This window comes from Bos javanicus, chromosome 15 (genome assembly GCF_032452875.1).
Source record: "Bos javanicus breed banteng chromosome 15, ARS-OSU_banteng_1.0, whole genome shotgun sequence".
NCBI lineage: Eukaryota > Metazoa > Chordata > Mammalia > Artiodactyla > Bovidae > Bos > Bos javanicus.
This window is the reverse complement of record NC_083882.1, coordinates 861,675-933,763: the sequence shown is the minus strand read 5'-3', so window position 1 is coordinate 933,763 and position 72,089 is coordinate 861,675. Positions and strand designations below refer to the sequence as shown.

The following is a 72,089-nucleotide window of genomic DNA, read 5'->3' as shown; positions in this document are numbered from 1 at the left end:
AGTGAATCTGTTATGTATATACATATATCCACTCTTTTTGTTTAGATTATTTTCCCATATAGGCCATAACAGAGTACTGAGTAGTTCCCTGTGCTATACAACATGTCCTTTTTAGCTATCTAGTTTATATATGGTAGTGTGTACATGTAAATCCCAAGCTCCCGAATTATCCCTGCCGCTCCTTATTCCCTGGTAAACATAAATTTATTTTCTACATCCATGACTCTACTTCTGGCTTATAAATAAGTTCATTTATACCCTCTACCAGTCCATTCTGAAGGAGATCAGCCCTGGGATTTCTTTGGAAGGAATGATGCTAAAGCTGAAGCTCCAGTACTTTGGCCACTTCATGTGAAGAGTTAATTCATTGGAAAAGACTCTGATGCTGGGAGGGATTGGGGGCAAGAAGAGAAGGGGACAACAGAGGATGAGATGGCTGGATGGCATCCCTGACTCGATGGATGTGAGTCTGAGTGAACTCCGGGAGTTGGTGATGGACGGGAAGGCCTGGCGTGCTGCGATTCATGGGGTTGCAAAGAGTTGGACATGACTGAGGGACTGATCTGCTTTGAAGTGATATAATATGATATTTTTCTTTGTTTGACTTACTTTACTCAGTATGGCAATCTCTAGGTCCATCCATGTCGATCCAAATAGCATTATTTTGTTCTTTTTATGACTGAGTGGGCTTCCCTGGTAGCTCAGACAGTAAAGAATCTGTCTGCAATGAGGGAGACCTGTATTCGATCCCTGGGTTGGGAAGATCCCCTGGAGGAAGGCATGACAACCCACTCCAGTATTCTTGCCTAGAGAATCCCCTGGACAGTGGAGCCTGGTGGGCTACATTCAATGGCTTTAAAAAGAATCAGACAGGACTGAGCAACTAAGCACAGCACAGCATGGTTGAGTGACATTCCATTGTATATTTGTACCACAACTTCTTTATCCATTCCTCTATCGATGGACGTTATATTGCTTCCATGTCGTGACTATTATAAATAGTGCTGTAATGGATATTGTGATGCGTGTATCTTCTTAAATTGTTTTTTCCTAAATGTATGCACAAGTGTGGGATTTATGGATCATAAGGTAGTTCTATTTTTAGCTTACATCATGAGAAACACTGGGCTGGAGGAAGCACAAGCTGGAATCAAGATTGATGGGAGAAATATCAATAACCTCAGATATGCAAATGACACCACCCTTATGGCACAAAGTGAAGAAGAACTAAAGAGCCTCTTGATGAAAGTGAAAGAGGAGAGTGAAAAAGTTGGCTTAAAGCTCAACATTCAAAAAACGAAGATCATGGCATCCAGTCCCATCACTTCATAGCAAATAGATGGGGACACAGTGGAAACAGTGGATAACTTTATTTTTTGGGACTCCAAAATCACTGCAGATGGTGATTGTAGCCATGAAATTAAGACTCTTACTCCTTGAAAGGGAAGTTATGACCAACCTAGACAGCATATTAAAAAGTGGAGCCATTACTTTGTCAACAAAGGTACATCTAGTCAAGGCTATGGTTTTTCCAGTAGTCATCTATGGATGTGAGAGTTGGACTATCAAGAAAGCTGAGCACCAAAGAATTGATGTTTTTGAACTATGGTGTTGGAGAAGACTCTTGAGAGTCCCTTGGACAGTAAGGAGATCCAACCAGTCCATCCTAAAGGAAATCAGTCCTGAATATTCCTTGGACAGAATGATGCTGAAGCTGAAACTCCCATACTTTGGCTACCTGATGTGAAGAACTGACCCATTTGAAAAGACCCTGATGCTGGGAAAGATTGAGGGCAGGAGGAGAATGGGACGACAAAGGATGAGATGGTTAGATGGCATCACCGACTCAATGGACATGGGCCTGGGTGGACTCTGGGAGTTGGTGATGGACAAGGAGGCCTGGCATGCTGCGGTTCATGCGGTCACAAAGACTTGGACACGACTGAGCAATTGAACTGAACTGAAGGCACCTCCATACTGTTCCCCATAGCTGCTGCATAAATTTGCCTTTCTGTCAACAGTGTTGGAGGGTTCTATTTTCTTCACACCCTCTTCAGCATTTAAATAGATGTCAATGAAAAAAGAATAGAAAGCACAGAGACACACCCATGCACCTATGGTCCCCTAACTTATGACAAAGTAAGCTAGAATATATAATGGAGAAAAAAGTCTCCTCAATAAGTAGTGCTGGGAAAACTGGACAATGAAATTAGAACACTTCCTAAAACCATACACGAAAATAAACTCAAAATGGATTAAAAACTTAAATGTAAGGCCAGACACTATAAAACTCTTAGAGGAAAACATAACCAGAAAACTCTTTGACATAAATCACAGCAAGATCTTTTTGGATCCACCTCCTAGAGTAATGAAAATAAAAGCAAAAATAAATGAGTGAAATCTCGTTAAATTTTAGTTTTTGTACCACAAGGGAACCCATAAACAAAATGAAAAGACAACCCTTAGAATGAGAGAAAATAATTGCAAGTTAATATATATATATTTGGGGTATATATATTATATTTTTCATATAATTGTTAGAATTATAGTTAATGAACATAAATATATATATACACCTTATATAACTAATTAAATGTATGAATATTATTTATATTTGTGCACATGTAAAAAATATATATATATATATACACAACATATATATATGCCTATGTATGTATGTATGTGGACAGGGAAATGGATAGATAGTCTTTCAATATTAATAAATATTGAATTAGTATAATTTATTAATTAGTATAGTTATGCTATACTATATTTATAGTTATACTCCCCTTATATGTGAATTCTGAAAAAGTTTCCATATAAGCAATTGCATCTTTCCATCCTCATGAAGGCATAAAAATAGCTGTTAAATACCAGTGAAATACTGACCTCTTTGTCCCTCAGGCTCATATAATGGAAAAATTGCTGGGGTCATAGCTAAGTTAGTGCACACATGGCCTTGAGCACAAGAGAATCCTAAAGGGGATTCTAAAGGAGAATCCTAAAGGGGAGTATAGTTATGCTCCCCTTCCATCATCATTGCCTTGGCCATCTCTCACAGCACTTAAGTGCATGATCTGAGATGTCAGTTAGATTCCTGTTACATGTTCTTCAATATTTCTGTTTTGGAATGCACTCCTTTCGTTTGTTTACCCACCTGTAAAATGAAGATAATATAAGTGCTCGCCTTTTTATATTGCTGTAAAAATTACTGCTGAATATCACTGTTTTATCTTTGCTTTTTTTTTGTGCATTTATTTTTAATTAATTAATTTTTGCTACATTGCAACTTTATTGCTGTGTGTGGGTTTTTTCTGATTGTGGCAGGCCGGGACTACTGTTTGTGGTAGTATGTAGGCTTCTCACTGTGATGGCTTCTCTTGTTGAGGAGCACAGGCTCTAGGCACTTAGGCTTCAGTAGTTGTGGTGTGTGAGCTCCATAGTATGGCAAGCAGCCTTAGTTGCCCTTCAGCATGTGGAATCCTCCTGGACTGGGGTCAAATAGTGTCCCCTGCATTAGCAGTCACATTCTTAACCACTGAACTACCAGGGAAGCTTCATCACTATATTTTTTAATTTCTTTAATTTATTTTACTGGGATGAAACCTTATGAATACATATACAATAATCAAGCTTGTGAAACTGGCTCCAATTTGGTTTTAATAAAATACCAAATATTTAAGAGTAGTCCTAGACTGTTTTTGATCTATAACAGCAGGGCCACAGAAGGGTAATCTGATGATGAAGAGGAGCTCTATGGATGAATGAAGAAAGCCTCCCACCCATGCCACTCCCACTAGCAGTCCACACAGCCACTGATTCATGATGGTCGTATAGTGCAAGGGCTTGCAGATGCTGCACAGGGTCATAGGCCATCACAATAAGTAGGATGACATCAGCACCTGCAATGACATGTTCCCCAAAGATCTGCATCATGCACTCATTGAAAGGGCTGATTTTGTTTTCATAGAGTGAATATATGATCAGTTTGGAAATAGTGACACAGGAATAGCAGGTGTCAACAAAAGAGAGATGGGTCAGGAACTAGTACATAGGTTAACCTAATAAAGAGCTGGTGGTGATGGTGACCATAGTGAGCACATTTCCTACCATAAAGACAATGTAGATGACCAAAAACACAACAAATATGATTTTCTGTGTCTTTGGATTTTATGAGAGCCCCAGTAGAACAGATTCTGTCATGTTTCTATTATACCCGTATCTCAGGTCATGATTAGTTACACCAGTGTATGGCCGTGGTTTCTACTTGGATGGATAGGAAGAAGTACTTTAGGATTCTCTTGTGCTCAAGGCCATGTGTGCACTAACTTAGCTATGACCCCAGCAATTTTTCCATTATATGAGCCTGAGGGACAAAGAGGTCAGTATTTCACTGGTATTTAACAGCTATTTTTATGCCTTCATGAGGATGGAAAGATGCAATTGCTTATATGGAAACTTTTTCAGAATTCACATATAAGGCCTAGAATGACAGTAATCAAGCCACAAACTTACTGAATTCTAGAATCTCTGTGAGAAAGAAATGGCAACCAACTGCAGTACTCTTGCCTGGGAAATCCCATGGACAGAGGGGTCTGGTGGGCTACAGTCCACAGGGTCACAAAGAGTCTGACTTGACTGAGTGAGCAAACCAACAACAACATGATAACAAAACCAAATTATAGAAATCATATGGCCATATCTGGGGGAATTTTTATACAGATGAATTGTATTTTATACAGGTGAATCCTACAATACAAAGCATTTACTAACCTACACAGAAAATCAGATTTCTGAGTTAAGTGATCCATTTCTTAGTCTTGTTGATCTTTTAGAGACTTGGTTTGGTCTGGAAGCTCATGGTAGAAAATCACTCTCAAAAAAAGATTTATTCTACTTGAATTCAAGACATAGTATAAAATTACCACAAAACAGTTATGTGCTATTTAAACATATTAGAATGTTCATAAAAATCTAAATGTATGAATTTCCCAACAAATATATCAAAGAAATTCAGTGCGGAAATAATAGATCTTTCAACAAATGCTGGATCAATATGATATCCACTTGCAAAAAAAATGAACCTCAGTAATACTTCACATTATACACTAATATTAATGCAAAATAAGTCAGTGAACTAGATGGAAAATCTAAAACCATAAAAATTCTAGAAGTATTTTTATTGTGAGGTTGTTGTTCAGTTGGTATGTCTTGGTGGACTCTTTGCGATGCCATGGACTGCAGCATGCTAGGCACCAATGTCCTTAGTGGGACAAACTCCAGAGGTTTGCTCAAATTCACCTCTATTGAGTCAGTGATACTACCTAGCTATCTCATTCTCTGCTGTCCCCTTCTCTTTTTGTCTTCAATCTTTCCCAGGGTCAGAGTTTTTCCAATGAGTTGTATTCTCGCATCAGGTGGCCAAAGTATTAGAGCTTCCCTGTCAGTCCTTCAAATGAATATTCAGGGTTGATTTCCTTTAGGCTTGACTGGTTTGATCTCCTTGCTGTTCAAGGGACTTTAAAGAGTCTTCTCCAGCACCACAATTTGAAGGCAATGATTCTTTGGCCTTCAGCCTACTTTATGATCCAACTCTCACATCTGAACATGACTACTTTAAAACCAAAGCTTTGACTATATGGACTTTTGTTGGCAAAGTAATGCCTCTGCTTTTTAATACATTGACTAGATTTGTCATAGTTTTCTTTCCAAGGAGCTAGTGTCTTTTATTTTCATGTCTATAGTCACCATCCACAATGACTTTGGAACTCAAGAAAATAAAATCTGTCACTGTTTCCATTGTTTACCCATCTACTTGCCATGAAGTGATGGGACCAGATGCCATAATTGTAGTTTTTTGAATGGTGAGTTTTAAGCGAGCCTTTTCACTCTCCTCTTTCACCTTCAAGAGTCTCTGTAGCTCCTCTTCACTTTCTGCCACATATCTGAGATTGTTGATTTTTTCTCCCAGCAATCTTGATTCCAGTTTGTGATTTGTCCAGCCCAGATTTCTCATGATGTGCTTGCATATAAGTTGTACCAGCATGCTGGCAATATACAGACTTGACATACTCCTTTGCCAGTTTTAAACCACTCTGTTCTTCCATGTCCAATTTTAACTGTGGCTCCTTGACCTGAATACAGATTTCTCAGAAGATAAGGTAGTCTGGAGGAGGGATTGGCTAATTACTCCAGTATTTTTGCTGTGAGAACCCCATGAACAGTAGGAAAAGGCAAAGAGATCTAGAAGTTCATCAGTATTTATTAGATACGATATAAGAAGCACAAACCATAAAACTACCAAAAAAATGAAAGACTTTGAAGAATTAAAGAAAATTCACAGACTAGGGGAAAACTGTGTTTATGTACAATGGATCAATCTTGCATAACATTTTGTATACAAATACCTCATGCTTTGTATATGTATAATAAATATGACAAAACACATATGTCTGGAATACATAAAAATCATTAACAACTAAGTTAAAGATACTGATTCAGTGAACACGAATCTGAACAATGGGAGACAGTGAAGGAGAGGGAAACTGGTGTGCTGCAGTCCAGGAGTCGCAAAGAGTCAAACATGACTTGGCGACTGAACAAAAAGATAACTCAGAACTCATATTTTTAAATTGTGCAAATAACCTGAAAATAAATTTCCCAATGAAAACATATACCCATAAAAATGTTTCTAAAAATTCTCAAAATGATTAGTCATCAAGAAATGCAAACAAAAAATTCAGTAACTTATCACTTCATAACTCTTAGCATAAATAAATAGAAAATAATACATAATGATCAGAATGTAGAAAGAAATTGTTTGATGTAGGCTTCCCTTCTTGTGCTTTAGATATCTCTCCAGATGTTCAGTTTGTTCCAAGCTGACCATCATACATGTTTCAGATATTAATCGTCTGGATCCTATTAGAGTTTCTGTTTACTTCCATTACTCTCTGATGAACGGGGAATAAAAGGTTTTGATTTCAGGCATTTTGAAATGTTTTCCACTAATTTTATGCCCTCACTGCTCTAACTTACAAGCAATCAGTCTTAGATTTCCAGAAAAGTTTAATATTAATAAGAAAATAGAAGTTTTCTCTTTGAGATGAATCCACAGGTGGACTATACATTACAGGTACCCATGCTAGAAATATGACACTCTTTCTATCACATGCCATTAAATTTTCTTTGAAACTCAGATTTATATACAGATTGTGGACATACATGATTTGGTTTCAAGTGCGGAGAATACAATTTCCCACTCTAGAATGGATGTTTCTCATGTATGCCTCTCCAGAATACCTGCTTCTAAGACAAAGCCAAGAAGTAATTAATTCCCGGGAGAGAAAAAGAAGCTACAAGACAAGGTCCTTGAATGTGTGGAAATCTGTTTAAATATCCATGCATTTTATAGACATTTTCATGTATTTTTATTTTATTGTTGTTGTTGTTAACCTCTCTAGAGCAAAGTTTGTCAAGCGTAAAAAAAGCATTTCAAAGTATATTCACCATGCATTTAGCCATCTACCTGTGGAACCAGAACCATGTATAGAAGATAATTTCTACATCGTGTTATGAGTGAATGCATTCTAAATTCAAGTCCAGGGTTTTCTGTAGAAAGTTTTAGAGGTTAATGCTAGGAGGAAATAGTTAGACTCATGAAAAGACTTACTTATCTACTGTTGATTTGATACAAATTATCTGAACATTCTCTTTTAAGTGTGCCATATTTTTCATATCAAAAGTTACTTATCCCAAGAAGGGGTCAATTGGAAGACAGGATTATTTCTAAGAACCCTGAAATATCACTAAGATGAAGGTAAGCCTTTCAATAGTGCCGATGCTTATTAAAGATGATTATACTACTGTTCTTAATTGTTGTTCAGTTCAGTTGAGTCGCTCAGTTGTGTCTGACTCTTTGCGACCCCATGAATCGCAGCATGCCAGGCCTCCCTGTTCATCAACAACTCCTGGAGTTCACTCAGACTCACATCCACTGAGTCAGTGATGCCATCCAGCCATCTCATCCTCTGTCGTCCCCTTCTCCTCCTGCCCCCAATCCCTCCCAGCATCAGAGTCTTTTCCAATGAGTCAATTCTTTGCATGAGGTGGCCAAAGTACTGGAGTTTCAGCTTCAGCATCATTCCTTCCAAAGAAGTCCCAGGACTGATCTCCTTCAGAATGGACTGGTTGGGTCTCCTTGCAGTCCAAGGGACTCTCAAGAGTCTTCTCCAACACCACAGTTCAAAGCCATCAATTCTTCGGTGCTCAGCCTTCTTCACAGTCCAACTCTCACATCCATACATGACCACAGGAAAAACCATAGCCTTGACTAGACGAACCTTTGTTGGCAAAGTAATGTCTCTGCTTTTTAAAAGCTATCTAGGTTGGTCATAATTTTCCTTCCAAGGAGTAAGTGTCTTTTAATTTCATAACTGCAGTCACCATCTGCAGTGATTTTGGAGCCCAAAAAGATAAAGTCTGACACTGTTTCCACTGTTTCCCCATCTATTTCCCATGAAGTGATGGGACCGGATGCCATGATGTTCGTTTTCTGAATGTTGAGCTTTAAGCCAACTTTTTCACTCTCCTCTTTCACTTTCATCAGAGATTTTTTCATTCCTCTTCACTTTCTGCCATAAGGGTTGTGTCATCTGCCTATCTGAGGTTATTGATATTTCTCCCAGCAATCTTGATTACAGCTTGTATTTTTTCTAGTCCAGAGTTTCTCATGATGTACTCTGCATAGAAGTTAAATAAACAGGGTGAAAATATACAGCCTTGACGTACTCCTTTTCCTGTTTGGAACCAGTCTGTTGTTCCATGTTGAGTTCTAACTGTTGCTTCCTGACCTGCATACAAATTTCTCAAGAGGCAGATCAGGTGGTCTGGTATTCCCATCTCTTTCAGAATTTTCCAGTTTATTGTGATCCACACAGTCAACGGCTTTGGCATAGTCAATAAAGCAGAAATAGATGTTTTTCTGGAACTCTCTTGCTTTTTCCATGATCTAGCGAATGTTGGCAACTTGATCTCTGGCTCCTCTGCCTTTTCTAAAACCAGATTGAACATCAGGAAGTTCACGGTTCATGTATTGCTGAAGCCTGGCTTGGAGAATTTTGAGCATTACTTTACTAGCATGTGAGATGAGAGCAATTGTGCGATAGTTTGAGCATTCTTTGGCATTGCCTTTCTTTGGGATTGAAATGAAAACTGACCTTTTCCAGTCCTGTGGCCACTGCTGAGTTTTCCAAATTTGCTGGCATATTGAGTGCAGCACCTTCACAGCATCATCTTTCATGATTTGTAATAGCTCAACTGGAATTCCATCACCTCCACTAGCTTTGTTAGTAGTGATGCTTTCTAAGGCCCACTTGACTTCACATTCCAGGGTGTCTGGCTCTAGGTCAGTGATCACACAGTCGTGATTATCTGGGTCATAAACATCTTTTTTGTACAGCTGAGAGGAGCTACCCGACGTCTGAGGTCAAGGGGGACGGCTGAGGGGAGCTACCCCGAGTCCGAGGTCAGGGGCGGTGATGAGAGGAGTTACCTCACGTCCGAGGCCAGTGGCGGCAGCTGGGAGGACCAACCCCAAGTCCAAGGAGCCATGGCTGCATGGGTGCAGGAGGGCCTAGAAGAGCTATCCCACATTAAAGGTCAGGAAGGGCAGCAATGAGGAGATACCCCTCATCCAAGGTAAGAGAAACCCAAGTAAGACGGTAGGTGTTGCAAGAGGGCATCAGAGGGCAGACACACTGAAACTATATTCACAGAAAACTAGGCATTAGATTATGGAGAAATAACTCCAGAAAGAATGAAGGGATGGAGGCAAAGCAAAAACAATACCCAGCTGTGGATGTGGCTGGTGATATAAGCAAGGTATTGCTGTAAAGAGCAATATTGCATAGGAACCTGGAATGTCAGGTCCACGAATCAAGGCAAATTGGAAGTGGTCAAACAAGAGATGGCAAGAGTGAATGTCGACATTCTAGGAATCAGCGAACTCAAATGGGCTGGAATGGGTGAATTTAACTCAGATGACCATTATATCTACTACTGCAGGCAGGAATCCCTCAGAAGAAATGAAATAGCCATCATGGTCAACAAAAGAGTCCATAATGCAGGACTTGGATGCAATCTCAAAAATGACAGAATGATCTCTGTTCGTTTCCAAGGCAAACCATTCAATATCACAGTAATCCAAGTCTATGCCCCAACCAGTAATGCTGAAGAAGCTCAAGTTGAACAGTTCTATGAAGACCTACAAGACCTTTTAGAACTAATACACAAAAAAGATGTCATTTTCATTATAGGGGAGTAGAATGAAAAAGTAGGAAGTCAAGAAACACCTGGAGTAACAGGCAAATTTGGCCTTGGAATATGGAATGAAGCAGGGCAAAGACTAATAGAGTTTTGCCAAGAAAATGCACAGGTCATAGCAAACACCCTCTTCCAACAACACAAGAGAAGACTCTACACAGGGACATCACCAGATAGTCAACACCAAAATCAGATTGATTATATTCTTTGCAGCCAAAGATGGAGAAGCTCTATACAGTCAAAAAAAAAAAAAAAAAATCAAGACTGGGAGCTGACTGTGGCTCAGATCATAAACTCCTTATTACCAAATTCAGACTTAAATTGAAGAAAGTAGTCAAAACCACTAGACCATTCAGGTATGACCTAAATCATATCCCTTATGATTATACAGTGGAAGTGAGAAATAGATTTAAGGGCCTATATCTGATAGATAGAGTGCCTGATGAACTATAGAATGAGGTTCATAACATTGTACAGGAGACAGGGATCAAGAGCATCCCAATGGAAAAGAAATGCAAAAAAGCAAAATGGCTTTCTGGGGAGGCCTTAAACATGTCTGTGAAAAGAAGAGAAGCCAAAAGCAAAGGAGAAAAGGAAAGATATAAGTATCTTAATGCAGAGTTCCAAAGAATAGCAAGAAGAGATAAGAAAGCCTTCCTCAGAAATCAATGCAAAGAAATAGAGGAAAACAACAGAATGGGAAAGGGTAGAGATCTCTTCAAGAAAATTAGAGATACCAAGGGAACATTTCATGTAAAGATGGGCTCGATAAAGGACAGAAATGGTATGGACCTAACAGAAGCAGTTCAGTTCAGTCATGTCCAATTCTTTGCAGCCCCATGGACTGCAGCACCCCAGGCTTCCCTGTCCATTGCTAACTCCTGGAGCTTGCTCAGACTCATGGACATTGAATCCATGATGCCATCCAACCATCTCATCCTCTGTTGTCCTCTTCTCCTCCCACCTTCAATCTTTCCCAGCATCAGGGTCTTTTGCAATAAGTTAGTTCTTCACATCAGGTGGCCAAAGTATTTGACCTTCATTCCTTCCAATGAATATTCAGGGATAATTTCCTTGAGGATTGACTGGTTGGCTCTCCTTGCAGTCCAAGGGACTCTCAAGAGTCTTTTCCAACACCACAGTTCAAAAGCATCACTTTTTTGGCGCTCTGATTTCTTTATAGTCCAACTCTCACATCCATACATGACCACCAGAAAAACCAGTTTTGACTAAATAGAACTTTGTTGGCAAAGCAATGTCTCTGCTCTTTAAAATGCTGTCTAGGTTGGTCATAGCTTTACTTCCAAGGAGCAAGTGTCTTTTAATTTCATGACTGCAGTCACCATCTACAGTGATTTTGGAACTCAAATAAATGAATAAATAAATAAAGTCCTTCACTGTTTCCATTGATTCCCCATCTATTTGCCATGAAGTGATAACACTGCATGCCATGATCTTAACTTTTTGAATGTTGAATTTTAAGCCAACTTTTTCACTCTCCTCTTTCACTTTCATCAAGAGGCTCTTTAGTTCTTCTTCTCTTTCTGCCATAAGGGTGGTGTCATCTGCATATCTGAGGTTATTGATATTTCTCCCGGTAATCTTGATTCCAGCTGTGCTTCATCCAGCCTGGCATTCTTCAAGATATCCTCTGTATATAAGTTAAATAAGCAGTGTGACAATATACAACCTTGATGTACTCCTTTCCCTACTTGGAATTAATACAAATTAATAAATTTCATTTCAGATTTATGAATAAAAATATTTTAGAAAATGAAGAATAGAAAGGAATTTTCCCAGCCTGATAAAAGCATCTGTATATATACTACAACTACCATCATACTTAATGGTGAATTGTCTCTAAGATTGTAAATGAACAAGTTAGGCCAGTCTGAATTTCTCTTCTGCAAGGTAACCTAGATTACAGCTATTGCAAAGGTAAGAAAATGAAATAGAAGATATAAAGGTGAGACGAGAAAACAGTTAAAAAATATATCAATGTATAGATAGAATCATTATAAAGGTATATATATTCAGGACATTAAAAATAATCCAATATACCTACTCAGTTAATTTAACAATGTCACAACATACAATGTCAACACAAAATATCAAAATTATTTATGCAAAAATAGAAATTGAAATTGAAAACAAAATGCTATGTAAAATGCTAGTAAAAATAGGAAAGTTGAGGTATAAATTTTTAAAATATATACAGGGTAGGTCCAAAAGTTGATTCTATTCTTTCCAGAAGTTGTTGGAGAAATCTGACCAAACCTTTTGGCCAACTCAATATAATTATATCATTTTGCTTTACACTTGAAACTAACAGAAAAGTATAAGCCAACTATACTTCAATAAAAACATAAGTAAAGGGGAAGATATGCCCCCAGAATATTTTAAGAAACTGACAATCCTATTTTGAAATTTATATAGAAAGATATTATTTTTAAAAATCTGAAATAGAAAATCATTCTCCAAAAAAAGAAATGATTCTACCTAAATTCAAGACATACTATAAACTTCCCACTAAACAAGCTGTGTGCTATTGAAACAGAATGTTGATTAACAGATCTAAATGTATAAATTTCTAACAAAGCTATCAAACTAATTCAATGCAAATATGTATATATATACAAACACACACATATATTTTCAAACAATATTGGATTAATTGGATATTCATATACAAAGAAAAATAAAGAACCTCAATCACTCCTTCACACTATACACAAAAATATTCATGGAAAATAAGTCAGAGAACTGGATGTGAAATCTAAACATAAAAATTCTAGAAGAAATGTTTTTGACCTTGAGGTAAAATAGTATTTATGAGGTACACTACAATAAACATGAACTATAAACAATATAAAAGAAGAAGAAGCCTGTTGCTTTCCTGTTCATCAGATGTTATCCCTTTTAAAAAATAAAAGGAAAGCCACAGACCAGGAGAAAAAAAAAGTTTGTATATATATTTAATTATATATATATTTTTTCATAACATTTTATATACAAATATCTCATATGTATAATACAAATGACAATATACATATACCCAGACTATATAAAAATCACTTATAGCAAGAAATAAGAACCCAGAACTCAATTTTTAAATTGCGTGAAGAACTTGAAAAGAAACCCCTCCTGCAAAAAGAAGACACATTCATAGCAACCTTTTTAAAAATTCTCAACATCATCGGCCACTAGAATAACTTTAAAAAGTAATACAAAGTGGCCATAATCTGAAAAAATACTTGTAGTTTGATTTATGGCTCCTTTCTCATGCTTTAGATATCTCTCCAAATGTTTATTTACTATTGCCTTGTGTTCAATGCTGATCACCATATGGATCCCAGAGATCAATTATCTGGATTCTATTAGACTTTCTGTTTACTTCCATTGCCCTCAGAAGAATGTGGGGGAAATTTAAAAAGTTTTTATTTCAGGCACTTTGAAATAGCTTCCAACAATATTATGCCCTCACTGATCTAACTCTCAAGAAATCAGTACTAGGTTTTAAGAAAAGATTTAATATTTATAAGAAAATAGAAATTCTCTTTTCAACATGAGTGCATACGTTATGTCACAGGTCCCCATGCTGGAATTAAGCCATCTTTTCTAGCCACGTGTGATTAAGTTTTCTTAGAAACCCAGGTTCAGACAGAGAAAGGGGACCCACACATTTTGTTTGAAAGTCCAAGGAATACTGAGTCTTTTCAACTGACTTATTTGAAAAGACTCTGATGCTGGGAAAGATTGAAGGTGGAAGGAGAAGGGGATGACAGAGGATGAGATGATCAGATGGCATCACCGACTCAATGGACATGAGTTTGTATAAACTCTGGGAGTTGGTGATGGACAGGAAGATCTGGAGTGCTGCAGTCCATGGGGTCACAGAGAGTTGGATACGACTGAGCGACTGAACTGAACTGAACTGCAGGGAATACAATTCCCCACTCAAGAATGAGTGTTTCTCAGGTCTGTCTCTCCAGAATACCTGCTTCCAAGGCAAATCCTTTCTATCAAAAGAGATAATTAATTCCTGGGAGAGAAGACAGATTCTACAAGAAAAGTCCTTGGACTTTTGTGGAAACTGCTTTAAATATCCTTGCATCACAGGTGAAAATTTTTTGTTGTTGTTGTTATTTACATTCTCCAGAGCAAGGTTCATTGAAGTTGGAGTGACCCTTTTGAATGTGTTTCCACCACGCATTCTGCCTTCTGCCTATGGGACGAAAGCCATCTACAGATGATCATTTCTCCATAGTGTTCTGAGTGAATCCATTCTAAATTCAACTTCCAGGTTTTCTGTGAAATTTTTTGAGGCTGTAGGCTAGAAGGAAAGATTTAGACTCATTAAAAGACTTATCGACTGTGAGACTGAATATTCTGTTTTGAATGTATCATATTTTTCATGTTGAAAGCTACTTAGCCCAAGAGGAGGTCGACTTGAAGACAGGGTTATTTCTGAACACCCTCAAATATCATTAAATAATTTAGAACCAGAAGGTAAGCTTTTCAATAGAGCTGGTGCTTATTAAAGATTGTTATTTACCATATACAGTAATCATCATATTGCAACTCTCTTTAAATATCGTAATAGAGCATTTCATCTTCACCCCTTTCTTCAAGAGGTAATTAATTGGTAAGTATCATTAATCTAAATTGAAGATGAAAAAATTTGAGGCTCACAGAGATAAAGAAATTTATAAGATCCAGCTTACTAATACCAGATACTCTTCATTTACTGTGAGATACTTATTTAATAATGAAGACTGATGATGACAAAGCAAACAAAATTTAAAATCACTGTACACACAAAAAGATATAATGTGAATATTAAATCATAACCTGTTTATTTCAAACACAAACATGAAGAACTCTTCCTGGGATAAACCACTGTGCCTAATATGGGTCTCTGTGGCTTCTTTAAAAGTAAAGTTCAAGATGATTCTTCCTAAGTTTAAAGCATGGTTAAATGTTTCTCTGTATTATTGCTCAAAATGTCGATTTTCCCCTATTCCTGGGTGCACAGGCAAAAAAAAAAAAAAAAAAGTCAAGGTCCTTTGTGTGTCCTGAAGTGTGTGATGGATATGTTCATAAATGTTTCCTCAATCACTTCTTATAACAGCCTGTGAGGTGGTCATTAATATTCTCACTTGATTTTAGAGGAAACAAAATGTAAGGTGCCAAGAAATATACCTCAGATCATGAAGTTGCAAGTGGGGAAAAACAAGATTCTTACCTTGTCTTTCTGATTCTCAAACCAAGTTGTTTTACCACTGGGGTTGTCATTGTCCATACTTTTCAAGAGAGTCTGTGGGATTATGTTTTTGATTGGAATTGGAGAGAGAAGATAATTGGAATTGAAGAGAAGAGGATAAGGTAGACCTTCAATGAAAGAAGTGCCACATGGCTATCAGTATTAGAGTCTTACCTCATAGCTCAGTCAGTAAAGAAGCTGCCTTCAATGCAGGAGACCCAGGTTGAATTCCTGGGTCAGAAAGATCCCCTGGAGAAGGAAATAGCAACCCACTCCAGTAATCTTGTCTGGAGAATCTCCTGGCCAGAGAAGCCTGGCAGGTTATAGTCAATGGGGTCGCAAGAGTTGGACACGATCTAGTGAATAAACCACCACCATCAATAAGTTATACTGTGTGTGTATCTAGTGTTTGTGTGTGTATGTGTATCTGTGTCTGATGATCAGTTTCCTTCATATATACTGGCCTCTGATGTTGAATTGAAATAATTATAGTTATTATGATCATATCAAAAGGAGTTTAGTAAGCATTGTTTATTATGACAATGTAGAGCATGGGTTAAGGATGTGGAGGAAAAAAATCCAATCACGCTTCTGTTATTTATTATCTGGTTGATCTTAGACAGGATTCTTAAGTTCTCTATGCTTCATATTTCTTAATGTGAGAAATAAGCATAAAATGAGGGTAGCAATCATCTCATAAGTTTGGGTTAAGAATTAAAAAACAGAGGAGGAGCCAAGATGGCGGAGGAGTAGGACGGGGAGAACACTTTCTCCCCCACAAATTCATCAAAAGAGCATTTAAACGTCGAGTAAATTCCACAAAACAACTTCTGAATGCCGGCAGAGGACATCAGGCACCCAGAAAAGCAACCCAACTCTTCGAAAGGAGGTAGGAAAAAATATTAAAAACAAAAAAAAAGAGACAAAAGAGGGAGGGACGGAGTTCCGTCCCGGGAAGGGAATCTTAAAAAGAGAGAAGTTTCCAAACATCAGGAAACCTTCTCACTGCCGAATCTGTGCCGAGCTTTGGAAGCACAGAGGGCAACATAACAGGGAGAAAAAATAAATAAACAATTTAAAACTTGCAGATTGCGAGCCCTACGGTAACTCCCCCAGCAGAGAAGCAGCGCAGACGCCTGCATCCGCCATTAGCAAACCGGGGCTGGGCAGGGAGGCGCGGCGTGGGCTGCATCGCTGAGAGTAAGAATCTGGCCTGAATACCCTGAGCGCTATCTGAGCGAAATAATTTGGGCTAGCAAACCAAACTGTGGGATACCTACCACGCGAAAAGCCAGCCCTAACCTAAGACCGCCAGGCCCGCGCACGGAACAAAGGACTGAACAGAGATAGCCCGCTGCAGACCTTCCCCCTCCGGTGACAGGCAGCCAGAGCCGGAAGGGGGCAATCGCAGCCCCAGAGAGACATTATCTATAAAACTGTAAGCAGGCTTCTTTGCTAACTAAAACTTCTTGGGGGTCTGGACGGTCAACATCTGCCTGAGAAGGTGCGCCGGTTTTACATCCAGATAACCGAGTGGCGGGGAGGTGATAAGTCGCAGCATTGGCGCTCGCCTGGGAAGAACAAATTGGCGCTCGGACCTGGGAAGAGCACAAAACGCAGGCCCAACTGAGTCTGCGCCTCTGAGGACTACCCGAGTGCCTGAACCTGAGCGGCTTGGACCTGGGAGGTACATGCAGCCCAGGGCCAGCCTCGGATTGTTCCCGGCGGAACAACCTAGAGTCCGAGCAGTGTGGACAGGGAGGCTACACGCGCCGTGAGCGGGGGCAGACCCAGGGTGGCTGAGGCACTGCGAGCCCACGCCAGTGTTATTTGTTTGCAGCATCCCTCCCTCCCTCCCCACAGCGCGACTGAACAAGTAAGCCTAAAAAAAAAAAAAAAAAGTGTCCTCCACCGTGCCCTTTGAGTCAGGGCGGAAACCAGATACTGAAGAGACTAGCAAACAGAAGAAGATATAACAGAGGGAAACGCCTTGGAAGCTACAGGCAATAGATCAAAACCCTGTGGTTACTACGGACTACATAGGAAGGGGCCTATAGATCTTGAGAAATATAAATCTGACCAAGGAACTAGCCAAAAATGAACTGAACCCACAACACCCACAAAAAAAAAAAAAAAAAGTCCTAGATATATTTTTATTATTTTTACGATCATTCTTTTTTTTAATTAAAAAAAAAAATTTTAAGTCCTCTATTGTTCCTTTAATTTTCACCTTTATATCCTATTACTTTGCAAAAAAAAAAAAAAGACCCTATTTTTTTCTTCTTCAGCAAACTTCATATATATATATTTTATAATTTTTTGACCTTGTTTTTTTTGTTTGTTTGTTTTTGTTTTTTTCTTCTTTTCTTTAACATTGTATTTTTGAAATTCTAAACTCTACTCTAGATTTTTAATTTTCGCTTTTTGGTATATGTTATCAATTTTGTACCTATAGTTTTTTTTTTATATAATTTCTGTGACTTTTTTTTTTCTTCTTCTCTGTTTCTTTCTCTTCTTCTTTTATATAACATTGTATATCTGAAATTCCAAACTTTACTCTAGATTTTTAATTTATGCTTTTTGGTATTTGATATCAATTTTGTACCTGTATTTTCTTTATAATTTTTGTGACATTGTTCATATTTGTTTGTTTTCTCTCTTTATTTTTCTTCTTCTTTTTTTTTTTTTTAACATTGTATTTTTGAAATTCCAAACTCTACTCTAGATTTTTAATTTTTGCTTTCTGGTATTAGTTATCAATTTTGTACTTGTACTTTCTTTATAATTTTCGCGACCTTGTTTGTTTTTGTTTGTTCGTTTTTTCTCTCTTTCTTTTCCTTCTTCTTTTCTTTAACATCGCATTTTTGAAATTCCAAACTCTACTCTAGACTTTTAATTTTCGCTTTCTGGTATTAGTTATCAATTTTGTACCTGTACTTTCTCTATAATTTTCGCGACCTTGTTTGTTTTTGTTTGTTCGTTCTTTCTCTCTTTCTTTTCCTTCTTCTTTTCTTTAACATTGTATTTTTGAAATTCCAAACTATACTCTAGATTTTTAATTTTTGCTTTTATGTATTTGTTACCAATTTTGTACCTATAAGGACCCAATCTTCAGGACCCATTTTTCACTAGGGAGTGAGATTACTGGCTTGACTGCTCTCTCTCCCTTTGGACCCTCCTTTTTCTCCACCAGGTCGCCTGTGTCTCCTCCCTAACCCCTCTCTACTCTACCCAACTCTGTGAATTTCTGTGTGTTCCAGACGGTGGAGAACACTTAGGGAACTGATTACTGGCTGGATCTGTCTCCCTCCTTTTCATTCCCCCTTTTATCCTTCTGGCCACCTCTGTTACCTTCCTCCTTCTGCTCTTCTCTGTATAACCCCGTGAACATCTCTGAGTGGTCGAGTTGTGGAGTGCACATAAGGAAGTGACCACTGGCTAGCCCACTCTCTCCACTATTGATTCACCTCATCTCATTTGGGTCACCTCAAACTCCCTCCTCCCTCTTCTCTTCTCCATGTAACCCTGTGAACCTCTCTGAGTGACCCTCACTGTAGAGAAACTTATCATCTTTAATGTAGATGTTTTATCAATGGTGCTGTATAGAAGGAGAAGTTTTGAAACTACTGTAAAAATAAGACCGATAATCGGAAGCAGGAGACTTAAGTCCAAACCCTGACTCCAGGGAACTCCTGACTCCAAGGAACATTCATTGACAGGAGCTCATCAAATGCCTCCATACCGACACTGAAACCAAGCACCACACAAGGGCCAATAAGTTCCAGGGCAAGACATACCAAGCAAATTCTCCAGCAACAAAGGAACACAGCCCTGAGCTTCAAGATACAGGCTGCCCAAAGTCACCCCAAAACTATAGACATCTCATAACTCATTACTGGACATTTCATTGCACTCCAGAGAGAAGAAATACAGCTCCACCCACCAGAACACCGACACAAGCTTCCCTAACCAGGAAACCTTGACAAGCCACCTGTACAAACCCACACACAGTGAGGAAACGCCACAATAAAGAGAACTCCACAAACTGCCAGAATACAGAAAGGACACCCCAAACTCAGCAATTTAAACAAGATGAAGAGACAGAGGAATACTCAGCAGATAAAGGAACAGGATAAATGCCCACCAAACCAAACAAAAGAGGAAGAGATAGGAAATCTACCTGATAAAGAATTCCGAATAATGATAGTGAAATTGATCCAAAATCTTGAAACTAAAATGGAATCACAGATAAATAGCCTGGAGACAAGGATTGAGAAGATGCAAGAAAGGTTTAACAAGGACCTAGAAGAAATAAAAAAGAGTCAATATATAATGAATAATACAATAAGTGAAATTAAAAACACTCTGGAGGCAACAAATAGTAGAATAACAGAGGCAGAAGACAGGATTAGTGAATTAGAAGATAGAATGGTAGAAATAAATGAATCAGAGAGGATAAAAGAAAAACGAATTAAAAGAAATGAGGACAATCTCAGAGACCTCCAGGACAATATTAAACGCTACAACATTCGAATCATAGGGGTTCCAGAAGAAGAAGACAAAAGAAAGACCATGAGAAAATACTTGAGGAGATAATAGTGGAAAACTTCCCTAAAATGGGGAAGGAAATAATCACCCAAGTCCAAGAAACCCAGAGAGTACCAAACAGGATAAACCGAAGGAGAAACACCCCAAGACACATATTAATCAAATTAACAAAGATCAAACACAAAGAACAAATATTAAAAGCAGCAAGGGAAAAACAACAAATAACACACAAGGGAATTCCCATAAGGATAACAGCTGATCTTTCAATAGAAACTCTTCAAGCCAGGAGGGAATGGCAAGACATACTTAAAATGATGAAAGAAAATAACCTACAGCCCAGATTATTGTACCCAGCAAGGATCTCATTCAAGTATGAAGGAGAAATCAAAAGCTTTTCAGACAAGCAAAAGCTGAGAGAATTCTGCACCACCAAACCAGCTCTCCAACAAATACTAAAGGATATTCTCTAGACAGGAAACACAAAAACGGTGTATAAACTCGAACCCAAAACAATAAAGTAAATGGCAACGGGAACATACTTATCAGTAATTACCTTAAATGTAAATGGGTTGAATGCCCCAACCAAAAGACAAAGACTGGCTGAATGGATACAAAAACAAGACCCCTACATATGTTGTCTACAAGAGACCCACCTCAAAACAGGGGACACATACAGACTGAAAGTGAAGGGTTGGAAAAAGATTTTCCATGCAAATAGGGACCAAAAGAAAGCAGGAGTAGCAATACTCATATCAGATAAAATAGACTTTAAAACAGAGGCTGTGAAAAGAGAAAAAGAAGGTCACTACATAATGATCAAAGGATCAATCCAAGAAGAAGATATAACAATTATAAATATATATACACCCAACACGGGAGCACCACAGTACGTAAGACAAATGCTAACAAGTATGAAAGGAGAAATTAACAATAACACAATAATAGTGGGAGACTTTAATACCCCACTTACACCTATGGATAGATCAACTAAACAGAAAATTAACAAGGAAACACAAACTTTAAACGATACAATAGACCAGTTAGACCTAATTGATATCTATAGGTCATTTCATCCCAAAACAATGAATTTCACCTTTTTCTCAAGCGCACATGGAACCTTCTCCAGGATAGATCACATCCTGGGCCATAAAGCTAGCCTTGGTAAATTCAAAAAAATAGAAATCATTCCAAGTATTTTTTCTGACCACAATGCAGTAAGATTAGATCTCAATTACAGGAGAAAAACTATTAAAAATTCCAACATATGGAGGCTGAACAACACGCTGCTGAATAACCAACAAATCACAGAAGAAATCAAAAAAGAAATCAAAATTTGCATAGAAACGAATGAAAATGAAAACACAACAACCCAAAACCTGTGGGACACGGTAAAAGCAGTCCTAAGGGGAAAGTTCATAGCAATACAGGCACACCTCAAGAAACAAGAAAAAAGTCAAATAAATAACCTAACTCTACACCTAAAGCAACTAGAAAAGGAAGAAATGAAGAACCCCAGGGTTAGTAGAAGGAAAGAAATCTTAAAAATTAGAGCAGAAATAAATGCAAAAGAAACAAAAGAGACCATAGCAAAAATCAACAAAACCAAAAGCTGGTTCTTTGAAAGGATAAATAAAATTGACAAACCATTAGCCAGACTCATCAAGAAACAAAGGGAGAAAAATCAAATCAACAAAATTAGAAACGAAAATGGAGAGATCACAACAGACAACACAGAAATACAAAGGATCATAAGAGACTACTATCAACAATTATATGCCAATAAAATGGACAACGTGGAAGAAATGGACAAATTCTTAGAAAAGTACAACTTTCCAAAACTGGACCAGGAAGAAATAGAAAATCTTAACAGACCCATCACAAGCATGGAAATTGAAACTGTAATCAAAAATCTTCCAGCAAACAAAAGCCCCGGTCCAGACGGCTTCACAGCTGAATTCTACCAAAAATTTAGAGAAGAGCTAACACCTATCCTGCTCAAACTCTTCCAGAAAATTGCAGAGGAAGGTAAACTTCCAAACTCATTCTATGAGGCCACCATCACCCTAATACCAAAACCTGACAAAGATCCCACAAAAAAAGAAAACTACAGGCCAATATCACTGATGAACATAGATGCAAAAATCCTTAACAAAATTCTAGCAATCAGAATCCAACAACACATTAAAAAGATCATACACCATGATCAAGTGGGCTTTATCCCAGGGATGCAAGGATTCTTCAATATCCGCAAATCAATCAATGTAATACACCACATTAACAAATTGAAAAATAAAAACCATATGATTATCTCAATAGATGCAGAGAAAGCCTTTGACAAAATTCAACATCCATTTATGATAAAACCTCCCCAGAAAGCAGGAATAGAAGGAACATACCTCAACATAATAAAAGCTATATATGACAAACCCACAGCAAACATTATCCTCAATGGTGAAAAATTGAAAGCATTTCCTCTAAAGTCAGGAACAAGACAAGGGTGCCCACTTTCACCATTACTATTCAACATAGTTTTGGAAGTTTTGGCCACAGCAGTCAGAGCAGAAAAAGAAATAAAAGGAATCCAAATTGGAAAAGAAGAAGTAAAACTCTCACTATTTGCAGATGACATGATCCTCTACATAGAAAACCCTAAAGAGTCCACCAGAAAATTACTAGAAATAATCAATGACTACAGTAAAGTTGCAGGATATAAAATCAACACACAGAAATCCCTTGCATTCCTATACACTAATAATGAGAAAACAGAAAGAGAAATTAAGGAAACAATTCCATTCACCATTGCAACGGAAAGAATAAAATACTTAGGAATATATCTACCTAAAGAAACTAAAGACCTATATATAGAAAACTATAAAACACTGGTGAAAGAAATCAAAGAGGACACTAATAGATGGGAAAATATACCATGTTCATGGATTGGAAGAATCAATATAGTGAAAATGAGTATACTACCCAAAGCAATTTATAGATTCAACGCAATCCCTATCAAGCTACCAACAGTATTCTTCACAGAGCTAGAACAAATAATTTCACAATTTGTATGGAAATACAAAAAACCTCGAATAGCCAAAGCGATCTTGAGAAAGAAGAATGGAACTGGAGGAATCAACCTACCTGACTTCAGGCTCTATTACAAAGCCACAGTTATCAAGACAGTATGGTACTGGCACAAAGATAGAAATATTGATCAATGGAATAAAATAGAAAGCCCAGAGATAAATCCACGCACATATGGACACCTTATCTTCGACAAAGGAGGCAAGAATATACAATGGATTAAAGACAATCTCTTTAACAAGTGGTGCTGGGAAATCTGGTCAACCACTTGTAAAAGAATGAAACTGGACCACTTTCTAACACCATACACAAAAATAAACTCAAAATGGATTAAAGATCTAAACGTAAGACCAGAAACTATAAAACTCCTAGAGGAGAACATAGGCAAAACACTCTCCGACATACATCACAGCAGGATCCTCTATGACCCACCTCCCAGAATATTGGAAATAAAAGCAAAAATAAACAAATGGGACCTAATTAACCTTAAAAGCTTCTGCACATCAAAGGAAACTATTAGCAAGGTGAAAAGACAGTCTTCAGAATGGGAGAAAATAATAGCAAATGAAGCAACAGACAAACAACTAATCTCAAAAATATACAAGCAACTCCTACAGCTCAACTCCAGAAAAATAAACGACCCAATCAAAAAATGGGCCAAAGAACTAAATAGACATTTCTCCAAAGAAGACATACAGATGGCTAACAAACACATGAAAAGATGCTCAACATCACTCATTATCAGAGAAATGCAAATCAAAACCACTATGAGGTACCATTTCACACCAGTCAGAATGGCTGCGATCCAAAAGTCTACAAATAATAAATGCTGGAGAGGGTGTGGAGAAAAGGGAACCCTCTTACACTGTTGGTGGGAATGCAAACTAGTACAGCCACTATGGAGAACAGTGTGGAGATTCCTTAAAAAACTGGAAATAGAACTGCCTTATGATCCAGCAACCCCACTGCTGGGCATACACACTGAGAAAACCAGAAGGGAAAGAGACACATGTACCCCAATGTTCATCGCAGCACTGTTTATAATAGCCAAGACATGGAAGCAACCTAGATGTCCATCAGCAGATGAATGGATAAGAAAGCTGTGGTACATATACACAATGGAGTATTACTCAGCCATTAAAAAGAATACATTTGAATCAGTTCTAATGAGGTGGATGAAACTGGAGCCTATTATACAGAGTGAAGTAAGCCAGAAGAAAAAACATAAATACAGTATACTAACGCATATATATGGAATTTAGAAAGATGGTAACAATAACCCGGTGTACGAGACAGCAAAAGAGACACTGATGTATAGAACAGTCTTATGGACTCTGTGGGAGAGGGAGAGGGTGGGAAGATTTGGGAGAATGGCAATGAAACATGTAAAGTATCATGCGGGAAACGAGTTGCCAGTCCAGGTTCGATGCATGATGCTGGATGCTTGGGGCTGGTGCACTGGGACGGCCCAGAGGGATGGTATGGGGAGGGAGGAGGGAGGAGGGTTCGGGATGGGGAACACATGTATACCTGTGGCGGATTCATTTTGATATTTGGCAAAACTAATACAATTATGTAAAGTTTAAAAATAAAATAAAATTGGAGGGAAAAAAAAAAAAAAACTGGAAATAGAACTGCCTTATGATCCAGCAACCCCACTGCTGGGCATACACACTGAGGAAACCAGAAGGGAAAGAGACACGTGTACCCCAATGTTCATCGCAGCACTGTTTATAATAGCCAAGACATGGAAGCAACCTAGATGTCCATCAGCAGATGAATGGATAAAGAAAGCTGTGGTACATATACACAATGGAGTATTACTCAGCCATTAAAAAGAATACATTTGAATCAGTTCTAATGAGGTGGATGAAACTGGAGCCTATTATACAGAGTGAAGTAAGCCAGAAGGAAAAACATAAATACAGTATACTAACGCATATATATGGAATTTAGAAAGATGGTAACAATAACTCTGTATACGAGACAGCAAAAGAGACACTGATGTATAGAACAGTCTTATGGACTCTGTGGGAGAGGGAGAGGGTGGGAAGATTTGGGAGAATGGCATTGAAACATGTAAAATATCATGTAGGAAACGAGTTGCCAGTCCAGGTTCGATGCACGATGCTGGATGCTTGGGGCTGGTGCACTGGGACGGCCCAGAGGGATGGTATGGGGAGGGAGGAGGGAGGAGGGTTCGGGATGGGGAACACATGTATACCTGTGGCGGATTCATTTTGATATTTGGCAAAACTAATGCAATTATGTAAAGTTTAAAAATAAAATAAAATTAGGAAAAAAAAAAAAAAAAGAAAAGGCAGAGGAACCAGAGATCAAATGCCAACACCTGCTGGATCACAGAAAAAGCAAGAGAATTCTAGAAAAACATCTACTTCTGCTTCATTGACTACATGAAATCCTTTACTGGATCACAACAAGTTGTGGAAAATTATTAAAGACATGCAAATACCAGACCACTTTATCTGCCAACAGGTCAAGAATCATCAGTTAGAACCAGACATGGAACAATGAACTGGTTCAAATTTGGAAAAGGAGTACATGAAGGCTGTATATCGTCACCTTGCTCATTTAACTTATATGCAGTGTACATCATGCAAAATGCCGGTGTGGATAAAGCACAAGCTATAATTAAGATTGCCAGGAGAAATATCAAAAACCTCAGATATGCAGATGACACCACCTTTATGGCAGAAAGTGAAAAGAAACTAAAGAGCCTCTTGATGAAAGTGGAAGAGGAGAGTGAAAAAGCTGGCTTAAAGCTCAACATTCAAAAAACAAAGGTCATGGCATCCAGTCCCATCACTTCATGAAAATAGATGGGGAAACAGTGGAAACAGTGACAGACTTTCTTTTCTTTGGCTCCAAAATCACTGCAGATGGTGACTGCAGCCATGAAATTAAAAGACGCTTGCTCCTTGGAAGAAAAGCTATGATCAACCTAGACAGTGTATTAAAAAGCAGAGAAATTACTTTACTTACAAAGGTCCATCTTGTTAAAGCTATGGTTTTTCCAGTAGTCATGGATGGATGTGAGAGTTGGACCATAAAGAAGGCTCAGCTCCAAAGATTGATGCTTTTGAACTGTGGTGTTGGAGAAGACTCTTGAGAGTCCCTTGGTCATCAAGGAGATCAAACCATTCAGTCCTAAAGGGAACTAACTCTGAATATCTTTGGAAGGACTGATGCTCAAGCTGAAGCTCCAATACTTAGGCCACCTGATGCAAACAGCCAACTCATTGGAAAAAACCCTGATGCTGGGAAAGATTGAAGGCAGGAGGAGAAGGAGACTACAGAGGACAAGATGGCTGGATGGCATCACCGACTCAATGGACATGAGTTTGAGCAAACTCTAAGAGATAGTGAAGGACAGGGAAGCCTGATGTGCTGCAGTCCATGGCATTACTAAGAGTCGGACGCTACTGAGTGACTGAACAACAACAACAATATAGAGGAGTTGTCTTTGTAGTCTTCAGGTTGATTTCAGCAAGAATTGTTCTATATGTAGTTGTAGTTGTGACGTTTTCATGAAGGTGGGGGATCTTAGAGTCCTCCTACCTTCCATCTTAATCATACCTCTTAGAGAGTTGAAAATTGTACCAGTGGCTCACATTTGTGGCACGCATGATGGTAATTTTTTTAAAAAACAATGTTGGATTAGAAGGTAAGGTAAGGATGAAAATTCTACCTCTCTCTATACCATGAATCCTATTCCCATGCAGATGTTATACTATAAGTGTAAAATATAGCATGCTCTATATTGACATGGATTTACTGAGGGATATGTACATTAGAAAGTGGTCTTTTTGTGAAGTTAATGGCAGTCATTTTTGTAGAGAGAAGACCTTGTATTTAAAGAAGTTTCATGATTCAAGGGTATGTTATAAGTGAATCAAAGAGACAAGAGCTAAAAATAAAGCATTTCATTTGATTATTCAGTAAAAATAAAAAAAAAAAAAGAATTAAAAAACAAATGCCTACAAAATACCTGAGAGTAAAGTAAGTGTTCAGGAAGTTTACAGTAATAAGATTTCTATTATTACTGTCATTATTAACATGATTTTCTGAGATTGTTTCTCATCTGCAAAACTAATGAAATAATAACATCCACACAGGTTGCTACCATGCCATGCATATGGAAATCAACCATTCAGTTCAGTTCAGTTCAGTCACTCAGTCGTGTCCAACTGTTTGCGACCCCATGAATTGCAGCACGCCAGGCCTCCTGTCCATCAACAACTCCCGGAGTTCACGCAAACTCAGGCCCATCGAGTCTGTGATGCCATACAACCATCTTGTCCTCTGTCGTCCCCTTTTCCTCCTGACCCCAATCCCTCCCAGCATCAGAGTCTTTTCCAATGAGTCAACCCTTTTCATGAGGTGGCCAAAGTACTGGAGTTTCAGCTTTAGCATCATTCCTTCCAAAGAACATCCAGGGCTGATCTCCTTTAGCATAGACTGGTTGGATCTCCTTGCAGTCCAAGGGACTCTCAAGAGTTTTCTCCAACACCACAATTCAAACCATTAAAAGTATGTAATTAGCTATTAAAAAGCTGTTGTATTTATTTATTTTTTATTACTTTTAAATTTTTATTTATTTATTTTTACTTTACAATATTGTATTGGTTTTGCCATACATCAACATGAATCCGCCACAGGTGTACATATGTTCCCCATCCTGAAGCCCTAAGTGATGCATGCTTGCCCAGTTGTGAATGAGTTCAGACTCTTTGTGACACTATAGACAGTAGTCCACCAAACTCCTCTGTCCAAGGGATTCTCCAGGCAAGAATACTAGAGTGGGTTGTCATGCCCTGCTCCAGGGGATCTCCCTGACTCCGGGATCGAACACGAGTCTAGATGCATCTCCTGTATTGCAGGCAGAATCTTTACCACTGAACCACAAGAGAAGCCCGGATTTGGGCGATATCCTTTATTAAATGTATTGCAGTAGTTCCTGTATCCTTTCGTTACTTTCCCATGAGCAATACCCTGTTATACTTTGTCAACAATTACAACTAATCTGTTGCCAGGGGTTCTTTTCTCTGGTTTCTATCTCCAAAATGAACCTCAAGCCACTTCATTCAAGACATACAAACACCTTTACTAGAGTTATACCCAAGAAACCCTCTTTTTGAATCCCTCTCTATCTTACACTCATATTCTCAATTACTTGTGCTGTCTTCCCATTTCCTAACAGTAAAAGTGAAATTCCTTAGCTTTGAATTCACAGACTTTGCATGTGTTTTCTATCCTTCTTTTCAGTCTTCGTTGCCACTGTACATGAAATCTACTGAATCACATTAGGTTGTGAGCTATCTCACATGGTTAAGGGCCTAGAGATCATCTCCTGCTTCTGTCTGCATAGGGGTTTGCATGTCTATATATTAAAAATCACCTTCACCCAGGAGAGAATTTGAACAATCTTCAAAAGATCAGAAATTTTTTTCTATCTTAAAAATATTATTAAAATTCAGAACTCAATAGAATCTAAGTATTTATTATTTCTTACACTGACACTTAATTTAAGGTTGAGCTAATAAATTGTGACTTTTTTCAGGTAACATAATTAATAATAATATAAGATACATGGATAATGCAAACAACGTGACGGAGTTTATTCTACTGGGACTCTCACAGAATCCAAAGATGCAGAAAATCATATTTGTTGTCTTTTTGGTTGTCTACATCGTCTCTATGGTAGGAAATGTGTTCACAATGGTCACCATCATCACCAGCCCATTATTGGGGTACCCCATGTACTATTTCTTGGCCCATCTCTCATTCATTGATGCCTGCTATTCCTGTGTCAGTACCCCTAAAGTGATAATAGATTCCTTCTATGAAAAGAAAACCAGCCCTTTCAACGAATGCATGACCCAAGTCTTTGGGGAACATATATTTGGAGGTGCTGATGTCATCCTGCTCACTGTGATGGCCTATGACCACTATGTGGCCATCTGTAAGCCCTTGCACTATACGACCATCATGAATCGGCGTCTGTGTGGGCTGCTAGTGGGAGTGGCATGGGTGGGGGGCATTATTCATTCAACCATACAGCTCCTCTTCATCATCAGTTTACCCTTCTGTGGCCCTAACGTCATAGACCACTTTATGTGTGATTTGAACCCTTTGCTCTATCTTGCCTGCACTGACACTCACATTCTAGGATTCTTTGTTCCTGCCAACACTGGTTTAATCTGTCTTTCAAACTTTCTCCTCTTGATCGGCTCCTATGTGATCATTCTGCGCTCCCTAAGGGCCCATAGCTTACAGGCTAGACGTAAGGCCCTCTCCACCTGTGTCTCCCACATCACAGCAGTTATCCTGTTCCTTGTGCCCTGCTTATTTGTGTACCTGAGACCAACAGTTACTTTACCTGTTGATAAAGCAGTTTCTGTATTCTACACTATGATAACTCCCATGTTAAATCCTTTAATCTATACTTTGAGAAATGACCAGATAAAAAGTGCCATTAGGAAACTGTGCAGTAGGAAAGTGATTTCAGGTGATGCATAAAATGTGCCTGGAACCCAGCATTCATTCAACTTAAATAAAATCCAAAGGACATTACTGCTGACCTCAGCCAAGAATACCTATGAGATAAAAATAAAACTGCAAATGATGGATTCTACAAGGAGAGGAGAATAAATGGAGGCAAGGAAAGAGAGGAAAAATATAGCCTTGGGCTACTGTTTGCATATTTGAAAAGCTCTTCCAAAGTAGAGTCTAGTTTTACTGGCTCCATCATTGTATAAGGATTCATAATCTTTCATCATAATAAAAGAAAGTAAAATAAATACTAAGATTCAGTGATACTCAGCAGTAAGCTTTTTAACAATATGGAAAGGTAGGCACTACTATCATCCCCATTTTGCATGTTGGAAAACAAGCAGTAAAGTGTTTTTTCCCAAACAGTAACATTGAAGAACCAGTAACTAGAAAGTAACTGACCTCTCTAACCATGTTATTAATGGTTGTGATATATATAGCCAGGAGATGATGATAGAAGTGTAGCAAAATTATAACAGTTACTATTTATTAATACAGGGATTGTTCTGAACTATTTGTGTATCTTTCTGTCCATATACATACAAATGTACATACATATATGTATATATTTATACTAAGCAACTGAACTGAACTGAATTGAACTGACATCATTCTGCTTACCGTGATGGCATATGACCACTATGTGGCCATTTGTAAGCCCTTGCATTATACTACTATCATGAACTGGCAGGTTTGTGGCCTTTTAGTAGAAGTGTCATGGGTGGGAAGATTTCTTCACGCAACCATACAGATTCTTTTCATCAACAAATTACCCTTCTGTGGCCCTAATGTCATACATCACTTTATGTGTGATCTGAACCCTTTGCTTGATCTTGCCTGCACTGATACCAACACTCTGGGCTCTTTGTTGCTGCCAACCGTGGGTTTATCTGTCTGGTAAACTTTCTCCTCTTGATTGGTTCATATGCAGTCATTCTGCACTCTTTAAATGCCAGGAGCTACCATGGGAGATCCCACCCATGACAAGGTCATGTGGAAGAGATCTGATGAGCAAGGTGGATCAGAACTCGAGGGACTCCCTGGATCTGCTCGAGCATCTACCCGAAAACCAGAATCTGTCGTCTTACTATTTTGTGCCTTTCACCAACTCTTCTGACATTAACAGGGAGCAATCCCCGACCAGTTGACTCTGGAAAAAGTCAACTTAGGGCTTTAGTTAATAAGTCTCTTGGGCATGATAGGTGTGTTTCAATTCAAACACCTCTGATGATTTTCTAGCTTGCCTGACAGGTTTATCCAGACTCTTGCAGCTATGCATGTGATTGTTCACAGCCTCCCAACCTTGAGAGACATGGGAAGCCTAAAACATTCTAAAAATGTAGAGCCTTTCAAAGAGTTAAAAACTATTAGAGTAGTGCTGTTGTAAGATTTCATTGTTGAGCCGATGCTTGCTGCTAAGTTCCCATATCCCTCATCCATTGTGCACCTGGGAGTGCATTAGTTAATATAGTTGGAATGTAAGAAAAACAAGGAGTAGCCTTGAAATTAACCATATCAGACCTTTGAGCTAATTGGTCCTTTCTATGTTGTAACTCACTGCACCTTTGCTCTGTGAGAATGTAACTCTGTTTAGCACTTTCCAAGGCTGACATAGATTAGAAATATAAAGAAAAAACACTTCAAGGGAAAATAAGTTTTCTGGTTGAGCAGCCTTTATCAAAAAAGGGTCATAAAATGTCCACAGGCCTCCAAGGCCAGAAGATAATGTACACAACATTGTTTATGGGAAAGGTATGCAGAAAAAATCCTGGTTTCAATAAAGACAAAACAGATGTAATGTTTGGGCTGACTCTGTATGACTTTACATCTTTCATTTCCCTCTATGTACAAGCCAAGGTATAAAAGTTCCTTTTGAAAGTAAAGTTATGGGCTTCGCTCACCGAAGCTTGGTCTCCCCGTGTCATTCTTTTTTCCTTTTCTCTCCTTTTCTCTCTCTGTTCTTCTTTCAGGATGACTCCTTGGGGCACAGGGGCTCTCTGAGTTCACTTTTTTGCCTGGGCTTCTAAGACCCGATTGGGAAGGCGCCCTGTGTCTTCACCGGGGAGGGGGCGTCCTGCGTCCTCACCCCACCGAGAGGGCGCCTGAGGCCTCTGTGAACAGAGCAAGTTCTGTGCCAGGAGCTTTATTGGCTTTCTGTGTAAACCAAGGAAGATCAAGCCTCTGTTCTCTCCGCTTTGCTATCCTTTCGCCTATGCCATCATCCTGAGGGTATCCCTGGATCCTGCTGGGGCTGGACCCTGGCACTTAAAAACCCAGAGTTTGGAAGCTCAGCAAAAAGCTTTCTCAACCTGTGTCTCCCATATCGCAGCCGTTGTATTTTTCTTTTTACTCTGCATATTTGAGTACCTGAGACCAGCAACTGGTTTACCCATTGATAAAGCAGTTGCTATATCCTACACTATGATAATGCCCATGTTAAATCCCTTAATCTATACCTTGAGAAATGACCAGATGAAAAATGCCATTAGAAAATTGTGTAGTAGGAAAGTGATTTCAGGTGATCAATAAGATGTGTGAGAAACCCAACATTCATTCAACTGATGCAAGGATCAAAAGGATATTTTTTGTAACTTAGGCTAAGAATACCTGTGAGACTATACCAGTTACCATTTATTGAGACAGGTATTGTGAGTGACTATATATCCATCTTTCTGTCTATATACATATATATGATATTTTTATATAAATTGGCATATATACATTAGTTATATATACAATAGTATAGACAGATAGATAGATAGATAGGCACACACCTTTTTTATTATGCATGGTAGCAGTTTAGTCACTAAGTCATGTCCGACTCTTGCAACCCCATGAACTTTAGCCCGCCAGGATCCTCTGTCCATGGGATTCTCCAGTCAAGAATACTGGAGTGGATTGCCATTTCCTTCTCCAGGGTATCTTCTCCACCCAGGGATGAACCCACATCTCTTGCATTGGCAGGCAGATTCTTTACCACTGAGCCACCTGAGAAGCCCATACGTGTTCATTACATATAACTAAATTTTTTTTTTAATTAAATACTCTACAAATTTGTACACATTATTGTTGGTGGTAATTGACAATAACACTATGGTATGAAACTACTTTAGAATGTAAAAGAAAACACCAATACAGTATACTAATGCATGTATATGGAATTTAGAAAGATGGTAATGACAACCCTGTATGTGAGACAGCAAAAGAGACATAAATGTATAGAATAGTCTTTTGGACTCTGTGGTAGAGGGAGGGAGGGGGGTGATTTGGGAGAAAGGCATTAAAACATGTATAATATCATATAAAAGAAATAATATGAATTTTAAAAAAGGTAAATGACAAGTATTACATTATTTATAAATTTTCTTTGAACATTAAGTATCATTCTCCATTGTTCATATCACAAACTTAGGGTCAGAAAGCCATCAGTAAGAGTTGTGATTTCAATAAAAGAAAAACATTTTATTATCAGGTATTTTCTCAGGCCATTTCTCTCACTCTTCTTCTCCTGGGACCGCTATAATGTGAATATTAACATGCTTGATATTGTCTCAAAGGACTCTTAAACTGTCCTCATTTCTTTTGATTCTTTTTTGCCTGTTTGTTTTCTGTTTGGCTGAAGTGATTTCTACCTCTTTTTCTTCTGACCCACTGATTCATTCTTTTGTCTCATTCAGTCTAGTCTTTATGCTTCTAGTGTATTTTTCATTTCCATTATTGCATTCTTTAATTCTGCTTGGCTGGTCTTTATATTTTATAATTGTTTGCTAAAAATTTATGATTTCTCACTCTGTACATTCATTTTCCTCCCAAGTTCTTTATCTTTACTGTCATTACTCTGATCTCTTTCATTGGTGGGTTTCCTATTTCCACATTACTTTGTTGTACTTCTGAGGTTTTATCTTGTGCTTATGTCAGAAACATATTCCTCCATCTTGTCTAAATTTATATTTATATTTTTATGTATATAGTAAATTAGTGAGGATTCTCAACCTTGGAGGAGTGGTCCTCTGTAGAAGATGTCCTATGTGTCCCAGCAGTGGACTCTCATCTCATTACCCAAGGGCTAGAAGCCAGTGGTGTCAGGATTGTTAGACTATAGCTTCCTTGCCTCTGATGTCATCCCCCTGGTAGGTGAGTCTAGTCTAGAGGCTCCTGTAGGTTTCCTGGTGGGAGGAGCAGGTGCCTGATGACTGGTGGGTCAAAGTAGGACATGGACCTCTGATGGGCTAGGACTATGTCTAGGAGCAAGTCTAGAGGTGGCTGTGGGCTCGTAAAGTCTTTAGACAGCTTGTCTTCTGTGTCTTCCACTCAGTTTGCTGTTCAGTCTGGGGTGTCCCAGCAATGGAGGCTATAGGCTGTTGGGTGGGGCCAGGTCTTGGTGCTGAGATGTCATTTATGATAGGTTCCAGTTCGTTCTGCAATTACTCATGATTTTGGTGTTTTTGTGAGAGGAGGTGATTTTTTGAGGATCCTTTTACTCCCATCTGGGCAGCTCTCCTCAAATAAATTTGATCGATAGAAATATAGTATATGGAAGTCTAGAAGTGCCAGATAAAAGATATTTAGGGATGTTGTAGAGAGAGGGTGTGAAACTTCTATGCGCATTCCAGGTGCAATGATCCCAGCACCTCCAGCTGGGTTCACCAACTCAGAAGACCATTACACAAACACTGCAGTAATCACTATTGCAGTCAAAAATATCATTTGGTCCTAGACCTGGGGCTAGTCCTCCAAATTTATCAATTCTAACCCATGTCCCCTTGTCAAAGTTTATTGAAATAAATTTAGTAAAATGAAATGAGTTTTCTTGTTCTCATTTATTTTAATTTCTAGGAAATTGCAAAGTTCAGTGTTTACATGTCATGCTTGAGGAGGGAGATATGTGTGTGTGTGTGTGTGTGTGTGTATGAATGGAAATTTAATGATTCCCTCATAAAAATAATTTTATCTACAACACCAGCATGAACACACACAAACTCACACCACTATACAAGGGTTTAAGATTATATGGATTCCAGAGGAATGAATGAATGAAGGTACAAGTTATAAAAGAAAATAAAACAAGCTAGCAGCTTGTTGGAAATGTGAAGTAAGTTAATGGAATAGGTTATACAGAAGTTAAACATGAAAAAACACTTAGAAGGTTTTATGTGGCTCAAAGTTGTTCAGTCCCTGTCGTGTCCAACTCTTTGTGACCCTATGGACTGCAGCACACCAGGCTTCCCTGTCCTTTACTATGTTAGTTTGTTCAAACTCATGCCCACTGGGGCTTCCCAGGGGTCACTAGTGGTAAAGAACTTGCTTGCCAATGCAGGAGACATACGAGACGTGGGTTCAATCCCTGGGTCGAGAAGATCCCCTGGAGAAGGAAATGGTAACCCACTTTAGTATTCTTGACTGCAGAATCCCATGGCAGGCTATAGTCCATAGGGTAGTAAAGATCTGGACACAACTGAAGCCACTTAGCATGCACACAGGCAGGCATGTTTGTCCACTGAGTCAGCGATGCCATGCAACTGTCTCATCCTCTGTCACTCAAAGTACTTGTGATCAAACTAAAACTGAAAACATTGCATGATTCTTTTAACTTCCTATGATACAATATCCATCCAATTATACCTTTGCAGTTAGCATCCAAATTCAAAAGTGATTCACCTAAATGAGGAACCATGGACATCCTAAGGATCACTTCATCCTATGACACAGAGAGCCTGGTGTGCTCCCAGTGCTTCTTGTTCTCATCCTTCCATCACACAAAAGGGCACAAAACTAGGTCTGTGCATTTAAAATGTACATATTATAAATACAAGGATTAGAGAAGTAAACAAATGTTTGATACTGTTCTGCTAAGAAGTACCATAAGAAAAGTTTTAAACCATTTCTATAAGTCTTCTAAGCCAGTAATAAATACCTCTAATCCACTTTATCCTTTATTTCAAATATCTGCAACTTGGATTAATACTCAGGAAGCATTAGGAATTTATGCAGTGTTCATGAACTGCACTTACATTAGCTTCAAGATGTGTGGCAGACTATAAAAATTAATAGAAGAATCTCTGGACTCAGTTTGCATTAATCCAAATCCTAGCTCTATGACTTTACAGCCCTGTAGCTTCAGGAAAGATAGATGAAATCCTAGGTCTCAATGTTTGTCTGTAAAATGGGACTGAATATAATCTTCATGTTATTCACTTGTTATGAGGGCTCATCAAGATGATATACATAATGAACTTTAGTTAATTCATATTAACTAAACATATAATTCAAAATCATATAATATGTGCTATCTGTTTTCATCATAAAATGGATTTTAAAATATAAGTATATAAATTTCTAGCTTTTAATTAATTAATGCGCACTGTGCATGTTTGCCAAATATTTTATTAAGAGAATGCAATTTATCATTATAATGGAAGGTAAAATTTAACAGAAGATAGAAGTGAATTATTGTTTTAACAGGATTAAATAGAGACCTAAGTGAAAAATAACTTAGTCACTCAGTTGTGTCTGACATTTTGTGGCCCCCATGAATTCCTCTGTTCATGGAATTGTCCAGGTGAGAATACTGGAGTGGGTAGCCATTCCCTTCTCCAGGGGACCTTCCTGGCTTGGGGATTGAACCCAAGTCTTTTGAATAGCAGGCACCTTCTTTACCACCTGAACCAGCAGGGAACCCCAGATAGAAATCTAGAGAGTGAAAGTGAAGGTCATGCAGTCATGCCTGACTCTTTGTGACTCCATGGACTATACAGGCAATGGAATTCTCCAGTCAAGAATACTAGATTGGGTAGCTGTTCCCTTCTCCAGGGGATCTTCCCAACCCAGGGATCAAACCCCAGTCTCCTACATTGCAGGCAGATTCTTTACCAGCTGAACCACAAGGGAAGCCCAAGAATACTGGAGTGGGTAGCCTATCTCTTCTCCAGCAGATCTTTCTAACCCAGGAATTAAAGCAGTGTCACCTGCATTGCAGGTAGCTTCCTTACCAACTGAGCTACCTGGGAAGCTCAGATAGAGAAATATAGAAGATTTTAGCAAGCAGGCTCTAGGCTTTTTATGTTTTGTATAATTAGCTTTAAATATAATTTATATGTGGAATCTAAGAAAAACAGCAACAACAGAAAAAGGAAAGTAAAACTCATAAAAGCAAAAGTAGAAAAGTAGTTGCCCAGGGTTGTGGGTGGGGAGAATAGTGAGAGATTAGTAAAAGGATATATAGTTTCAGCTATAAAATGAATAAGGTCTAAAGATTTAAGTAAAATATGGTGACTATAGTTTTAAACATGATGATTGTAATGTATAAAAATATTTGCATGCAGAATAAGAAGCAGCTTAGAAAATAACTAATTGTAAGAAAAGAAAGAAGCTTCAAGAAAGTCTGAACACAACAGCAAAATTTTTTGCAGTTGGAAGAAAATAAATATCTTTATCAAAGTATATCGTGTCTTGCCCATTCTTAAGATTTAGGTGTAGTTGTGGTGAATGAAGTTAAATCATAATACATGCTATAAATTTACCATATAAATTGTAATGAAAGTTAAGGAATTCAGGGAACATAAAATGCTAATAATACTTGAGAATCCAATCAGAAAGAACTTGCGCATGTGGAGTAGTGTGCTGTTGGCCGACCCTGGGGATATTCAGTGCATGGAGCCAGGATACTTGGGAGAGGAAGCAGGGGCTACCAAGTGTCTTCCTTCCCCCTAAGAAAAAAGTGAAGTCAAGGAACATTCTTGCTTTCCAGGCTAATACATAGTTAACTACAGAGAGTTTCCATTTCCATTCAAGAGCCTGAATACAACCTCTAACAAGTCACATGGCCCAACATCTCTGGGCAAGGAACTTCAATTTTCTATAACCCTAAAAGCAAAAGCAGCTACTAGAATCATATATGGTGGCTCAGATGGTAAAACCGTCTGTCTACAATGTGGGAGACCTGGGTTCGATTCCTGGGTCAGGAAGATCCCCTGGAGAAGGAATTGGCAACCCACTCCAGTACTCTTGCCTGGAAAATCCCAAGGATGGAGGAGCCTGGTAGGCTACAGTCCATGAGGTCGCAAAGAGTCGGATACAACTGAGCAACTTCACTACTACACTACAGAACCACATATAGAATACAAAGCCAATACATCATAAACATGTCTCACTAACATAAGATTTTGGCTTCTTGGTCACCATAATACACGTGCCACAGTACACTCCCTCAGGACCATTTGCATGTGAAAACATTCTAAGTACTATTGGTCTAATATATGAACTGGACAGGAATATGGAACCCCCAAATATAAGAAAAATTCTCTATCCTCCTCTGATGTATTTATCTGCTAGTCCTATTTACCTGTGGCTGACCCCTTTTCAAACTATAGCATATTTGTAGTAAAGGTACCATCAGTTCAGTTCTGTTGCTCAATCGTGTCTGGCTCTGCGACCCCATGGACTACAGCATGCGAGGCTTCCCTGTCCATCACTAACTCCCAGAGCTTGCTCAAACTCATGTCCACTGAGTTGGTGATGTTATAACCTGTACAATAAGTTCTGTGAAGTAAAATAAATTGTTCTGTGTATTTTCATGTGAAGCACTCATCTAATAGGTGTTTAATAAATTCAAAATGTTTTGTAAAACTGATAATTTAGTTCAGAGAAAGAAATATTACTTTGAAATGATGATTACTTTGTACAGTATTATTCATAATAACTAACTAATGGAGAAAAACTGTGTTGACCCTGGCTTAATAAAAGAATAAATTTGTGCATATATATGTACAGTGGAATATTATTCATCTGTGAGAAATAAGAAAACCTGCCATTTGTAACAACATGGGTAGATGTTGAGGGCATTATGCTAAATAAAATAGGTCAGAAAGAAAAAGGAAAATGCTCCTTGCAGGACATTTTGTCCTGTCCCAAGGCAATGCCAAAGAATGTTCAAACTACCACACAATTGCACTCATCTCACACGCTAGTAAAGTAATGCTCAAAATTCTCCAAGCCAGGCTTCAACACTATGTGAACTGTGAAATTCCTGATGTTCAAGCTGGTTTTAGAAAAGGTAGAGGAACCAGAGATCAAATTGCCAACATCCGCTGGGTCATGGAAAAAGCAAGAGAGTTCCCAAAAAACATCTCTTTCTGCTTTATTGACTATGCCAAAGCCTTTGACTGTGTGGATCACAATAAACTGTGGAAAATTCTGAAAGAGATGGGAATACCAGACCACCTGACCTGCCTCTTGAGAAGTCTGTATGCAGGTAAGGAAGCAACAGTTAGAACTTGACATGGAACAACAGACTGGTTCCAAATAGGAAAAGGAGTACGTCAAGGCTGTCTATTGTCACCCTGTTTATTTAACTTATATGCAGAGTACATCATGAGAAATGCTGGACTGGAAGAAACACAAGCTGGAATCAAGATTGCCGGGAGAAATATCAATAACCCCAGATAGGCAGATGATACCACTTTTATGGCAGAAAGTGAAGAGGAACTAAAAAGCCTCTTGATGAAAGTGAAAGTGGAGAGTGAAAAAGTTGGCTTAAAGCTCAACATTCAGAAAACGAAGATCATGGCATCCGGTCCCATCACTTCATGGGAAATAGATGGGGAAACAGTGGAAACAGTGTCAGACTTTATCTTTTTGGGCTCCAAAATCACTGCAGATGGTGACTGCAGCCATGAAATTAAAAGACGCTTACTCCTCAGAAGGAAAATTATGACCAACCTAGATAGCATATTAAAAAGCAGAGACATTACTTTGCCAACACAGGTTCGTCTAGTCAAGGCTATGGTTTTTCCTGTGGTCATGTATGGATGTGAGAGTTGGACTGTGAAGAAGGCTGAGCACTGAAGAATTGATGGTTTTGAACTGTGGTGTTGGAGAAGACTCTTGAGAGTCCCTTGGACTGCAAGGAGATCCAACCAGTTCATTCTGAAAGAGATTAGCCCTGGGATTTCTTTGGAAGGAATGATGCTAAAGCTGAAACTCCAGTACTTCGGCCACCTCATGTGAAGAGTTGACTCATTGGAAAAGACTCTGATGCTGGGAGGGATTGGGGGCAGGAGGAGAAGGGGACAGCAGAGGATGAGATGGTTGGATGGCATCACTGACTCAATGGACGTGAGTCTGAGTGAACTCCGGGAGTTGGTGATAGACAGGGAGGCCTGGCATGCTGCGATTCATGGGGTCGCTTAGAGTCGGACACGACTGAGCGACTGAACTGAACTGAAGTATCTGTAAGATAGCTACAGTAAGTCCCCTGCATGCAAATGAGTTCCATTCTGAGAGTGTATTTTTAAATTTAACTTTGTTCATAAGGTCAACAAGTTAGCTGAGGTACCCAACTAACACAATCAGCTATATGGTATTATTGTGTAATAGGTTTAATATACTTTCTCACAAATAACACATAAAACACACACACAACAACAACAACAAGGAAAGTACTTTTAATCTTATAGTACCTTGAAAAGTACATTAGGACAGTATGACAGGAGGGAGAGTGGATGGGAGATAGTACAGCTGAAGGATCTTTAGCAATCAAAGATGGAAGACAAGCTTTAATTTCACTCATGCTTTACATAACTGGACATACAAACACATGTTCACATCTTTGAAATGTCGCAACTTGATGGTTTGTATGTAGAGGGCTTACTATATTTGGTCCAGGCCAAACAGTCCTCAATATTTGGTCTTGTCCAAAACCATTTGCCATGGACCAAATTGTTCATGGACATTTTTGAGAGAACCAAATTTCAAGGAACTTTTAGTGTGGGCCAGATGTCTTATGTTCAGTTTGGACAGTACCAAATGTCTGGTAACCCCAATACCTGAATGTATCACTTATATGTGTTATTTGGGGAAAAAAATCAAACTCATATGTGCATAAGTTAAAGAAGTGGTTATCAGTGGGTGATGTAAGAAACAGGGAGAAATTGGTAAAAGATGATAACATTTCAGCTATAAAATGAATAAGGTCTAAGGATTTAACATAAATTATGGTAAAATTTTCTGAGAGCAAAACTTAAATGTTCTCACCAAATAAAAAGAGAGAGAAATATATAAGACAATGGATGTGTAATTAGTTAGACGGGGATGTTTTCCCAACAAACTAACAAATCTTTAGAAATCTCTAGATGATGTTATGCCATAAAAATAGTTCTCTCTCTGATGTTGAAGAAAACACTAGACTAGTATAGAAGTGTCTAAACTAATCCTCTCAGTGGATGTCTAGAAATAGCTACAAGGATGAAGAAAATGGTGAAGGATAAGAAGATGGTGACTGAATTGGAATTCACATAGAACTCCACCACTCGCAGCTAGTTTTGGCCTCCAATCTTTCCTTTGAATTTCTTCTAAGACTTCTAAAATTTATTCTAGTCTGGTACTTTATGGCAATAGGGGCCTTCAGAAGTGTGCCTTTTAAAATTAGTGTTCATTAGTTGTTGAAGGAATTCTTCTAATGAATGTTTATAATAGTGGATTTTTAAATTAAACAAATTGCTATGTAAATGAATAGAATTTCATTTACAAACATTAATGTGTTTTAAGCATCCTGTTTTTAGATTTGCATGTCAGGCATCTATTTGGCAGGTGTTTTCAAAGATGTTAAGCTATGCTTTGTGCTACAGCCTGGAAAGTGAATTCTAGAAAGAACATCCAATGAATAGGTAACTAATATTAGTTAAATATTTATTTTTTGGGCTTAGTATATAATATTGTTATATTTTTGCCAATAAAATCTTGTAGACCTTTGAGAAAATAAAACAAATTATAATAAAAAATATTATTTTTGCTTGTTTGTTTTCTCATGGCAGAAGATGGGATTTCCTTTCTATGTCTCTAGAGGTTTTGTCATTGGCTGTGACACAAGACAGATTAACAAGAGAAAAAAACACAAATCTTAATTCATGACTAAGGAGGTGTCAGGAATGAGATCTAAGAAGTGGCCATAGAAGGCAGGGAGAAATAAATAATACATTTGTGATACTTCCTTACTGCATAAAGTAAAAAGACATTATACGGGGTTATGAGCTTGCTAGATTCCATTCCTTCCAATAGACACATGGGGATTTCTGTTAAAATTTTAGTCTTTCTGACATTTTTGTTCAGTTACTCAGTCGTGTCCGACTCTTTGCAACCCTGTAGACTGCAGCATGCCAGGCTTCCCTGTCCTTGACCAACTCCCGGAGTTTTCTCAAACTCATAGGCATTGAGTCACTGATGCCATCCAACCATCTCATCCTCTGTCATCCCCTTCTCCTCCTGCCTTCCACATTTCCCAGCATCAGGGTCTTTCTGACATTTCTTACATTCTTGTTAATGCATGATTATTAATGACACAAGTAAAATTCCAAGTTGTGTAAAAATTGTGTACATAGTCAAATAAGAAGATAATCTTTTAATTCAATAACTGTTCATTAACCTCTTAATTTGCATGGATGCATTGCTAAAAAAGAGACATATACAAAAATAAAGATATAACATATAAGCTTCTGTCTTAGTCAAACTGGAAAAACACAGTTCATAAGAAAAAACACTAGGATGGAGTATAGAACTATTTGAAATAGAGTGAATACACAGTTGATAGCAACAAAAAGCAGGACAAGAATTAGAAATACTTCTGATCTATTGATAGATCTACAACATCTTTTGAATAAGAAAATGAGCATGAATTATTTGTAAGACAGGGACATTAAAACATAAGGGTGAAGGCATTATAACTAGAGATACAGAGATAAAGTCCTATGAATGAGATTTAGTGTATGTTTGGAGAACAGAGAGAGGTCCAAACAAACTGGGTGAAAGTATCCAAGCAAAGGGAAATATCAGAAGAAAATGGAGGTAAGACAAAAATGCCAGCCATGAGTCAATGTTATGCCATATACCCTGCTAAAACTTCAATTGTATTAGCTGAAGGAATATTACTTCTTTGTGGAGTGCAAATAATATTCATTTCATAGATATTTGAAGAGAGAGGATGCATATAATTAAAGCAAATTGCTAAGACTCAGAGACAGTAGTCACACAGGTCTACCTGCATGCATGCATGCTAAGTCACTTCTGTCATGTCTAACTCTTTGCAACCCTATAGACTGAGTCTGCCAGGCTCCTCTGTCCATGGGATTCTTCAGGCAAGAATATTGGAGTGGGTTGCTGCCGGGGACCAGCCCCGGCTGATCCAGGGTATTCGAAGGAGAGACGGTGTAGGCGAAGATCAGGAAACAATTGCTTAATTAAATGTTAATTAAGGATATAAAGAGTAATAGAATAAAGATAGCTCAGTAGGAAAATTCAGTGGAGAAAAGAAGCTGAGTAGCTTGGTTTACGCGGGAGACCAACAAAACTTCAAGACAAGAAGTTTGCACCACTTACGTAGGCCGCAGGTGTCCTTCCGTTCTCCCAAAGGAGAGGAGACACTGAGGCCTCCCCGGTCGGATCTTAGAAGCCCAGGCATAATTATTAAGCATGGTGGGTTCCGTGCTCCAGATGGAGACTCAGCCAGAGTGAGAGAGAGAGCGACATGGGGAGACCAGTATTTCGAGAAACTGATCCCAATTCTTTATTTTCCAGAGTCTGTTTTTATACACTAAGATGTTATACAAAAGTCACGTGGGGCCAGCAGTCCTGACTTTTATTAAAGTCAGGTGCTTCACACAAATGTATACAGAGGTCTTAGGGGTGTTACATCATCTTCTGGCCAGGGCGGCCTGCTGACAATTTACGACCCTCTCCTTGTGACAGCGGTCAGTCAATCAGGACACTTATTTCTCCAGGGCTGATTATTCTCAAAACAGACGCCACCCAAGTAAAGTTACATTCCTACAGGGTGAGGGTGTAGTGGGTTTTAGTTAAGGAAAGAATTTACTTAGCCTAAGGTCTAACGTGATTAATATCAAAGGTTAATACTTATTTCTTCTATATATTCATTAATGTGTGTAAGGGCAGGGGATGTGGAGACTTAGCAACAAACATTGGCTCAACAAATGAAAAACCCTTCACCAATACAATTTCTAATCAGCCCATTATACTTATACTAATAGTTTTCTAACTTTTCTAAGGAACCTGTTTTTAGAAGGTTTAAAGCATCTTGTGCCTCTCACGGTTGGGAGGCTGTGAGCGATCACATGTGGCCGGACAAGCCTGTCAGGCAGGCCAGAGAACCTTCAGAGGAGTTTGTAGGTTAAAACACTCTTATCACGCCCAGGAATTATTATAAACTGGAGCTCTAAGTTAACTCCTTCTCCAAAAGAGGTGGTGGGGGACAGCCCCCCGTAAAGTCAGAGGTGTAGGTAAGAGCACAAAGTAGTAAAGTAGGCAGGCTCTGGTAATGGGGGTAGATGCTCGAGGAGTTCCAGGGGGACTCCTGAGGCTCGATCCCGCCTTTGCGTATGTCGAGCCTCCTTCCTCATGACCTTTGCCATGGGCGGAGTACCTCACTCTGGCCCCCAACAGGTTGCCATGTTCCCTTTAGGGGATCTTCCCAATGCAGAGATTGAACCCAAGTCTCCTGCAGCTCCCGCATTGCAGGTGGATTTTTTTTTTTTTTTTTAATCTCTGAGCCACCAGGGAAGCCCAGGTCTACCTGACCCCAAGCCTATTAATGGAACAGTGCACTTTATATTGCTGTAACAATGGCACCCCACTCCAGTACTCTTGCCTGGAAAATCCCATGGATGGAAGAGCCTGGTAGGCTGCAGTCCATAGGGTCGCTAAGAGTCGGACGACTGAGCGACTTCACTTTCACTTTTCACTTTCATGCATTGGAGGAGGAAATGGCAACACACTCCAGTGTTCTTGCCTGGAGAATCCCAGGGACGGGGGAGCCTGGTGGGCAGTCATCTCTGGGGTCGCAAAGAGTCAGACATGACTGAAGCGACTTAGCAGCAATGACTTCTTATTTATTTTTTAATTGTAGGATGATTGCTTTGCAATGTTTAATTGGCTTCTGCAATACATCAACATGAATCATTCATGTTGTTGTTGTAATTGTTGTTCAGTAGATAAGTACTTTCTCACTCTTTGTGACCCATGGAGTGCAGCATGACAGGTTTCCCTGTCCTTTACTGTGTCCCAGAGTTTGCTCAAACTCATGAACTTTGAGTCCACGATGCCACTCAACCATCTCATCATCTGTCACCCCCTTTTCCTCCTACCTTCAATCTTTCCCAGCATCAGGGTCTTTTCCAATGAGTCAGCTCTTCTCATCAGGTGGCCAAAGTGATGAAACTTCATCTTCAGCATCAGTCCTTCCAAAGAATATCCAAGGTTGAGTTCCTTTAGGATTGACTGATTTGATCTTCTTGCTGTCCACAGGACTCTCAAGAGTCCTCTCCAGCACCACTGTTTAAAACCATCAATTCTTCAGGGCTCAGTTTTCTTTATGATACAACTCTAACATCCGTACATGACTACTGGAAAAACCATAGCTTTGACTATATGGTCCTTTGTTGGCATAGTGATGTCTCTCTTTTCTAATGTGCTGTCTAAGTTTGTCTTTTAATTTCATGGCTTCAGTCACAGCCCACATGACTTTGAAGCCCAAGAACGTAAAATCTGTCACTCTTTCCAGTTTCCTCCTGTCTATTTTCCATGAAGTGATGGGACTGGATGCCACAATCTACATTTTTTGAATGTTGAGTTATGAGCCAGCTTTTTCACTCTTCTCTTTTACCCTCATAAGAGGCTCTTTTATTCCTCTTTGCTTTCTGCCATTAGGGTGGTATCACGTGCATATCTGAGTTTATTAATATTTCTCCTGCCAAACTTAACTCCATCTTGTGATTCATCCATCTTGGCATTTCACATGATGTACTCTGTTAAATAAACAGAGTGACAATATACAGACTTAACATACTCCATTTCCCAATTCTGAACCAGTCTATTGTTCCATGTCTGATTCCAACTATTAGTTCTTGTCCTGAATACAAGTTTCTTAGGAGACAAGTAAAGTGGTTTGGTAGTCCCATCTCTTTGAGAAATTTTAACAGTTTTTTATGATCCACACAGTCTAAGGCTTTAACATAATTAATGAAGCAGACATAATTTTTTTTTAATTGCCCATTCTGTTTCTTCAAAGGTGTTCTTGCCCACAGTAATAGATATAATGGTTATCTGATTTAAATTTGTCCATTCCTGTCCATTTTAGTTCACTAATTCCTAGAATGTTGATGCTCACTCTTGCCATCTCCTGTTTGATCACGTTCAATTTATCTTGATTCATGGACCTAATAGTCCAGGTTCCTATGCAGTACTGTTCTTTACAGTATCAATCTTTACTTTCACCACGAGATGCATTCATAATTGGGTGTATACATATGTCCCTTCTCTCTTGAATCATCCTCCTACCCGCCACCCCTTCCCACCCCTCTAACTTGTCACAGAAACTGGGTTGAGCTCCCTACATTATATAGCAAATTCCCACTGCCTACTGTTTTACTCATGGGCATGCTTATGCTTCAGTGATACTCTCCCAATTCATCCCACCCTCTCCTTCCTCTGCTGTGTCCACGTGTCTGTTCTCTATGTCTATGTCTATATCTGTGCCTGGTAAGTAGTTTCATCAGCACCATGTTTCTAGATTTCATATATGTGTGTTAATATATGATATCTGATTTCTCTTTTTGACTTATTTCACTCGGCATAACAGACTCAAGGTTCATTTGCCTCACTAGACCAAAATTTGTTCTCTTTTATTTTTTATCTCTGAGTAATATTCCATTACATATATGTACCACAATTTTTTTATCCATTCATCTGTCAATGGACATCTAAGTTGATTCCATATCCTGGCTATTGTAGTGCTGCAATGAATACTGTGGTACATGGGTCTTTTAAAATTGTGGTTTTCTTAGGATATATGCCCAGAAGTGGGTTTTCTAAATTATATATTAGCTTTATTCTTAGATTTTTAAGAAATCTCCACACTGTTCTCCACAGTGGCTTATAAATTTGCATTCCCACCAGATGTGCAAGAGGGTATCCTTTTCTCCACATTCTCTCCAGCATCCATTGCTTGTAGATTTTTTGATGATGGTCATTCTGACTAGTGTGAGGTGATATTGCATTGCAATTTTGGAGTCCATTTCTCTAATAATAAGCAATGTTTTCTCCTATTCTGAGTAAGCTCAAACATGGACAAATTTGAGAAGGTATTTGATTTCAAAAAGTGAGAAAGTTGGATTCTATTTCAAGGAAAATTGGGTTCCAGTCATTTTTTGGAGAAGGTTGTGATATGATCAGAGATGTGCTTCAGAAAGACATTTATGCATACCTCAAATCCATGTGCTTGCACTCAGAATTAGTTGGACCCTTTAAAGTGCAGATTTCAGTATAAATAACAGTGACTAGCATCTTTGGTCCAACTTCTCCAAAAACTTATATAGTTTTCCTATTTATTTAAATTAATAAATATCCTGTGGGCACTGACCAGAAGTGCAATGAGTATCACCTTACTCACTTTAATTCTGAATGTACTACTTTAGACTATACCTTCCTCATGGCGATTTTCATCTCCATGTTTCTCAGGGTGTAGATGAGAGGGTTCAACATGGGGACACAGTGTAAAGCACAGACATTTCCTTATCCTTATTTTCACTACCTGCAGGTAGAACATAAATGTAGATACAAGGAACAAAAAACAAGCTACAACCATTACGTGAGAACTACAGGTTGAGAGAGCTTTTTTTCACCTGGCAGAGGAGTATGATCTAAGATTATATAATATGATTATATTAGAAACTAATAGGACAAGAAAAACAAGGACCACCACCATCCCTGAATTTGCAGTCATTAAGATATTAACAACATGAATATCTTCGCACATTAGTTTCAAAAGTGGCTTCACATCACATAGGTAGTGATCTATCTGACTAGGACCACAGAAAGGTAAACTGAGTACTACCAGCAGCAGAGCAATAGAATGCCAAAAACCCACAGCCCAGGGCAGGACGATCAACATGTCACACCTCTGTCTGTTCATGACCACCATGTAGTGCAGGAGCTTGACGATGGTGACATAGCAGTCAAAAGCCATGGACACCAAGATGGCTTAGTGGATACACCCACCAGAAAGTGGGCAGTGAAGAGTTGGGTCATACAGCTGTTATAGGAAATATTTCTTCATGCTGCAGCTAAGTGCTTGATTAGCTTGGGGACCACCATGGAGGTGTAGCTGACATCCATGAGGGAGAGGTGCCAGAGAAGGTAGTACATCGATTGTTGCATTAGATGGCTGCAGGTGATGGTGAGCATGATGATAAAACTCCCCATTAAGACAGTCAGGTAACAGAGCAGGAACAAGAAAAATAGCAGTAGCTCTACTTGCTTATTACACCACAGTCCCATGAAAACAAATTCTGTGACATTGTTCTGATTTTCCGTGAGGTTCAGGTGAGTTCAAAACACACAAGAGAAATTTACTTCATCTGAAATGATGCAGAACATAATATATCTTTAATGGCACTTTCTAAGTTTTGAAGTATTTAAACATGAATAAAAATGTAGTTTATACAGGATTTATTCCAGATACAATCTTGTAAATCCTTTTAGATTAATGGTGTTATTATATTTAAAGAGGTATTTAGTAAAAGCCTGTCTTATGCCTGAAACTTTTGTAAACATTTCAAATGCGTTTAACTCATGCTTGAAAGTAAAGTGAAAGTGAAGTTGCTCAGTTGTGTCCAACTCTTTGCAACCCCGTGGACTGTAGCCCACCAGGCTCCTCTGTCCATGGGATTCTCCAGGCAAGAATACTGGAGTGGGTTGCCATTGCCTTCTCCAGGGGATATTCCCGACACCAGGGATCGAACCCAGGTCTCCTGCATTGCAGGCAGACGCTTTAACCTCTGAGCCACCAGGGAAGCCCATGTTTAGTTATTACTAACAATTATTACTCTGATATTCATTTTACATATGGATAAACCAAAAAATGGGGAATCAATTAATTCTACAGACTTCCCTGGTGGCTCAGATGGTAAAGAATCTGCATACAATGCGGGAGACCTGGGTTCGATCCCTGGGTTGGGAAGATCCCCTGGAGGAGGACATGGCAATCCACTCCAATATTCTTGCCTGGAGAATCCCCATGGACAGAGGAGCCTGGCGGGATGTAGTCCATGGAGTTGCAAGGAGTCAGACATGACTGAGTGGCTAAACACAGCACAGGACAGTTAATTCTACAAAATAATTAAGATAATTAAATAGCAACCTAATATATGAACCTGCATTTGATGCCATTTTCCATGCTCAAAACAGCTATGCTACCTTATCTACTGATCAAATAAATGTACTACCAGGTCTTTCCCATCTCCATACAGAATATGGGGTTTTATGCCATCTATGCCATTTACCTGTAAAACTTTAGGTAAGTCCCTTCCCTCCTCTATGGTACACAAAATTTTTGGATAAAGTCTAAATTATAGGTGAAAATTACAAATGCCCATTGGAAGCAAACATTTATTTTTGAAATATAAACAAAACAAGGTTCTTAATTATGGCAGGCATAGTCTTAATCATTTTTTAACAGTTTCAATGACTCTCCTTCCTTGCACCATGGACATACAGAAAATGAATTTGAGGCAAAATTAGTGGGTGTCTAAATATAGGAAGAGAAGTTATTATTAAATAAAGTGTTCTCCTTTTATTAATCATTCTAAATAATATTTTACAGGTCACTATTGTAACACAAGAAACACTTCGGAAACTTGGTTGTTATCTGTAGACATATTGAATAACTCAATGTGATTAATAGATGATCTGCTTATTGAAATACACATTTTGAATAGTGCCACCACTTTGATGCAATATAACTAGGAGCAGATACTGAATATAGTAGAACTGTCATCTTTTACCCATAATCCAATGTCTTCCAGTGAAAATATATTTTACCTAAAGGACTTTTAACTTCAATACATTATTTTAATGGTATAAGTGGGGAACAATATGAACCATTAAAGAGATGACTCATCTAATGATTATGAAGATGAGGATCCAGGCTTCACAGGTGGCCCTAGTGATAAAGAACCCACCTGCCAATGCAGGAGACATGAGACGTGGGTTTGACTCCTAGTTTGGGAAAATCTCCTGGAGTAGGAAATGGCAACTCACTCCAGCATTTTTGCACGGAAAATCCCATGGACAGAGGAGCCTGGCAGGCTACAGTCCATGGAATTGCAAAGAGTCAAACATGCCTGAGCTACTGAGCATGCACATCAAGGCTCTTGTATCCTGCTGTAAGCAGTTCATTTTCTCTAAGCCTCCTTCTTCAACTACTAAGTGGAACTAATAATGCTGAGCAGCAGTAGATTGAATTTACTATGATCAAAGATTTTTGTAAAAATAAAATGCTGTTCAAACTCCCAATTATTTTTTCAACATTTACCTAAATTATTTTTCTCAATTAAGTGACATGCACACACACACATATAAATATGTCTCTCTCTTTTTCTCTCTCTCTCTTTATATAGATATAGATATAGATATCACAGGTAAACATTGTTATGCTTATATATATATATGCTTCTAAATATAGAATATATATATTCTATATATATATAACAATGCTTATATATATATATATATATATATATATATATATATATATACATATACATATATATGCTTTCCTGGTGGCTCAGAGGTTAAAGTGTCTGCCTGCAATGTGGGAGACCTGGGTTTGATCCTTGGGTTGGGAAGATCCCCTGGAGAAGAAAATGGCAATATATATAAACAATGCTTACCTGTGAGATTTTAAATTTTTTTGAAGTACTATAGTTCTTTAGACTAGTTCCTTTTATTTGTCTGTGAGTGTGCTATGAAACAGCAAATAAATATGGAATACCTCTTAAGTTCCTGTGAATCTTCCATCAAAAGTAATTTAGAAAAATATAGATAATTTAGGGATATCTTCAATTCGATTACAAGGTACAAAAGGACCAGAGGGGAAAACTCCCTCATGCACTGTGCAGCAGCCAATGGGTTTGTAGTCGTAATTGTAAATAAAGCCAATAAAATTATGGTGAGTATATATACATAGGTTTGAAGGTTACTTTTTTATTTATCTCTTGGTGGTTATTGGACTAATGATGCAACACTTCTCTAATGCTATAACACTGAAAATGTTATGGATACTTTTACTTTTTCATCTCTCTCCTCTCCTAGAATATTTCCTCCAAGACTTGTCACTATTTATCACAATACATAATATATATTTAACAAATGTTTCATTCTTAATTATCCAATTTACACATTTTTTTCTGTTACTGTATTACCTAGTATTAGGGTGTTGGCTATGGTTTTTCCTGTGGTCATGTATGGATGTAAGAGTTGGACTGTGAAGAAGGCTGAGTGCCGAAGAATTGATGCTTTTGAATTATAGTTTTGGAGAAGACTCTTGAGAGTCCCTTGTACTGCAAGGAGATCCGACCAGTCCATTCTGAAGGAGATCAGCCCTGGGATTACTTTGGAGGGAATGATGCTGAAGCTGAAACTCTAATACTTTGGCCACCTTATGCGAAGAGTTGACTCACTAGAAAAGACTCTGATGCTGGGAGGGATTGGGGGCAGGAGGAGAAGGGGACGACATAGGATGAGATGGTATCACTGACTCGATGGACGTGAATCTGAGTGAACTCCGGGAGGTGGTGATGGACAGGGAGGCCCAACGTGCTGTGATTTATGGGGTTGCAAAGAGACCGACATGACTGAGCGACTGAACTGAACTGAACTGAACTGAGGGTGTTGGTTAGAAATGGGAAAAGCCACAATGATTAATCATTTCCCCCTCCCCCCCCCTTTTTTTTTAATTCTTTTGGCTTTGTTTTGTCCTTTCTTTCCTTGGGTGAAAGAGCGAGAGAAATGACCCCAGAAAGTAGAGTAACACGTTGACTAAATTCTAGTCCTTACTTTATAGTAGATAATCCCTATGGGTCTATGCAAGTTTACTACAAAGGCTAATCTTGTTATATATGATGTCTCACTTTTAAAAAATTGCTTATTTCCGCACAACCCTCCCAGCACAGCCAAAAAAACCCCAAATAACTCCCAAGACAAACAGCACAGGCGGTGACCTGAAATAAGTGCACATAAACCCTGTGCAGAAGGCAGGCACGGAGAGTGGAAACAAGTCCACACTAGCCCCATGAAGCAAAGGGCAGGTCTGGGGAGCCAGAACAAGTGCGCAGGAGCCCCACAGCAAAGAAGGTGAGCTTAGTGGGCTGAGACAAGTGCACACGAGCCCCACAGCAAAGAGGGCGGACCTCGGGAACTGAGACAAGTGCACACAAGCCCCAAGGCACAGAGGGTGAACTTAGGGGGCGGGGGGAAGCTGACACAAGTCACTCAGATGCAGAGGAATCCACACAAGCATCTACCTAGCAAGTTTCGGCCAGCAGGGCAGGGCAGGACAGAGGAACAGAAGCACAGGCAAGGATCCCAGGGACAGGTAGGGGCTGGCAGCACTGCAGATATGCTGAGAGGGTCACTTTGAAGCAGCTGTGGAAATAGACATGCCTAGCACTGTGAAGTGGTTTGCCATTTTCTTCTCCAGTGGACCACATTCTGTCAGACTTTTCAGTCTTGGGTGGCCTCACGTGGCATGGCTTAGTTTCATTGAGTTAGACAAGGCTGTGGTCTGTGTGATCAGATTGGCTAGTTGTCTGTGATTGTAGTTTCAGTCTGTCTGCCTTCTCATGCCCTCTCTCAGTGCCTACCCTTTTACTTGGGTTTCTTTTATCTTGGACATGTGGTATCTCTTCACAGCCACCATTCCTGACCTTGGAAGTAAGACAATGCCAAAGAAAGCTCAAACTACTGCACATCTGCACTCATTTCACAGGCTAGTAAAGTAATGCTCAAAATTCTCCAAACCAGGCTTCAGCAATACATGAACCGTAAACTTTCAGATGTTCAAGCTGGTTTTAGAAAAAGCAGAGGAAGCAGAGATCAAATTGCCAACATTCACTGGATCATTGAAAAAGCAAGAGGGTTCCAGAAAAACATCAATTTCTGCTTTATTGACTATGCCAAAGCTTTTGACTGTGTGGATCACAATAAACTGTGGAAAATTCTGAAAGAGATGGGAATACCAGACCACCTGACCAGCCTCTTGAGAAACCTGTATGCAGGTCAGGAAGCAACAGTTAGAACTGGACATGGAACAACAGACTGGTTCCAAATAGGAAAAGGAGTATGTCAAGGCTGTATATTGTCACCCTGCTTATTTAACTTACTTCCCTGGTGGCTCAGACAGTAAAGCATCACAGTATTTATATATAGAGTACATCATGAAAAACGCTGGGCTGGAAGAAGCACAAGCTGGAATCAAGATTGCTGGGAGAAATATCAATAACCTCAGATATGCAGATGACACCACCCTTATGGCAGAAAGTGAAGAGGAACTAAAGAGCTTCTTGATGAACGTGAAAGAGGAGAGTGAAAAAGTTGGCTTGAAGCTCAACATTCAGAAAACGAAGATCATGGCATCTGGTCCCATCACTTCATGGGAAATAGATGGGGAAACAGTGGAAATGGTGTCAGACTTTATTTTTGGGGCTCCAAAATCACTGCAGTTGGTGACTGCAGCCATGAAGTTAAAAGACCCTTACTCCTTGGAAGAAAAGTTATGACAAACTTAGATAGCATATTAAAAAGCAGAGACATTACTTTGCCAACAAAGGTCCATCTACTCAAGGCTATGGTTTTTCCAGTGGTAATGTATGGATGTGAGAGTTGGACTATAAAGAAAGCTGAACACTGAAGAATTGATGGTTTTGAACTGTGGTGTTGGAGAAGACTCTTGAGAGTCCCTTGGATTGCAAGGAGATCCAACCAGTCCATCCTAAAGGAGATCAGTCCTGGGTGTTTATTGGAAGGACTGATGCTGAAGCTGAAACTTCAATACTTTGGCCACCTGATGCAAAGAGCTGACTCATTTGAAAAGACCCTGATGCTGGGAAAGTTTGAGGGCAGGAGGAGAAGGTGATGACAGAGGATGAGATGGCTGGATGTCATCACCGACTCAATGGACATAGGTTTGGGTGGACTTCAGGAGTTGGTGATGGACAGGGAGGCCTGGAGTGCTGCAGTTCATGGGGCTGCAAGGAGTCGGACACGACTGAGTGACTGAACTGAACATCACAAAAGCTTGAATGACTGCCCAAAGGCATACTGAAAGCATAGACACTCCAAAACTTACTATTGGACACTGCACTGCCGTTCAGAAAGAGGAGACCCAGCTCCTTCAACCAGAACACAGGCACAAGCTCCCCCAACCAGGAAAATATCACAGGACTCTAACCCAACCCCCTCCACAGTGGCAGACTCCGCAACCAAGAGCTACGTCTTGAGAACTTTAATTTTTTTTTTTCTTTCTCTCCACACTGTTTATTCCCCAACATATTTCAACCATTACATTAACTTTTTGTGGTGCTGTGGAATTTTCCTGTTTGTTTTCCTTGTTAAAAAATATAATAATTATTCATTTTAAGATTTATTTTTATTTTTTTTCTTATACATCACACATTTTTTCCCCCTATATATTTCTACCTCCATATTAGCCTTTTGCAGTGCTGTGGAGTTTTGCTTTTTGTGTTTCTTGTCAAAAAAGAAGAAAAACAAAAAAATTAACTTTAAATGTTTTTTTCTCTTTATCAGTTTTTTTTCTTTCATTTTTCTTGATTTTTTTAAAATTTTATTTTTGATATATTCAACTGCTTTTCTTACAGTTCTTTTCAGTTATTCCTGAATATATATAAATCTTATCCACATATGTCTATTTATCTTTGCTTTTCTAATTTTTATTTTTTTAATCCTCTTCTTCACCCCCACCTTTTCTCTTTTCCCTCCACTCTTCTTTTTCTTGTTCTCTCTTTTTTAATTCTCCCTTTTTTCCTTCACTCTTTCTTATTTCACCAAGTAAGTTAAACTGTTGAGCTGTCTATGCTATTTTCCCCAGTTGGCCCTCTGCACATGCTCAGATTTCCAGATTTAGCATTAGCTAACTTTACTTTCAGTTGGTTGATTTCACCTCTGGTTTCTCTTGTTAACCATGTCAATCTCCTGTACTATTTTCTTTAGAAGACTTTGGCTATAACTGTAAGTGTGGAAGTATGTGTGTATATATCCTAGTATTTCTGTAATTACCTACTTGATTTCCTCCTACTAGAACACAGACACAAGTCATTCCCCAAAAAGAAATCAACACAAATCAGCAAACCAACATTTCCCTCCAAAGCCAAAAATCAAAAGGAAGAAGTAATACAACCCTAAACCCTGGGGAAAGGAGACCTCAAGTGGAGCAAGTTATTAAAAAAAAAAAAAATGAAAAGACAGAGAAATACAGCACAAATGAAAGAGCAAGGTAGAAACTCACAACCCCAAATAAACGAAGAGGAAATAAGTAAGCTCTCTAAAAGAGAATTCAGACTAATAATAGCAAATATGCATCAAAGACTTGAAAATAGATGGAGAATATGCAAGAAGCATTTAACACAGTTACTAAAATCACCAAGGACATTAAAGAAATAAAAAATAAGCAAATGGATGAATAACATAATTACCAAAGTTAAAAATACTCTAGAAGAAATCAATAGCAGAATAACTGAGGCAGAGAAACAGATAGGTGAGCTGGAGTTTAGAATGGTGGAAGTAACTGCTGAAGAGAAGAATAAAGGGAAAGGAATGAAAAGAGTTGAGGATAGCCTCAGTGACCTTTGGGGCAATATTAAACACACCAACACTTAAGTTACACGGGTCCCAGAGGAAGAATAAAAAAAAGAAAGTCACTGAGAAAATTTTTGAATAAATTATAGGTGAAAACTTCCCCAACATAGGAAGGAAAATAGTCAATCAAGTCCAAGAAGTACAGAAAATCCCTTACAGGTTAAGCTCAAGGAGAAACACATTGAGACACATATTAATCAAGGTAAGAAAGATTAAGCACAAAGAAAGAATATTAAAACCAGCAAGGGAAAAGCAACAAGTAAAATACAAGGGAAAACCCATGTGATTAACAGAGGATCTTTCAGCAGAAACTCTACAGGCCAGAAGGGAATGACAAGATATATTTAAAGTACTGAAAGAGAAAAACCTACAACCATGATTACTATGTCTAGCAAAGATCTCATTCAAAATTGACAGAGAAATCAAAAACTTTACAGATAAGCAAAATTAAGAGAATTCAGAACCACTAATTCAGAACCACCAGCCCTGGAACAAATTCTAAAGAGACTTACATAGCCAGTAAACACAAGAGAAAGAAAAGTCCCCACAAAAACAAACGCAAAACAATAAAGAAAATGAAAAAATAGGAACATATGTATCAATAATTACCTTAACTGTAAATGGATTAAATTAACCAACCAAAAGATACAAACTGACTCAGTTCAGTTCAGTCCCTCAGTCGTGTCCGACTCTTTGTGACCCCATGAACCGCAGAAAGCCAGGCCTCCCTGTCCATCACCAACTCCCGGAGTTTACCCAAACTCATGTCCATTGAGTTGGTGATGCCATCCAACCATCTCATCCTCTGTTGTCCCCTTCTCCTCCCGCCTTCAATCATTCTCAACATCAGGGTGTTTTCAAATGAGTTAGCTCTTCGCATCTGGTGGCCAAAATACTGGAGCTTCAGCTTCAGCATCAGTCCTTCCATTGAACACCCAGGACTGATCTCCTTTATGATGGACTGGTTGGATCTCCTTGTAGTCCAAGCGACTCTCAAGAATCTTCTCCAACAACACAGTTTAAAACCATCAATTCCTTGGCACTCAGCTTTCTTTATAGTCCAACTTTCATATCCATACATGGCCACTGGAAAAACCATAGCCTTGACTAGACAGACCTTTGTTGGCAAAGTAATCTCTTTGCTTTTTAATAGGCTCTCTAGGTTGGTCATAACTTTCCTTTCAAGGAGTAAGAATTTAATTTAATTTCATAGCTGCAATTACCATCTGCAGTGATTTTGGAGCCAGAAAAATAAAGTCAGCCACTGTATCCACTGTTTACCCATCTATTTGCCATGAAGTGATAGGACTGGATGCCATATCTTAGTTTTCTGAATGTTGAGTTTTAAGCCAACTTTTTTGACTCTCCTCTTTCACTTTCACTGACTGATTGAATGGATATAAAAACAAGACCCATATATATGCTACCTATAGGAGACCCACTTCAGACCTAGAGACAAATACAGATTGAAAGTAAAAGGATGTAAAAGGATAGTCCATGCAAATGGAAACCAAAAGAAAGCTGGAGTGGCAATTCTTATTTCAGACAAAATAGACTTTAAAATAAAGAATATCACAAGAATCAAAGAAGTACATTACATACTGATCAAAGGATCAATCCAAGAAGATGACATAACAATTGTAAATGTCTATGCACCCAACATAGGAGCACCTCAATACATAAGGCAAACACTAACAAACATAAGAGGAGAAACTGACAGCAACACAATAATAGTAGGAGACTTTAATGCCCCACTTTCACCAATGGAAAGTTCATCAAAACATAGAACCAAAAGGAAACACAAACCTTAAATGAAACATTAGACCAAATGAACCTAATTTATATTTTAAGGATTTTCCATCCAAATGCAGAATACACTTTCTTCTCAAGTGCACAAGGGACATTCTCCAAGATAGACCACAACCTGAGCCTTGAATCAAGTCTCAGTAAATTTAAGAAAATTGAAATTGTATCAAGTATCTTGTCTGACCACAATGTTATGATACTAGATATCAACTACTGGAAAAAAAAAAAAAAACACAACTCTTGGAGATTAAGCAATACATCACTACATAACAAAGAGGTTACTGAAGAAATAAGGGAGTAAATAAAAAGATTCCTAGAAATAAATGACAATGAAAACATGATGACCCAAAACCTATGGGATTCAGCAAAACCTGTTCTAAGAGGTTTATAGCGATACAATCCTACCTCCACAAACAAACAAACAAAAAAGATCAAGTAAACAGCCTAAATCTAAATCTAAGGCAGCTGTAAAAAGAAGAACAAAAAAACACCCAAAGACAGCATAAGAAAGGAGATCATAAAAATCAGAGCAGAAATCATTGAAAAAGAAATGGAAACAATAGCAAAGATTGGTAAAACTAAAATCTGGTTCTTTGAGGACATAAACAAAATGGACAAACCACTATCCAGACTCACCAAGAGAAAAAGGGAGAAAAATAAAAGCAATAAAATTATAAATGAAAAAGGAGAGATTACAACAGGCACGATAGGAACAGATACTTCAAAAAGATCAGCTTGCCAAGGCTGAACCAGGAAGAAGCAGAAATTATGAACAAACCAATTACAAGCACTAAAATTGAAGCAGTGATCAAGAATCGTACCCAAAAGAAAAGCCCAGGGCCAGATGGCTTCACAGGGGAATTCTGTGAAACATTTAGAGAAGAACTGATGTCTATTTTTCTGAAACTCTTCCAAAAAATTGCAGAGTAAAGAGAACTTCCAAACTCATCTACAAGGCCACAATCACCCTGATACCAAAACCAGGAAAAAACAACAAGAAAAAAGCAAATTACAGGCCAATGTCACTGACGAACATAGATGCAAAATTCCTCAACAAAATTCTAGCAACGGAATCCAACAACACATTAAAAAGCTCATACACCATGATCAATTCAGGTTTATTCCAGGGCTGCAAGGATTCTTCAGTATATGCAAACCAAAGTGATACACCATATCACCAAATTGAAAGATAAAAACCATATAATCATCTCAATAGATCCAGATAAAATTCAGCATTCATTTATGAAAAAAAAAAAACTTCAAAAAATGGCCATAGAAGGAATCTATGTCAACATAGTAAAGGCCATATATGAAAAGCCCACCGCGCATATAATTCTCAAAGGTGAAAAACTAAAAGCTTCCCCTCTAAGATCAGGAACAATACAAGGGTTTCCACTCTCACCACTATTATTCAACATAGTATTGGAAGTTCTAGCTATGGTAATTAGAGAAGAAAAAGAAATAAAATGAATCCAGATTGGTAAAGAAGAAGTAACACTCTCACTGTATGCAGATGCTATGGAACTATACATAGAAAACCCAAAAGAAACTATCAGAAAATTATTAGAGCTAATCAGTCCATTCAGCAGAGTCATGAGATACAAGGTCAATACACAGAAATTACTTGCATTCTTATATACAAATAATGAAAAATCAGAAAGAGAAATTAAGGAATAAAAACCATTCACCATTGCAACAACAACAAAACACATAAATAAAATATCTAGGGATAAACCTACATAAGGAGACAAAATACCCGTATAGAAAAACTATAGGACACTAATAGAAGCTATCAAAGATGGCATAAACAGATGGAGAGATATTCCATGTTCCATGTAGGAAGAATCAATATTGTGAAAATGACTATACTAGCAAATGCAGTCTACAGGTTCAATGCAATCCCTATCAAATTACCAATGGCATTTTTCACAGAACTAAAACAAAAAATTTCACAATTCATATGGAAACACAAAAGACCCTGAATAACCAAAATAGTCTTTAGAAAGAAGTATGGAGCTGGAGGAATCAACCTTCCTGTCTTCAGAGTATGCTGCAAAGCTACAGTCATCAAGCCAGTGTGGTACTGGCACAAAAACAGAAATACAGACCACTGGGACAAGATAGAGAACCCAGAGATAAACCCACTCACCTACTGATACCTTATTTTTGACAAAGGAGGCAAGAATATACACTGTGGGGAAAGACAGACTCTTCAATAGGTGGTGCTGGGAAAACAGCAAAGCTATGTGCAGAATAATGAAATTAGATCAGTACCTAATGCCATACACAAAGATAAACTCAAAATGGATTAAAGACCCAAATGTAAGACCCAAAACTATTAAACTGTAAGAGGAGAACATAGGCAGAACACTCAATGACATAAATCAGAGCAAGATCTTCTATGACCCATCTCCTAGAGTAATGGAAATAAAAACAAAAATAAACAAGTGAGGTCCAGGTAAACTTAAAAGCTTTTGCATAGCAAAGGAAACTACAAACAAGATTAAAAAAAAAAAAAAACCAAGCCCTCAGAATGGGAGAAAATGAGAGCAAAGGAAATAGCTGATAAAGAATTAATTTCCAAAATACACAAGCAGCTTATACAACTAAATACCAGAAAAGCAGGCAACCCAATCAAAAAGTGGGAAAGGTACCTGAAGAGACATTTCTCCAAAGAAGACATACAGATGTCTAACAAGCTCATGAAAAGGTGCTCAACATCATTCATTGTTAGAGAAATGCAAATCAAAAGTACAATGAGATACCACCTCTCATCAGTCAGAATGGCCGTCAACAAAATGTCTACAAACAATAAATTATGGAGAGGGTGTGGAGAAAAGGGAACATTCTTGCACTGCTGGTGGGAATGAAAACTGATACAGCCACTATGGAAGATGGTATGGAGACTCCTTAAAAAGCTAGGAATAAAACCACCATATGACTCAGCAATCCCAATCCTGGGCATATACCCTGAGGAAATCAAAACTGAAAAAGACATATGTACCCCTATGTTCACTGCATCACTATTTACAATAGTTAGAACGTGAAAGCAACCTAGATGTCCATCAGCTGATGAGTGGATAAAAAAGCTGTGGTACATATACACAATGGAATACTACTCAGCCATAAAAAGCAACAAATTTGAATCTGTTTTAATTAGGTGGATGAAACTAGTGCTCATTATACGGAGTGAAGTAAGTCAGAAAGAAAAATGTAAATATTGAATACTGACATATATGTATGGAATCTGAAGATACAGCACTGATGAATTTATTTTCAGGGCAGCAATGGAGAAACAGACATAGAGAACAGACCTATGGACAAGCTGGGAGGAGAGGAGGGAGAAGGGGAGATGTATGAAGAGTGTAACATAGAAATTTACAATACTATGTATAAAACAGATAGTCAGTGGTAATTTGCTGTTTGACTCAGGGAACTCAAACAGGGGCTCTGTGTCAGGCTGTTGGGTGTGGTGGGGAGGGGGATGGGAGGGAGGTCTTGGAGGGGGTGGATGTGGACGTACTTATGGTTGATTCTTGTTGATGCATGACAGAAAACCGCAAAATTCTGTAAAGCAATTATCCTTCCATTAAAAAATAATACTATTATGTAATATTATTATATTATATTATTTTAATATAATATATTAAAATATAAAAATAATATTATTTTTTAAAAATAAAAATATTTTATATTATTAAAAATAATATATATATTTAATATATATTATAAAATAATATATATAAGCATATATATATATATATACACATATTTGCTTGTTTCTGCTTCTCTTCACCCTTTCTGGACACCCACTGTTCTCTAACATATTCAGCTCTTGCTAGTCCCAAGATATTGCACATTCCTTGTGGCTTTTCTCCATCTGTCCATATCTTGAAAATAATCTCTTACAAAACTCCCCTTAAATCATAACATGTGCCTCCAGCTTTGACCTACTACATGACACTGACGTATATGTACTTAATGATATAGCCTGAAAAAGCATGAATCAAAGTTAATTACATCCACCTGAAGAAAACATAAATCCACCATCAGTGTAGAAATTTTCAATATTACTTTTAAAATTATTGATAAATAAAGTTGGCAATAAATCATAAAGTATATAAAAATTCTAAACAGAAAAATTTATGAGAATATGGATGCATAAATAAAATAGTACCTATACCAAAGAATCCTATTATTCAGCATGCATACATGAATATCTACAAAATTAAGTGTTAGGCCATTAAAAAACAGTATCAACTAATTTGCCCTTAACACAATATTGTAAATCAACTATATTTCAATAGAAGTTTAAAACAATGAATGTGTAGTAGAAAATCAGCATCAAAAAAAAAAAAAAAAAAAAAGAAAGAAAGAAAGAAAGAAAAAGAAACATGGTTGGAGAACTTTTTCTATCTGAATTGAAGTCATTATAAAGCAGTGATTTAAAAAAAAATGTGTGGTATTGACACAAGGAGATAGGTAAATCATTGAATATAATATAATGTTCATACATATAGTTAAATTACAAAGGGCTTGAAATGAAATTTAAAATGGAAGATACATAAATGGCCAATAACAGTATTTTTAAATGTTCAGCAAATTGACTAATTTGGAAATTAGTCTAATTTCCAATAATTTCCACTAATCAGGAAAACAAACTATATCCTCAGTAATTTATCTCTGCATACCTCCTAGAATGACTAATAGGAAAATAGCAAGGGCAAGAATGTGGAACAATTCATGTGTTTGAAATTAGAACTCTCTTTTTGTGCTTTAAATATCATTCCTCATTTTTAATATTGCCTGGGTTTCCATGACAGGCTTCCCTTGTGGCTCAGCTGATAAAGAATCCACCTGCAATGTGGGAGACTTGGGTTTTATCCCTGAGTTGGGAAGATTCCCTGGAGAAGGGAAAGGCTACCCACTCCAGTATTCTGGACTGAGTCCAACAAAGAGTTGGACATGACTGAGGGATTTTCACTTTCACTTCCATGACAGCCATCACATAATTGTAAGAAATAACTTATTGGGAGCCTTTTAGAGTTTCTGTTTATTTTCATAGGCCCTCTGATGAATGTGAGTAATAGGTTTATGGATAAGTACTTTAAAATGGGTTTTCTAGGTGGGATAGTGGTAAAGAATCCACCTGCCAATGAAGGAGATGCAAGAGACAGGGGTTATATCCCTAGGTTAGGAAGATCCCCTGGAGTAGGAAATGGCAACATGCTCCAGTATTCTTCCCTGGAAAATTCTATGGTCAGAGGAGCCTGGTGGGCTACAGTCCACGGGGTCACAAAGAGTCGGACACAAATGAGCAAACACACACAAATACACACACACACTCACACACACACTTTAAAATGACTAGCATTAATTTTTTGTCCTCACTGTTCTAGTCCTCAAGCAATCAAATTTAGTTTCTCAGAAAAATTTTAATGTAAGAAAGAAGTACCTTCTCTAATTTGAGTCTATATCTGAGGCCCCCAGGTTGGAATTATTCTATTATTGATATTCACATAACTTTGACCATTCTAAGAAATCCAAGTTTTGATAGAAGAAGCTTTCATGTTTTTGGTTCCAAGGACAGGGACTAAAGGGTTTCTTTGGTGACTCAGTGATAAAGAAGCCACTGCAATGCAAGAGATTCGGGTTCAATCTCCGGGTTGGAAAGATCCCCTGGAGAATAAAATGTCAACCCATTCCAGTCTTCTTGTCTGGGAAACCCCATGGATAGAGCAGCATGGAGGTCTACAGTCCATGGGGTCACAAAAGAGTAAGACACTACTTAGTGACTAAACAACAATAACAATAACAGAGACTAAAATTCCCCCACTTATTCTTAATAAGTGTTTCTTGAACACATCTCTCCAGAGTATCTCTTTCTAAGACAAAGTCTTTCCATCAAAGGAAATAATTAACTTCTGGGAGAGAAAATAGCAGCTACAAGATAACGTCCTTGATCTTTTATGGCAACCTGACTAAATATCCTTGAATTGTAGGTTAAAAAAAAAAAGCCTTTTTGTGTGGTTGTTTTTCACATCTTCAGAACAAGCTTCATCAAGGATGGAATGACTCATTTGAATGTGTTTCCACTATGTATTCTGCCTCCTGCCTATGGGATCATAGCCATGTATAGAAGATCATTTCTACATAGCATTACAAATAAACTAATTTTAAATTCAAGTCTTGGGTTTTCTGTAGGCTAGAAAGAAATATTTAGACATAAAAATAATTCTGTACTATTGATTTGATATTGAATTACCCAACAGACTGGTTCCAAATAGGAAAAGGAGTATGTCAAGTACGTATATTGTCACCCTGCTTATTTAACTTATATGCAGAGTACATCATGAGAAATGCTGGGCTGGAGGAAGCACAAGTTGGATTCAAGATTGCCAGGAGAAATATCAATAACCTCAGATACACAGATGACACCACACTTATGGCAGAAAGTGAAGAGGAACTAAAGAGCTTCTTGATGAAAGTGAAAGAGGAGAGTGAAAAATTTGGCTTAAAGCTCAACATTCAGAAAACTAAGATCATGGCATCCAGTTCCACCACTTCATGGCAAATAGGAAAACAGTGGAAATAGTGGCTGACTTTATTTTTGGGGGGCTCCAAAATCACTGCAGATAGTGATTGCTGCCATGAAATTAAAAGACACTTACTCCTTGGAAAGAAAGTTATGACCAACCTAGACAGCATATTAAAAAGCAGAAACATTACTTTGTCCACAAAGGTCCATCTAGTCAAGGCTGTGGTTTTTCCAGTAGTCATGTACGGATGTGAGTGTTGGACTATAAAAAAGCTGAGCACAGAAGAATTGATGATTTTGAACTGTGGGTGTTGGAGAAGACTCTTGAGAGTCCCTTGGACAGTAAGGAGATCCAACCAGTATCCATCCTAAAGGAGATCAGTCCTGGGTGTTCATTGGAAGGATTGATGTTGAAGCTAAAACTCCAATACTTTGACCATCTGATGCGAAGAACTGATTCATTTGAAAAGACCCTGATGCTCAGAAAGATTGAGGGCAGGAGGAGAAGGGGACAACAGAGGATGAGATAGTTGGATGGCATCACCAACTCAATGGACATGGGTTTGGGTGGACTCCAGAAGTTGGTGATGGACTGGGGGGCCTGGCATGATGCGGCTCATGGGGTCACAAAGAGTCGGACACGACTGAGTGACTGAACTGAACTGACTACAGTCTCTTTCTGAATATGTCATATCTTTTATATTGAGTTACTTATTCAAAGAGGATGTCAATTTGAAGATGGGATTAGTTCTGAACAGCCCCAAATATCAGTAAGATCATCTAAGTACAGAAAGTAAGTTAAAAAAAAAAAAAAACACTTAAAAAATAGTGCTGATGCTCATTAAAGATTGTTACTTTAAAAATTAAAAAGACTATTACTTTTCATACATTTTTATCATTATGTTTCAATAATTTTCATATACAGTATCAGCACATGTCATCCTCACCCCATTCATCAAAAGATAGCTGGTAAATATCATTAACCTAATTTGACTTGGGCAAAATTTGAGGCTCATAGAGATTAAGAAATTTGCAAGACCTAGGCTAACAATAGGATTTTTTTGTGTGTTATGAGACAATTCATTTAATAATCAAGAGTAGCTATTAGAATGAAAACAATATTTAAATACACTTCACAGACAAAATGGCATAAATGTATTAAATCATATTAATTATAACTTGTTTAATCCAAATATGAACCCAAATAACTCTCTCTGAAATTAACTGCTATGAATGATACAGATCTCTGTGGCTTCTTTGAAAGTAAAATAGGAAATGATTTTTCCTTGGTTTCTTGTATGGCTAAATATTTCTCTGTCTTATTGCTCGAAATGTCAATTCTTATCACATGGGTGTGTAGACAGTCATGAAAAGAAGTGAGGGTCCTTTGTGCATCCATAGCTGTGTGAGGGATAATTTCATATAGCTTTTTCCTCAAAGGATTCTTATCCTTTGTGAGGTGGACCCTATGTTTCTCACCTGTTAGAGGAAACAAGGATATAAGATGCCAAGAAATGTGCCTTAGGTCAAGAAGTTGCTAGTAGGAAAAAGTCAAATTCTAATCTGGTCTTCCTGATTCTCAAGCCAATATATCTCACCAGCAGGATTCTTATTTTCAACTTTTCAAGAGGAGTCTGTGGGACCATGCTTTGCAAGGGAACTGGGGAGACAAGAAATATGGTGAGAGAGGAACAAAGATAAAAAGAACTTTCAATGAAGCATAGTTATTAATCATAGTTTGTTTATTAATATTTGAGTATTATAATATTGTGTGTATGTGTGTTTGATGTGTCTGTTGTGTCTGTTGATGAAATTGTTTCAAATATACTTGCCTCTGAAGCAATATTAAATAGCTATAATTATTATGGTCATATCTAAAGGAGTTTATTAGTTTAATATTGTTTGCTATAACATCACACTATAGCATGTGTGTAAAATATTTGGAAGAAAAAGAAGTTAAGGTGTTTAATCTAATCTTGGCTTGTTCTTGAGTAAGATCCTTAACTTCTCTGTTTCTATTTCCTAATGTATAAAATAAGCATAAATTATAATATCAATCATTTCATAGGTTTATAATGAGAATAAAAAACAGCTTCGAAAAATCACTTGGAGCATAATTAAGGGTTGATTAAGTTTTTGGTAATATGACAGTTAACATTACTGATCTGCAGATGACACCACCCTTATGGCAGAAAGTGAAGAGGAACTAAAAAGCCTCTTAATGAAAGTGAAAGAAGAGAGTGAAAAAGTTGGCTTAAAGCTCAACATTCAGAAAACGAAGATCATGGCATCTGGTCCCATCACTTCATGGGAAATAGATGGGCAAACAGAGGAAACAGTGTCAGACTTTATTTCTTTTGGGCTCCAAAATCACTGCAGATGGTGACTGCAGCCATGAAATTAGAAGATGCTTACTCCTTGGAAGGAAAGTTATGACCAACTTAGATAGCATATTCAAAAGCAGAGACATTACTTTGCCAACAAAGGTCCATCTAGTCAGGGCTATGGTTTTTCCTGTGGTCATGTATGGATGTGAGAGTTGGACTGTGAAGAAGGCTGAGCACTGAAGAATTGATGGTTTTGAACTGTGGTGTTGGAGAAGACTCTTGAGAATCCCTTGGACTGCAAGGAGATTCAACAAGTCCATTCTAAAGGAGATCAGTCCTGGGTGTTCACTGGAAGAACTGATGCTAAAGGTGAAACTTCAATATTTTGGCCACCTCATGTGAAGAGTTGACTCATTGGAAAAGACTCTGATGCTGGGAGGGATTGGGGGCAGGAGGAGAAGGGAACGACAGAGGATGAGATGGCTGGATGGCATCACTGACTCGATGGACGTGAGTTTGAGTGGACTTCGGGAGCTGGTGATGGACAGGGAGGCCTGGCATGCTTCAATTCATGGGGTCGCAAAGAGTCGGACATGACTGAGTGACTGAACTGAACATTACTGCCAACATTTTTATTTGAGATTGTTCCTCATGTGCTAAATGGATGAAATAATAGCATCTACAAAGGTTGCTGTCTTGCTATGGTGATTTCAATCAATCATTAAAAGTATATTTATTACCTATCATAAAGTTATTGGATTTAGGCAAAGTGTTTGTCATTTGATTATAGTAGCTCCTGTATTACTTTATTACCTTTCCATCATAAATATCCTGCTACACTTTCAATTACTATAAGTAGTCTGACACTGGAAATTATTTATCTTTTATCACCTTACAGAAGTTCAGTACACCTTACCTAAGTGATACAAACATCTTTATTAGACACATATCTAAAATTCCCTCTTTCTCAAATCCTTCTTCATCCCACACTCAAATTCTCAACTACTTTTCCTGGTTTCCCATTAACCAAGAATAAAGAAAACACTATCCTTAGCTTGCATTTATAGCCTTTACATCTATTTTCTACTCTTTTCAGACTTTGCTGTCACTATATCTGAGATCGTCTGTTTCATGTTGGGCTCTGAGGCATCTCACATGATGAAGGGTGCAGAAAAAAATCTCCTGCCCATGTTTACTAAGTTCCTCAAATCTATAAACATCACCTTGCTCCAGAAGATAATGTGAATAATTTTCAAGGAAATAGAACATTTTTTCCTATCTGAAAAATAAAAAAAAAAAGAAAATCTCATAAGTGTTCAGATTTCAGTAGTTCAGTTCAGTCGCTCAGTTGTGTCTACAGACATATAACTTATTATGTTAATAACTTCAAGGTTCATTTAAGAAAAAGTGATTTTTTCCAAGTAATGTAACTATGCATACCATGAAATATATGGAGAATAAGAATAATGTTATTGAATTTATTCTACTGGGGCTCACAGAGAATCAAAAAAGAAAAAAAAACCCAGAAAATCATATTTATTGGGGTTTTAGTCATCTACATTGTGTCTGTGGTAGGAAATGTGCTCATTGTGGTCATCATCACTGCCAGCCCATTATTGGAGTCCCCTATGCACTATTTCCTGGCCTATCTCTCCTTTATTGATGCTTGCCACTCCCGTCTTTTCATACTATTCATGGGGTTCTCAAGGCAAGAGTACTGAAGTGGTTTGCCATTCCCTTCTCCAGTGGACCACATTCTGTCAGACCTCTCCAACATGACCCATCCGTCTTGGGTGGCCCCACCTGGCATGGCTTACTTTCATTGAGTTAAGGCTGTGATCTGTGTGATCAGATTGGCTAGTTGTCTGTGATTGTGTTTTCGGTCTGTCTACCCTCTGACGCTCTCTCTCAGTGCCTACCATCTTACTTGGGTTTCTCTTACCTTGGACGTGGGGTATCTCTTCACAGCTGCTCCAGTGAAGCGCAGCCACTGCTCCTTGCCTTGGACGTGGGATATATCCTCTCCACCACCACCCCTGAACTTGATTCAATTATATATGTATATTTATGCTGTGCTGTGCTTAGTCGCTCAGTCATGTTTTTTATAGATCTTGAGAGCCCGGAATCTGGATAGGGGATATGTTGTTCCATTCATTTTTAGCTGGCTGGAAATTTGGGGTTGGAATCCTGCAAAGGTTCAGTCTGCGGCTTTGAGAGAACCAGAGATCAAATTGCCAACATCTGCTGGATCATGGAAAAAGGAAGAGAGTTCCTGAAAAACATCTATTTCTGCTTTATTTACTATGCCAAAGCCTTTGACTGTGTGGATCACAATAAACTGTGGAAAATTCTGAAAGAGATCAGAATACCAGACTATCTGACCTGCCTCTTGAGAAACCTGCATGCAAGTGAGTAGGCAACCGTTAGAACTGGACACGGAAAAACAGACTGGTTCCAAATAGGAACAGGAGTACATCAAGGCTGTATATTGTCACCCTGCTTATTTAACTTATATGCAGAGTACATCATGAGAAACACTGGGCTGGAGGAAGCACAAGTTGGATTCAAGATTGCTGGGAGAAATATCAATAACCTCACATATGCAGATGACACCACCTTTATGGCAGAAAGTGAAGAGCTTCTTGATGAAAGTGAAAGAGGAGAGTGAAAAATTTGGCTTAAAGCTCAACATTCAGAAAATGAAGATCATGGCATCTGGTCCCATCACTTCATGGGAAATAGATGGGCAAACAGTGGAAACAGTGTCAGACTTTATTTTTGGGGGCTCCAAAATCACTGCAGATGGTGACTGCAGCCATGAAATTAGAAGACGCTTACTCCTTGGAAGGAAAGTTATGACCAACCTAGATAGCATATTGAAAAGCAGAGATATTACTTTGCCAACAAAGGTCCATCTAGTCAAGGCTATGGTTTTTCCAGTGGTCATGTATGGTTGTGAGAGCTAGACTGTGAAGAAAGCTCAGCGCTGAAGAATTGATGCTTTTGAACTGTAGTGTTGGAGAAGACTCTTGAGAGTCCCTTGGACTGCAAGGAGATCCAACCAGTCCATTCTGAAGGAGATCAGTCCTGGGTGTTCACTGGAAGATCTGATGCTAAAGGTGAAACTCCAATACTTTGGCCACCTCGTGCGAAGAGTTGACTCATTGGAAAAGACCCTGGTGCTGGGAGGGATTGCGGGCAGGATAAGAAGGGGACGACAGAGGATGAGATGGCTGGATGGCATCACCGACTCGATGGACATGAGTTTGAGTAGGCTCTGGGAGTTGGTGATGGACAGGGAGGCCTGGCGTGCTGCAGTTCATGGGGTGGCAAAGAGTCAGACATGACCGAGCGACTGAACTGAACTGTGCTGAAATGATTCCTCTGTCAATACCCCTAAACTGATAGTAGATTTACTCCATGAAAAGAAGACCATTCTATTTAATGAGTGCATGACCCAAATCTTTGGGGAACATTTCTTTGGAGATGCTGGAGTCATCCTATTTACTGTGATGACCTATGACCACTATATAGCCATCTGCAAGCCCTTGCACTATACAAGCATCATGACTCGTTGAGTATGTCACCTGTTTTCGGGAGTGTCATGGGTAGCAGGCTTTCTTCATGTATTCATACAGATCATCTACATCCTCAGATTACCTTTTTGTGGCCCTAATATCATAGATCACCTTATGTGTGACTTGAATCCTTTGCTCAATCTTGCCTGTATTAATACTCCAGGGCTCTTTGTTGCTGTCAACAGTGGTTTCCTCTGTCTGTTAAATTTCCTTCTCTTGATTGGCTCCTATGTGGTCATTCTGCACTCCTTAAGGTCCCAGAGCTTGGAGGCAAGGCAAAAAGCTCTCTGCATCTGTGTCTCCCATACAACAGTTGTGGTCCTATTTTTTATGCCCTGCATATTTGTATACTTGAGACCAGCAACTACTTTACCTATTGATAAAGCAGTGTCTGTATTCTACACTATGATAACTCCCATGTTAAATCTTTTAATCTATACTTTGAGAAATACTCAGATGAAAAATACTATTAGGAAACTGTATAGTAGGAAAGCTATTTCAGATGAATCATAAAATATGATTGGAACCTAACATGTATTCTGCCAGGAGCCAGCGTGAGGAATTCCGCCTGTGGCAAAAGTCATGAGGAAGGAGGCCGGCATACACAAAGGCAGGATCGAGCCTCAGGAGTTCCCCTGGAAATTCTCGAGCATCTACCCCCAAAACCAGAGTCTGCCCACTTTACTGTTTTGTTCTCTCACCTACACCTCTGACTTTATGGGGGGCTATCCCCCACCACCATCTCCCTCTCTGAAAAAGAGTTATCTGACAGCTCCAGTTAATAAAGTTCCTGGGCATGACAAGAGTGTTTTAGTTCACAAACCCCTCAGATGGCTCTCTAACTTGCCTGACAGGTTTACTCGGATTCCTACAGCTATGCATACGATTGTTTACAGTCTCCGAACCGGTGAGAGGCATGGGAAGCTTAAGATATTCAAATAGTATAGAGCCTCTCAGAGAGTTAGAAATTGTCAGAATAGAACTAGTAGAAGATTTCATTGTTGAGCCAATGCTTGCTGCCAAGTTTCCACATCCCTTGTATTGTATCCTTGGAAGTGTATTAATTAATATAGTTGGTATGTAGAAAAAATAAGTAGTGGCCTTGGCGTTAACAACTTTAGACCTTTAAGGTAATAAATTCTTTCCTTTGTTGTAAACCCACTGCACCTTTGCCCTATAGGAATGCAACTTTATCTAACACCTTTGGAGGGTGGCACCAAACTTTAAATAATTACTCTTAGAGAAAATAAGTCTTATGGTTGACAAACCTTTGTCAGAGTCATAAAATGTTAACAGGCCTTCTGGCCAGAAGATGATGTGAATCACCTAAACCATTTGTATACGATAAGTTTGCAGAAAAGAAACCCTGGTTTTGATAAGGATCAAAGACTGCTGACTTTGCATGATTTCACACCCCCTGTTATCTTCTATGTGCAACTTAGGGTATAAAAGCCCCTGTTGAAAATAAAGCTATTGGCCTTGCTCACCGAAGCTTGGTCTCCCCATGTCGTTCTTTCTCTCACCTTCTGGCTGAATTCCCATCTGGAGTGTGGAGGCTCATTAAGCCTACTAATTTTGCCTGGGCTTCTAAGATCTGACCGGGGAGGCCTTAGCATCTCCTCTCCGTCAGGAGAACAGAAGGACACCTGTGGCCTACGTAGGTGGTGCAAATTCCTTGTCTTGGAGTTTTATTGGTTTTCCACGTAAACCAAGTTATTCAGCCTCTTTTCTCCACTGAATTTTCTCACTGAGCTATCGCTATTTAACCACTCTTTATATCTAATTAATACTTAATTAAGCTATAGCTATTCTAATCACCGACGCCGTCATCCTGAGGGAATCCCTGAATCCAACCGGGGCAGGACCCTGGCAGTATTCAGTGGCAGCAAGGGTCAAAAATGCATTGTCAATAATCTTAGCAATGAATGCTTATGATATAAAGAAAACAGCTAAGCATTATAATCATAAATTCTGCAGTGATAGAAGAAATGATAGTAAGAAATAAGAAGTATTTAGGCAAGGGTAAACATTTGAAATATTCTTCCATATTGGGGCTTCAGTCAGTTCAGTTCAGTCACTCAGTTGTGTCCGACTCTTTGCGACCCCATGAATCGCAGCACGCCAGGCCTCCCTGTCCATCACCAACTCCCAGAGTTCACTCAGACTCATGTCCATCGAGTCAGTGATGCTATCCAGCCATCTCATCCTCTGTCATCCCCTTCTCCTCCTGCCCCCAATCCCTCCCAGCATCACAGTCTTTTCCAACTAATTCAACAATGTATATAGATTCACAAGCATTCTTTCTAATAAAAAATTAAAGAAATACAAAACGTATTGGTATT

The 72,089-nt window shown here is 38.5% G+C and overlaps 1 protein-coding gene and 2 pseudogenes across 1 annotated transcript; all 3 read left to right on the top strand.

The window, feature by feature from the left end:
- Window positions 1-28,822: 28,822 nt before the first annotated feature.
- On the top strand, window positions 28,823-29,752 carry LOC133261591 (olfactory receptor 4C46-like). The gene has a single exon (XM_061440034.1). The coding sequence runs from the start codon at window positions 28,823-28,825 to the stop codon at window positions 29,750-29,752; it is 930 nt and encodes a 309-aa protein (XP_061296018.1).
- A 634-nt stretch (window positions 29,753-30,386) lies between these two features.
- On the top strand, window positions 30,387-67,414 carry LOC133261590 (olfactory receptor 4C46-like; annotated as a pseudogene).
- Window positions 67,415-67,601: 187 nt separating this feature from the next.
- LOC133261589 (olfactory receptor 4C13-like) lies at window positions 67,602-70,260 on the top strand (annotated as a pseudogene).
- The last annotated feature ends 1,829 nt before the right edge of the window (window positions 70,261-72,089 follow it).

Bases quoted from the DNA above. Each gene is read 5' to 3' on its own strand.
- LOC133261591 (XM_061440034.1), top strand. From the start codon at position 28,823: ATGGATAATGCAAACAACGTGACGGAGTTTATTCTACTGGGACTCTCA.